We start from the raw sequence: 66,738 nt of genomic DNA, 5'->3' as shown, positions 1-66,738 counted from the left end.
ACGGGTGGAGGAAGCCATCTGTGTCGGTGGGGGAGGATCGATGTGTGTCGGGCTAGGTGGGTGGGAGAGTGGGGACCGGTGGTGGAAGGATATAAATGCAATGATTTTTTAGTTTACAGGGGCTAAAGTGTATAAATCTGTAAACGTAAAATTTCTGTGGGTTCTCTCACAAGTGGTCTGCACTGTGGAATGAGTGGTCTCAATCCATGTGACACCCAAGACTACTCATGTCGTATGGCTTGCATAGTGCATGCTCTCAGATTCCAGACGAGTCATTTCGCTATCCATGGGTCGCCAGGACTTTCTTCTTGTTCTTTTTACAGAGATTCTAGCCCTCCTCTTTCTCATGATCTGTCAAGTTTGTCAATGTTTTTGGACGCTTGCTCATATGAACCCGTTGGCCTGACGGGAACATTGGTCCCTATCGCAATTGAGGCGTCGCGTCTATTTTCGCATCATTGGACTTCGCCTGTGCATAACGCGATCTGTGTACACACTGCATGATTGCCCAATCAAACACACTAGGCTCTTATCTCTGTTTTTTCCCCTTTTTTCAGCGACAAGCATAAGTACAACGTTACTTTCGTGATGATTAGGACATCAACGTCCTTTCAACGTTTCTTGCCTGCCTCGACCATCCAGATGCCGGCACGATAAATGGGAATGTTCATCCGTGTGCTAAGGTGGTGTTTAGTTGCCAAATTTTTTTGGTAAAAGCATCACATCGAACGTTTGACCGAACGTTGGAAGAAGTTTTCAGATACGAATGAAAAAACGAATTTCACGGCAAGCATGGAAACCGCGAGACAAAATTTTTAAGCCTAATTAATCCATCATTAGCACATGTTGGTTACTGTAGTACTTATGACTAATCATATACTGATTAGACTCAAAAGATTCGTCTTAAGATTTCTTTTGTAACTGTGCAATTAGTTTTTTGTTTATCTATGTTTAATATTTTATTTATATGTCCAAAGATTTGACGTGATGTTTTTAGAAAAAAGTTTTGGGAACTATACAAGGCAAGATAAGATGTTTTTGATAGTAGAGGAGGTGGTGTGAAACTGTGAATGTAGCAAGAACTACCAGTAGTATCGTCACACGGACTCTCGTCCCTATAAACCCCGTTTGTGCTAACCAATCGACACGCGAATTCTTCATCCGTTGAAGCGTAAAAAGCTTCGTCACAAATATGTGGCCAGCTCGGGCTCACGTTGACGGGACGGGCATGCAAAAAAGGTGGCCGTGCAGCATTTCAGCCTTGGCCGCGAGCGCAGGGCAGCGCAAGGGCCCGGCGCCCCGGCCCATCAGACGACGACCTCTGCGGAAAAGGCCAAAAATGGCGCGGCTCTACACGAAAAGGCAGAGGCGAACTGGGAAAACCAAACTGAAGTATACTCGTGCGTGGGCAGAGAGATCCTACAGCAATGCTTATGCCTTGCGTGATTGCTTTTACCAGGGACGGGATGCTAAGTTGCTAACTGGAGGATCAGCGTGATTAACGCATCACTTGTGCGTGGTAAAGTGGCTAAGGAAACTATCAGCGTCGAACAAAGCAAGGCCTGAACACGACTGGAGTATCCGTATGTGGGTTTGTGCACCAAGAAAGCAAATACGCAGTACTAGCCAGAGCAAGTTTAACACGATAGTTATAAGTTCATATTAAAACTAACACGACGTAGATGAATTTTAACACTGCGTAGACATCCACTCGTTCGTTCCATGTCACATAGAAAGTTATTAAAAATACGAAAAAAGGTATAAGTTATATCAATATCATAAATATACAAATTCAAATTCGACCTCTATGGGCAGTAAAAAACAAATTATATTAAAACTATTATATGCACAATTACAATAATATTTTTTTATTTTTATTATAACTCGTAGAAGTTGATACGAATATGCATGTTTATAGAGTAATATGCCTCACATTAATCTATCTAATCAAACGTTTACATATTTTAATGACTATTTAATTCGTATGAAAAATTGGTAGATATCCACCCGAGTGTAAAAAATAGTATTCTCTAACTTATATATAGATTAGATATAAGGTTTACTTGTTTTTTATATCTTTTTCTCTCGGTTATATATTTAATGCATATATCTTCGAGCAGGTGTAGAACTCGTGCATTAGAACCAATTTTATGATTTTCATCATCTATTCTTCACTTATGTTTATAGCTAAACTATATAGATTATTGGAGTATTATGGTCTCTTGCATTCTCTATTTTTTAAATCCTTATACTTGCTCTAAGCAGTCCATGTTCTTTCGTCGGTCTAGCAGACACATAAAACGTCACAATAGATTAGCATAGGATTAATTATTAGCTATAAAAAATTTTAAAAATAAATTATATATTTTTAAACAACTTTATTATAGAATTTAAAAAAAACATGTCGTTTAATCAGCAAATGTGTTTGCGAAAAAATAAGGAAGTATTAATCGGCAGATGTGGTACTACTGTCTACTCCACATGTGGTACTACTGTCTACTCCCCGTCCAAAATAAATCAATTTTTCACTTTTTACCTTCAATTTTTGACTCTTCGTCTTATCAAAAAAAATCACGATTGATATTTTTGTTTTTATTAGATGATAAATTGTAAATAGTATTTTACGTGTGACTAATTTTTTTCTATTTTCTAAAATTTTTTTAAATAAGACGGATGGTCAAACGTTGGACACGAAAACCAGAGAATTTATTTTTTTTTGACAGAGCGAGTAGTGTCTACTGGTCAAAGCCCCAGCTTGTACGTGTTACCTCCATCATAAAAAGATTTAATTCTTTTCTATGTTTAGCATTTTACCATCTGGTTTATTTAAAAAAATTAGTTATATGTAAAATATTATTTATATTTTCTCATCTAATAATAATAAAAATATTAATTATAAAAAAGAATCAAATAAGACGAAGAATCAAATATTGTATAAAAATAAAAATAAGTTTGTTTTAAGAACGAATAAAGGGAGTAGCATGGAACAAACAGTACTCGACAAGTGTACAGTAAATGAAGCCGGTTTCGCATATAGGAGTTGTTTGGTTGGTGCCCTGAACAACATGGCTGATAAATTTACATGCCTGAGAAGTAGCTCATAAGTAGATGAACCTTGCCTGGCCAGACAGCCTGATCATTAACTTGTTTGATTGTGCACAGCTACCTGAGTGGAAGAATAGGATTATACTTTAAATCTTAGGTACTAATCAAATGCTAAAGGAAAATATACTTCTTGCAACCATTACAATAGTACATTGCTCACTTCAACAAAATTCATCTGCCAGCTTTCCATACCAAGAACAAGATGAAGAAATGAAGGAGAATAAAAAAAAAAATTCTCAAATACACCAAGTGAGAGAGAGTACAGTGGTAAAGCATAGTATGGCTAGGCCTGATCTTCAGGCGACCATTTTTTATGGCCTGGCTCAGGCTAATTGCATGTATGAATGCGTTAGGCCAGGTAAGGGAGAATGAGCTTCAGGGTAGTAACCAAACAATCATCCAAATTTCACAAAGAGATGTTTAGGCCAGACGATTTTTTCCGGGACACCAACCAAGCAAGCTCTAGGACTCGGAGGTGCAAGAACCTGTAGCAGGCGCCAAGATGCGTGCGAGGTGTACATCGCTCACACGTGCCTCACCGGCAGATCTCACCGGACGGACCAGTCCCGTCGGCGCGTCTCGCTGGAGCCCCGCGCCGCTGCCGCCGCACCGCCATGCCAGTATATATGCCATAGGCCCACAGCACCCCCCACATCACCGCCCAGTCGCCCACAACTCGGCTGCTTCCCAGCCCTCGTATTTATCACGTCAGTTGGCTCGCCTCCCGCCCGTCGTCCGCATGTTCTCGTGCCGCCAGCCCGGCAGCAGAGTCGATCGGGACATGGGCCTTTTTACATTATCTTCTTTTTAAAAACTCATTTCATAAATACTAAAAATTAGTACATAAATAAATCATTCTCTCGGCGTTAATGATAATTTATCACTAGGTTCAACGTCTCAGCGCTAAAAACATTGACAACCACACGCTTAGGCCTCGACGGCTCGTAATAGCCGAGCGTCGACAGGGATGTGGTCGACTCTAAAGAATGACGCCGGAGCAAATATGTCGTTTGCTAGAAACCTATTTATAAATAAGTTATTTACAAATAGATTCTCAACATCAAAGAGATTGATGTGTTAAAGTTAGAAAAATAAGTAAATGTGATAAATAAATAAATAACACAAGAACATTATGATATCAAAGAATTAATAATTTAGCATCATTTTTCCTTGCTCTATGTCATCATCACCCCTTTCTTGCATAATTGATTTAAAAAATTAATAATCATGGTGTATCGTTGAATTTTAATTCTACAATTCCACACCACAAGAAACTCGTATCTCGATACCAATACAGTTCTAGGATTTCTTATTTGCTGCCATAGCAAAGAAATGAATGCTTCTTTTCTATAAAGATGATACCGACAATACCCATAGCTATAAAGATGATACTTTAAAATATAAATGATACATTAAATATCTTAATTCTAATAAAAAAATATAAACTAAAAAATATAAAAGAATAACTATAACTTTTACGTACAACTTAGTTACCGACAAATTGCTAACTTACATTAATTAGTGTACTAGTAATTTACTACGGAGTATCTTACGGTGCCACGTTCGAGGGACAACTTAACAATATAATTTTTCTATTATTAATATAATATTTTCAATAAAATACATGGAAGAGCTGTTCGTTGGGGGCAACTTGTGCCGTTTTATTTTTTCGGTCCTCACCGGCACAGTGAACCCCGGCCCGGATACGGTCACACTCACGGGGACAGTGCAGCACCTACCCGAACCAAACCCCGCGCACACGCCATCTCCGCAGGACTAGCAGTACTACGTCTGTTTTGCGATTTGACTCCGCCGCGGACGGGGCCCCATCTCTCCCTCGCCCCGTGTTCCCTCCGAGAGCAAAAATACAAGGATCCCGAGCGCGGAAGAACGGCGAAAAGCGAAGACGAGACGGGACGAGACGAGGCGGAGCGGCTACGAAAACGAAACAAGCGGCCAAGCCCGAAGCACGAAGCCCCGCGCAGCAGCAGCAGGGGGGGTTCGCGGCGGATTGGACTGACGGGACGCGATCCGGCGCCGCTTGCTTGCGCGTGCCTTCCCCCCTAGCGCCTAGTAGCGTCGTGTTGGGTTGGGTGACGAGTGGGCGTGGAGCGGAGCGGAGCGGCTCACCGACCCTCGTGCCGTGCCAAAACGCCACGCAAAAACCCCTCCGCAACCGAACAAAACCTCCCCGTGCGTCCACACGGATCCATCCACATTCCTCTCCTGTTCTGCTGCTTTGACTCTCCCTGCTTCCCGGATATACACTTGCAAGCTGGCCTAGTACTTGGGCCATATTTAGTGCACAGAAACTTTTCTAAAAAACATCTTATCAAATCTTTAGACATATAAATAAAATATTAAATATATATGAACATTAAAAGTAATTACACAGTTACTGGAAAAATTATGAGATGAATTTTTTGAGCCTAATTAATATATAATTAGCCATAAACGTTACAGTAACTAATATATGCTAATGACGGATTAATTAGACTCAAGAGATTTGTCTCGCGGTTTTTAGACGGAATCTAAAATTTGTTTTGTAATTAGACTACGTTTAATACTTCACATGTATTATTGTATCCCAATTTTTTTTTCAAACTAAACGGACCCTTAGTAACAGTATACATGATGCTTAGAGCATCCCCAACAGCTAATCTAAATTTAGTTATCTATATCTTCATTTGGATGATTATCTAAACTAGTTTTATCCTTCATATCTCTCTATATTCCACTAGATCAACCATATATGACATTCTTTATATCTCTTTAGAGGATGAAGAGATCATCTAAATATGAATGAATGATATCTAAAAATAGATGATATGATAGCCGTTCTGTTGGAGCTCAATTTATAGTCTCCGTTCTCTATTTTTCATGATAGAGAATGAAATATACGAGCTATTGGATGCTCTAACCCGTATTCTCTTCGACCGAATTTTAATTACGGGAGAGGAGCGGAGTGGCCGAGTGGGTAGATGGTGCAAGGGTGGTAGCTGGGCTTGTGACTTGTGTGAGGTGTGCAGAAACAAAGGCTAGGCAGATCCAGGCAGGGTAGCCCTTTTTGTTTTGTTGGGATTACAGGCAGCAGAGTGCACACAGTGGTACAGTACTCGCGGAAGGAAGAGGCAGGCTAGTCAATAGCGCGACATACCCGAGACGCACGCACGCACGCACTGCTGCCGCCTACTCGGCTCTCGCTTGGCCTCCTCCTCTGATCTTTCTCCCGGCCGAGGGGGGAAGGGAGAGTGAGCGGGGCATGAGCTTTGGGGGTGGTCACTTCGGCGACGGCGTGGTGGCTGGCGGCATGCAGTTCCCGTACTCCGGCGCTGGCCCGGGCGTCTTCACGTCATCGCCGGCGCTCTCCCTCGCGCTGGTACGCGCGCCTGCCTCCGTGGCCCGACGTGTTGTCTATCGGGGTGGGGTTCATTTGGTGGTCGTGTGATTCCGAAAGGCGTGTCCTTTTCTTTTGGTTTGTTGCAGGTGGACGCTGCAGGCCGGGGCGGCAGCGGCGGGAAGATGGTTACGGTGATCCATGGCGCGAAGGCTAGGGACGCGTCGGAGGTGGAAAACGAGATGAGCCGGTCCGGGAGCGACCACCTCGACGTCGTCTCCTGCGGCGACGTGGGCGGCGGTGGCGGCGGCGACGAGGACGAGGACGAGGACGCCGAGCCCGGCAACCCGCGAAAGCGGAAGAAGCGCTACCACCGCCACACGCCGCAGCAGATCCAAGAGCTGGAAGCGTAAGCGCGCGCCCCCCGCACACGAACGACTCGTTGCATTCTCCTGTGCTTGGCGGTTTGCTCTTGCTCATGCATGGATTGGTTGTTTCATCGGTGCAGGATGTTCAAGGAATGCCCCCACCCAGACGAGAAGCAGCGCGCGGAGCTGAGCAAGCGGCTCCGCCTCGAACCCAGGCAGGTCAAGTTCTGGTTCCAGAACCGGCGCACGCAGATGAAGGTAAGTAAGCGAGCGAAACGAAAGCACGCGTCGTTACTCGGCTTCCCCGCCAATCCATGGTGCACTTTCTTGACACTAGCTCTCCATGTGATGATTGAATTTGCAAGATGCAACTGGAGCGACATGAGAACGCGCTGCTGAAGCAAGAGAACGACAAGCTGCGCACCGAGAACCTGTCCATCCGGGAGGCCATGGCGAACCCGGTGTGCGGCGGCTGCGGCGGCCCTGCGATGCTTGGGGAGGTGTCCCTCGAGGAGCACCACCTCCGCGTCGAGAACGCGAGGCTCAAGGACGAGCTCAGCCGAGTCTGCGCGCTAGCTGCCAAGTTTCTTGGCAAGCCGATTTCTCTCATGGCGCCACCAAAGATGCATCATCAGCCACATCCTATGTCAGGCTCGTCGCTGGAGCTTGCAGTCGGAGGTATTGGCCCGATGCCATCAGCCACGATGCCCGTCTCGACGATCACTGATTTTGCTGGCGCCATGTCCAGTTCAATGGGCACGGTGATCACGCCCATGAAGTCAGCTGAGGCTGAACCATCAGCAATGGCTGGCATTGACAAGTCCTTGTTCTTGGAGCTAGCAATGAGTGCAATGGATGAGCTAGTTAAGATGGCGCAGATGGGAGAGCCGCTATGGATTACAGGTGCTTTCGGAGCTGCCTCTCCTGCGAAGGAGAGCTTAAACTTTGAGGAGTACCTAAACACCTTCCCACCATGCATCGGGGTGAAGCCTGAAGGGTATGTATCTGAGGCCTCTAGAGAGTCTGGCATTGTCATCATTGACGACAGCGCCGCGCTTGTGGAGACCCTCATGGATGAGGTTGTGCTTGTGCCACCTTACCTCTTAATGTTTCTGTTGCTTGATTGTTTGGACTCACACCTGTAGTTTGAATTCTTGCGACAGCGACGGTGGTCCGATATGTTCTCATGCATGATTGCCAAGGCATCAACCATTGAGGAGATTTCCACTGGTGTTGCTGGGACTAGAAATGGTGCATTGCTTCTTGTGAGTGATGAACATTCTGTTGCGCCATCCTGTGTAAATGTGGTTAATCACACTAGTATATCTCCTGAGTTTTTTTACCCCTATCATTGCAACAGATGCAGGCAGAGCTACAAGTGCTTTCACCTCTTGTGCCTATTAGAGAGGTGAAGTTTCTTAGGTTCTCCAAACAACTGAGCGAGGGTGCATGGGCTGTAGTGGATGTTTCTGCTGATGGATTCATGAGGGATCAAGGCATAACTTCTGCATCCACCACTGCAAACATGAACTGCCGAAGGCTGCCTTCTGGTTGTGTGATGCAAGACACTCCTAATGGGTTTGTTAAGGTACTTAGAGTGATTATCTTTGTTAGCTCTTGCTCCTTAGATATTCTTAGGTAAAGGTCATAGACCAAGATAGCCCTGACTAGTTCACTTCAGGAAAGTAGGTCTTTTTACATCTATAATTCACAGTAGTCAGCATGCTATCGGTTGATACCTTTCAAAGTCACAGCTCAGTGGTACACATGACGTCACCACTAGAAGTCTGTCAAAACTAGCCCTATTAGTTGCCAAGCTCTTTAGCTCTACTCATGATAATCACTCTTTGCATATGGAGGGTGCTTTATCAATTCCAGCTCTCTGCAACTAACATGACGCTCATGGAAAAAAGGTGTTAAGAGTGTTCTTTCATAATTTTCAAATAATGTTACTTTAATGTGTCACCTGGTGATCACCATGCAATATTTTGTTTGTATTCACAAGTCATGGTGTAGTCCCATGTATCCCAAAAATATGTTGTGGTTATGAGTCCATAATCCGAAGTAAAGTATTGTAGTGGTCAGCTGGGAGGGGTTTAATTAAACGATTCTGGAATACTTAAGTGGTTCTGTAGATCCAACACTTTTCCCCAAGTATGCTCCCTTGCTTTTGTTTAATCTGGAGTTCAATTCTCCAAAGGGATTAGATACTTCTACTCCTGGGATGGTTCCCCTTGGGTAACTTCTTGTCCGCAGTTTAATTGATGTGTCTCGTTGAAACCTTGACCGCTTCCTCTATTGTTTTATCTCAATGTAAAAGTCCTCTTTACCTTGGGTTTTGTACCGGAGTTTTATATAGCCTTGATCCAAATTGCTCTGGGGTGCTTACATGCACTGGCAGTTCTACTCAAAATTCTAAATTTGACATCTGAATGGGACATACATCTGGTATTCTTGTGTAAACCCACTAGTTGATAGCAGGAAGTTCTTTGTTTTAAGGGTTCAGGAGCACAATATTTTGCAACGCTAGTGGTGTGCCATTCTTGGAGCATATCATAAGTCAACATGAATTAACGATGAAGATACTGTGATCAGAATCATGTTTTTTTTTTAAGTAAACAAGGTCAATCTCAGACAGGTCAGCTGATCCCAGATCAAACTAGAGATACTGTCGTCTCACAAGTTTTTTAGTTTTCTTCTGTTTTTTCATTCATGTGCTTCTGGTAATTTTGGCTACTTTTTGCAATATTTTAGTTCAAATGTCCTATTTCTGAAATCATAATCTCACTGTTGATCAGTTCTGGATCTGCTCCCTGCTTTCATGGTACTTCTATGGTTGATTCGATGCAAGCAGAATAGACAAATGTGTTAACTATAATCCATTAGTCCTATGGCTATGGTTTTCTTACATTAAGTACTAGTTACAATGTGGGGGGCCCAGCATGGGCTAATGCCTCGAGGTAGCCTCTATTTTTATACACTTTCCTGATGTCCTTTTTATGTTCCATTGATTGAGCATTAAGAAAAATAACTTAGATGGAAAAATAAGATTTATTGTTACCATTCAGCATGTATAGCAGTGTGCTCCAGGAAACTGCACTGCTAACCTCTTTTGTTGTGTTGCATCTCAAAACATTTGCATTTGGGCATGCATTTATGTCCTAACAACAGATCTTGAATGAACACTGTAGGTCACATGGGTTGAACATACAGAATATGATGAGGCATCTGTGCATCAGCTCTACCGGCCTCTTCTCCGGTCTGGTCTTGCCCTTGGTGCAGGGCGGTGGATTGCGACATTACAGCGGCAGTGTGAATGCTTGGCTATTCTCATGTCTTCTATTGCATTGCCGGAGCATGACTCGATAGGTAAAGAAATTTGATAACATGAAAAGGTCTGTCAACTTATCTTTCAATTGGATCCACTCTTCTAATCAACGTGTTGTGGTGCTACATTTGCAAAGCTATCCATCCAGAAGGGAAACGGAGCATGTTGAAGCTAGCAAGGAGGATGACGAAGAACTTCTGTGCAGGGGTGAGCACATCTTCTGCTCGCGAATGGAGCAAACTGGATGGATTGACAGGCAACATTGGGGAGGATGTGCATGTAATGGCACACAAGAGTGTTGATGAACCTGGAATGCCGCCAGGTGTGGTGCTTAGTGCTGCCACATCAGTTTGGATGCCTGTGATGCCTCACCGTCTCTTCAACTTCTTGCGCAATGAGGGGCTGCGGGCTGAATGGGATATCCTCAGCAATGGTGGCCCTATGCAGGAGGTGACGAGCATTGCCAAGGGGCAACAGGATGGCAATTCTGTATGTCTACTGAAGGCCAGTGTGAGTATCAGCTACCGGTTTCCACTGTTCATCATTTACCTTTTTTGTGTTTTTTTTTGGGGGGGGGGGGGGTTGTAATTTAAACACAACATTCTTGGGGACACCAAATCACTAATCACTGGTTCCATCTTTTTGTTTTTGCTTATAAGCCAAAATTTAAATTTTCGCCTTAATTTTGTAGTATATTTTGTTTTTTTTCATCATGTTTTATTTTCAGCCTTGGCTTTTAGATCACTAAAACATTTATATAAAAGTTTTGTTCACAAATTATTTTTCATTTGCAAATATACCGTTTGGTTTTTCCCTAAAAATGGTAAACAATCACCCCTTCAATAATTACATCAATGCTTGAAATTGGTTTAATGTGATAGAAGTTAGAATTTCTGAAAAAAAGTAATCTTGCTTGGCCCTAGGAACTACCACATTAGCTGGTGGGGAAAGGATGACAACTGTATTCAGATTTGATTTTGCGAGTTGTGTTACCTATGTTTCACATTGTAAGATTAACCCCCTCTAGATTCATATGGATACTAATGAATTAAGGTATGATCAAAACATTTTATAATATGGAACGGAAGGAGGTATCAGTTATGGTAGACGTGTACTTGTATAAATACAAAACTATTTGTTTAGACACATTAGACAATTGCCTAACAGCTATACGACTCTACCATAATATATAAGCATATGGAGGAATTTAGCTAGTTTAGTAGAGACTAATATATAAGCATGCAAGGAATGTGGCTGGTTTAGTAGTGACTAATGGATGTTAGAAAAATGCGGCACGTTTCCAATTAAATCGTTAAAATAAGGATTTGACATGCATTATGACTAGACAGAACATAATCTAAATGGACTTCAATCTAAGCGTCCAAAGATTCCATTAGGAAAAAGAGAGAAGAGTACAAGGTGGGAAAACTAGTTCTACTTATCAAATATTGTTGAGGGCCAATGATGTACATGGTCGACTAGCAGAACCTAACTTTTCACAGTATCTGTGGAAGGTATAATAGTGTCTAACCTTTATTTCTGCCCTAATTTTGCACACAAACTGACTTCTTACATTAGAAAGGTCTAAAATCTCTATAAACTTCAATGCAATTTCGATCGCAATCAACTGTGCTTGTGTGGGCTACTCTGGATCATGAAAAGGATCCTTGATAGAAATTACCAAATTATTTTCTGTGTTGATATCTGTTATTATTTCTGCTCCCCTTACCAAAGTTTTCACTGTGCAGCCCACCAACGCGAACCAGAACAGCATGCTGATCCTACAGGAGACATGCGCAGATGCGTCTGGTTTGATGGTCGTGTACGCTCCCGTCGACATCCCAGCAATGCACCTTGTCATGAGTGGCGGGGACTCGACGTGCGTCGCGCTTCTGCCATCAGGTTTCGCCATCCTGCCTGCTGGGCCGAACACCGGCGCAGACCACAAGATGGGCTCACTGCTCACGGTCGCATTCCAGATACTTGTCAACAGCCAACCGACTGCCAAGCTCACGGTTGAGTCGGTAGAGACTGTGAGCAACCTGATCTCCTGCACCATCAAGAAGATCAAGACAGCGCTGCGCTGCGACGTCTAAACCCCCCAAGATGGAGGGGGGAACTTTTGGCCTTAGCTGGAGTGGCTGGCGATGAGCCTGAGTCAAGAACGAACCGCGACATAGAGGAAGGAAACCTTTGCTAGGTGGTAAGGACCTGCCCCGTCCGGTCCTTAGCACAGAGCAATGGTGGTGGTTCGGGTATTGACTCAGCCTCTCTCACGCCTCTGTTCTCTCCAGTTACTGGTGCATGTTGAAGTGAACCTGCAATTTGGACGCCATGTAACAGGCCAATGCTATATTTTTGTGTTCTTTTTGGCATTAGGAAGTAGGGACGCGGGAGTCATCTATGCTTTTTTTGTTGGCTGGCTCAGTGTGTTGGGTGTCTATGGTTTCTAGCTGTTGTTACAGGGAGATGTGATACGTTCTGTAGGATGCACTCGTGCAATATTTATGATATTAGGTTCTGATCATAGGACTGCGCTTGATAGTCTCGAGCTATCAACGTCTGGCAAAGGCAAACCTTGGTACTCTGAGATGGTTTAGACCAATCTGGAATCTAGTTTTGCATGTCTCACTAGTTCTGACTATCAGTTCGCGAGATTCATGATGCAAAATGTCGCTAGGAAAAATCCAATCAGTGGCTTTCAGTGCCAAGGCTTCCAAATAGAATGATATGTCTGAAATAAGACCATTTTTATATATTCTAGTTTGTTCTAAAATAAGTTAAATTTTAAATAATCATTGCATTAAAGAAAGAAATGTATTAGGAATAAATTAATTAAGAAATAATTGCATTGAGATTTATAAAATAAAGGATATTAGTCTTTATTTTTATATGATAAAAAATGAATTTATTTTGATACAGGCATCTTGCCTTTTGATGGCGCAACTGCTACGTGGCCTATTCTTGGGCAAGGGACCACCTAAGGTTGTGTGGTGGTACACATGTACAACTGGAAGGACCATATTTTTCAGCCACCCAGAGAAAAAAAAATTGATCTTTACCAACATTTGAGCAGGTTCAATAGCTGGCTACTACAAGCTGACTATATAAATATATATTTTAAAGAAATAAGAGAGAGGAGAGAAAAGAGATGAACTACTAATTTATAGTCAGCTGCATAGTCAACTACAACACGAACTCCAAGACATAATGTGTGTATGACAGATGTGACATGGTAATATATGTTTTGTCGGTTAACTATTGTATAAAATGACTATTAAATTGACTATAGATAAATTGAAACCAGTAGATGTCTATAATATTGAACTGAACTTGCTCTTAGAGATATATCCTAGCCCAAGGAAAATTTTCCATGTCAACATCGAAACGTCAAATAGCGCAGACTGTTGACGGGAACTGATATCTTACGCTTGTTGCTACTGCCAAGAGGCCAACAACACTTGCAACGGATAAGGGAACAGCCTTATAGCACACCAAGGGACTTGAACGGTAGACCATGAATGATTGGTGCCCTTCGGCGAATGCTAGATCCTCTATTCAACAGAAACAAAATATACTACTAGATGTTTTACTCAAGTGAGCCAATCCATAAACAAAGATTGTTCTACTTAAGCAAGGCACTATCTTACACACTGAAATGATGACAGAATTGTACGCAGCGAGCCATGCATGAGAACATTGTTAACTGAAATGATTAGGTTACCGTGCCAGAGCAGTTGCACGTACAGCTACTACCATCTGCAACAAGCTCATGCTTTTGCTGTTTCTCTCACCAACGCAAATTTTGCGAGAAGGCCTGATAGCTGAAGGAATGACCCAACACCATCACAGATTCTCATGTGAGCAAATCCAGTTTCCTGTGGAAATAAACAGGATATTTTAATTTGACTGTCTAAGACCATTGATCGCATAGGTAATAGGTTACAAGGCTGTAAAAGTTACCTTCAGCAGTTCCAGTTTTAGATATTCAGCCATGTCGTAGTTCTTGATAACCCGGAAGAGAGTAGTGATTATGTCAGTGGGAGAGTACCCCAAATCATATAGTTGCTTCAGAGCAGAGCAGGCCTCATCAAACTTTCCATCGAGGACATTTTTCACCATATTCTTGACATGCAATGGATGTGGCTGATCACATACCTGGAGCCGATACAGCATTACAATTAGCTGAATAAATAACACATAAAAAATACCGGACAAAAGATGTCTGCAAACCTTGAACACATTTTCTTGATTAACAAAACGAAACCCACTAACTGTAGCTTGCAAGTTGTTCAAAGCTTGCCTCATATCACCATCAGCAGTAAAGATGATTGCTTCGAGCCCCTCTGGCACATAAGGAACCTTGGTAGAACAAGAAAAGAGGTTAAAATATGATAAAGCTAGCACCCCATATATAGCGAGCAGATACGCCTGATACGATTGGTAAGGTAATAATAGGGTCTAAAACATTGTTATGGTTCAAAAGTAATATTCAGGCACCAGTAACAAATTAACTGAGTGATCGACCATTCCGGGTATCTCTATATCATCAAGAGTCCAACCAGGATGGAGAGAAAGTATAGAACATGGAAAAAGAGCAGGTTTCTTGATTGCAACATTGTAGACAAGAAATGACCAGTACGGAACATTAGAGTCTACTGAAGAGCCATATAGGGGATGACTAACAAGACTATGACCTCTTCACTTTACCAGCTTATGGGCCTGTTTGGGGGAGCTTCTTCCAGCGGCAGCTTTTCCCAAAAGCTGCTTCTGCTAAAAGCTGCCCCAAACAGTTCTCAACTTCTGAAAATATGTAGTTACAGATTCTAGAAAATGAACTAAGAATCCAGAAGTTGGAGAAGCTGGGTTTAACTGCTTTTCCAGATTCTCAGAAGTTGGCTATCAAGCAGCAGCTTCTCAGAATCTAGAGCTCCCCAAACAAGCCTTATATGTCACTTGGGATCCCCAAAGGAGGTGGGGGTGTACCCCTTTTTGAAGTGGGGTTCAAAGCTATTTTCTCTTCCAATCCAGATATTTATAGTGAGTTTTTTTACCATCTTTGAAATAGTACCTTGAACCACCATATTTCCTAGTGCAAAAACTTAGTATCTCGGGTATTTGGTACCTTGGGGTACCAAAATTTTACACTAAAATTTTGATATCTCGAGATATTTTCTCAAGTACTGTAAAATTTCCCTTTTAGTAAACCAGCAAGCAATTGCTGCAACTATTTATTGAGACAATTTAATTTATCCTGATATAACAGCAGCAGATAATTCTAGAACGAAAAATGCAGTGATGCACATAAATGCACAATCACAGCTCAAGATTACAGGGAAGAACAATAGATATGCAGGCAAACACATAGCCATTACCCATTAGAAATGAGGTCTAACTAAAATGGTTAATAACAATTTGCAGTGATTCAAAGAAACAAACAACTAGTGCTATGTGAAATATTTCCATCAAGATTTGACAGAACTTAAGCAACTAAGGCAATAAAACGTGTTGTTAAGTCCTTTCAGTTACAAATGCTATCAATCATTACCTTCTCAGCTGCCACCACAACCATGAGTCGGCCAAGAATTTCCTGATCAGAGAGCCTTGAGAATCGTACAATAGCACAACGGCTTTGAATGGGTTCAATGATCTTAGACGAAGTGTTGCACGCAAGTGCAAACCTTGTGGTGTTGGAATAGATTTCCATTGTTCTCCTTAGTGCTTGCTGTGCTCCAGACGTCATGCTGCACATAGTGAGTGCATGTGAGGAAAACACACTTACAAACAACTAGCTATATGCCTATATGACTATATCTGATATTAGTTATATGCTTAAAAGTCATAGAGTCTGTCTTTAATTCATCACTACAGAATAATATAACATTGCTCTTGCTCTTACAGGTGGAGCAGCCACAAGATTTCTCCATTTTGACACTGTTGGTATCAGTATAATCCTACATCTTAATTCTTAAATATAGTTAATCCTTGGTGAAATGGGCATATCTGGACTTAACCTCTAGCTAACCTGTGGTGAAATTGGAATAGACTAAAAATAAGGCAGAATACTAGCAATAGTGTCGCACCATCCGCACTGGGGTGGCATACCTGTCGGCCTCATCCAAGATGACAACCTTGTGCCGCCCTGGTTGCAGCGTGACCTTTTTCTGCGCAAACATCTTGATTTTGTTCCGCACCACGTCCAGACCCCTGTAAAAGCAGGAATCAGCCGTCACACACCCAGTCCACACCACGGCGAACGACTACGCTTCGCCAAATCAAAAGCACGCCACCGCCACACCGACCTGTCGTCCGAGGCATTGAGCTCCAGCACGGCCTCGCGGTAGCTAGGTCCGAGCAGTTCGTGCGCCAGCGCCAGGATGCTCGTAGTTTTCCCCGTGCCCGGAGGTCCCTGCAGACAAGAGGATTAACAACAACAACAAAAAAGTTAGAAATGGTGCGCCGTACTGCTCCTCCTCGCGCGCGAGGTGTTTGTGGAAATGTCGCTTACGGAGAGGATTAGGTTTGGCATGTTGCCGTCGCGGGCGATGACCTCGAGGCGGCTTACAGCGTCGGAGTTGCCGACGACGTCCGCGACGCGGGTGGGGCGGTACTTCTCCACCCACGGGATGTCGTAGGCCTCGGCGAGGGCGGGGGCGGTGGCGGAGGAGGAGGCGGCCATGGCGCGGGGCGGATGCGCGGGAGAAGGGGGGAAAACCGTGCCGCGGTGGAGGGAAAAGCGGGGGGCGTTGCCCGCCACCGGTGTGGGGAGCGTTTTTATATTTTTTTCAGGTGTGGGCCGGGCCGCCTTGAGGAGGATAAATCTGTTGGGCCGCGCGTGGACGTGCGTCGGCCGATGTCAGCGGGCCAGCCGCTTGGATCGGCCCCGCGGATCGACGGTGGGAGGAGGCCAGGAGGAGGGTGCCGGCCGTGCGGATCGACGCCGACGCCGACGCCGGGACGAGAGCGGAGAAAGTGGACTGGGACGGACAGGAGGCAGCCGGCTAGGCGGCGGCGCAGAGGTTGAGGCCGTCCCACGCGGCGATGGCGCAGGCAAAACCCGTCCTGGGCGGCGTGCCGCGGGCGAGCTAATTCCGGGCGGTGGTGGCGGCGACGTCGCGGATTGAGCGATCGCAAGTCGAAATCTATTTAAGTTTTAGATTTAGGCATACATATACATTCATAATATTCTTAGCTACTTTCTTATTTGTCTCGATTCGTCCATAATACTTTAAAAAATATCACAGTATGAAACGGGGAGAATATAAGATATACATTCATAATATATAAGAAATTCAGTTTGGGATTTATTTTGAAGTTATAGGTAACTTTTATGCATAATAATTTTTGGGGAGTTATTAATATCTTCATGGAGTGCTCTGTGATGCGTGACAAATGAGTTTATGAGTTTTTCTTTGAAAAAATATCTAGCAGAAATTAAACTATGTAGATGATTTTTGTTGCCCTTCTTACTATCAAGATCAAGACAGACTCAGGTTTATACGATTTTCGTCCATAAACTTTTCACTACCGAATGTTAACTATTAAATGCTGATTTTGGTTTTACGACTTATCAAATCACTGGTAATCTTAGACAGATTAATAACGTTAACTAAACAACACCTGTCAGTTCCTCGTTAAGCTAAGCTGCTTTGCCACCCTTGAAAACAAGAAAATTGCTATAGTACATCCTCAAAACGTGGTTTTGCCTGATGTTATTCTACAGTTTGCATTTGTCAAAACATCGCTATCAAATAAAAGGCTCTCTCAAAATATATTTATGTTGTTTTAACTGTAAATTAAAGAAATTATACATATTATACTTGAAATATTGACGAAAATATCCCCACTGCCAGAGTTACCCCTTCCAGCATATGCGCATAGGAACCAAATGCTCATTCTACACTGTACCATCACCCGTCACCTCCCCGTCACACCGCCACCACCTCCACCCTGTCGCACCACCGTCTATGCCTCGTGCCTTCGCGCTGCCACCCCTCTCGCCCCTGTGCTAGCGTGCCCCCACCTTCCCCATCGCCCTGCCCCGCCTGCGTCCACATCACGCCACCAACCCCGCCTCGCACAACCGTCGCCCCCCCCATTGCGTCACCACTAGGCGGGGATTTGCTACAGTTGCCAACGGGCTGCGACAACGACTAGGGGTGGACAGAAAGCTCATGCTCGTTAGCTCGCTCGACTCGTGACAAACTCGGCTTGGCTCGACTCAGCTCGTTTCATTTTTCTAACGAGCCGAGCTAGCATTTTAGCTCGTTATAGATAACAAGTTAGCTCGAGCTGGCTCGTGAGCCTAACGAGCTAGACCAAAGACACAAGATTCACCGGTGTTCATTGATTTTACCCTAGAATGCATATGTTTAGTACTTTATAGGTTCACCATGTGATTTGTTGGTTCAAACTTTAATATTTAAATACAATTTCATATGATTTACATGTTTAAAATAAATTTTGCTTATATAATCTATTAAAAAATTATTTATGTTAACTTTTTATGTATGACTCATAAACCAACTCGAGCTTTATAACAAGCTGAGTCGAGCTAGGTTTTTAGTTCGTTACGCCAAACCGGCTCATTATTGTAACGAGCTGGCTCGTTATCCGGCCATAACAACACCGGCTCTCTTGCTCCGGTGCCAGCTCGTCTCCATTCTCTTTTAGTATCCTCCGGTATGTCCAACAATAAGCATTTCGACCACTAGAGTCATGAGAGAATATAATATGAATACAAACTTTTTTTTTTGCTCGTAGCAAGTAATACGAATATCATTTTGACAAGATGTTTTGATGAATGCAAATGACATAACAGCAAAGCCACGTTTTAAGAACGACATAATATTCCCTCCATATTTTTATATATGACACCGTTGACTTTTAGGATCACGTTTGACCATTCGTCCTATTTAAAATTTATATCTAAATATACAAAATTATAATGCATAATTAAAGTTCATATAATAATAAATTATATTATAATAAAATAATTAATAATTATATAATTTTTTAAATAAAACAAATGATCAAACGTACCTAAAATCAACGACGTCATATAAAAAAATATAAAAAAAATATAAAAGGAGTAGCAATTTTCTCCTTGCAAGCTAGTTGACATGATGACATCATTGGTTTCCGGTCCAACCCCGCGTGGCCATTCGGCCCTCGCTGAATAGCGGAAAGAGGAGGGAGCAAAACGAAATTCTGTCCAGTCCCCATTTCTCCAACCCACCCCAATTCCTCCCTCCCCAGAGGAGCAGGCCTCTCTCTCCCCTCCTCCTCCTCGATCTGCCTGCAAGGGGGCCTCCTCGATGGCGACGCCTCGCTCCCCGAGCACCCGGGGCGATGCGCTCCTCGACTCGGCGCCCCTGCTCGGCGGCGGCGGCAGCCGGCGACGTGGGGGCGCGCTCCGCCGGCCGTCGCTCCGCGGCGCGGCCCGGCTGCTGCGGCGCGGCGGGCGGCGCGCGATGCGGGAGCCGTCGGTGCTGGTGCGGGAGGCGGCCGCGGAGCACCTCGAGGAGCGGCAGGCGGACTGGGCCTACTCCCGCCCCGTCGTGGCGCTCGACCTGCTCTGGAACCTCGCCTTCATCACCGTCGCCGCCGTCGTGCTCGTGCTCAGCCGAAACGAGAACTCGCCCATGCCTCTCCGGACCTGGGTCGCCGGCTACGCCCTGCAGTGCGTCGTCCACATGGTCTGCGTCGCCATCGAGTACCGGATGCGCCACGGCCAGCGTGATAGGGCCCCAGCATCCGCCGACGAGGAAAGGGGAAGTGACGGGTCGTCCTCATCTAGTGATGACGATGTCGGGGAGGATGATCGACGTGGTCGCCGCACCGATTGCGTCAGGTAAATGGAAGGATCTGGCTAGTAAGTATGTTTAGTCCGTGGTTATCTCAACTTACCCAGGAGGGGAGCAACTCAGATTCACGACACAGTATGGTTAATAGGGAAATGATTTTTGTGTTGGCCCTTATGCAAGTTCTTACCACGGTAATTGCATCTGCTATGGCATGAAGAAAAAGGGGGTGAGTAGAACGCGCTAGATCAGCATTACTCCGTCCTAACATAGTAACATGCCAAGTTTTATGCATGATTTTCTGTTCCATGACATGATGTCCTAGAATTCTCTATTTCGCTGTCTGTTGATTGTTCATGATGAGCAAGTGAGCACAGTCAAGCCGATGTCAGTAAGACAAAGTGACTACTATGCTAATTGCAGTCGCGAAGCTTGCTCCGGCCAGTCACGCCCAGAATTTCTGCCCTAGTTTTTTTCTTCTAAGTGGGTTTCAATCACTTGACAGGTTAAATAATCTAGTGTGCATGTTCTCATGATATGTGCAACCGTGTTATGCTTTGAAACTGGTGTATACCCACCCTAAGAGCATCCCCAATAGCTCATCTATCACATCCTTTATCTTGAAAATAGAGGATGAAGACTACAAATTGAGCTCCAACAGAATGACCATCCTATAATCTATTTTTGGATGCCATCCATATTAGGAGAGAGAACCTTCATATTTGGATGATCTCTTTCCATCCTCAAAAGAGATATAGAGGATATCATATATAGATGATCTGGTAGAGTACAAAGAGATATGAAGGATGAAACTGTTTTAGATGATCATCCAAATGAAGATATGGATGACCAAAATTTAGATGAGCTGTTGGGGATGCTCTGAGAGGTCAATTAGGGTAGTAAATTCTCTTAAAAAAAGGTAGTAAGATTGTACCTGCAAAATTGTCTCCTTCAACTTAAACTATACAAAATGAATGGCCTCAGTGATGTTCTTATCTAGCTGTATATATGTCTTTTACTCTTTTGTTTCAATATTCTAAAAAAATATGGTCTGATTTATGTGGCTAAGGCACCTAATGGGTCCAATGTTATCTGGAAAATGACATTTGAATGAGTGGCATAACCTGTTTAGGTTTCTAGTTTAAGAAATAAATTATGCCTTATTTGTTATTCAGTGAAGAGACCAATATCTGATCCAAGAGGTTGACTGAAGACTTTCTGTGACCTCAAAACCTTAACTTTTTAATGTTTTAGGACACTACAATCTCATTATAGTGAATATTCTATTTTTTAGGCTACGCATAAGTTTACAACTTTGTTATTATACGAGTTTCTTAGTGATGAGGATGAGTGAGGAAATATACTTCTTATGCTGTTAGATAATATTATAAGTTGGAGGGTCAACTGTATGGTAAATTGATAAACAGCATTTTCAATTACAAAATAAAACACGGGATTTTCCTTCCTTTTTGTTTTCTTATATTCCATTATAGTGCAGATGTTTGCCTCTGCTTATGCCATAATTTGGCTTTGCTGTTTGCTCATTTTTGTAATCTGGTTTTCTTTTCTGTTTTTACTTTAATTTATATAATATCTCTCAACTATTTCTATCATGTGATTTTTTTTTATGACTTGAGCACATAAACTCTCCAATATGTCATGTGCCTGATTTTATTGTTAACTCTGGCAGTATTGCAAAGCACCTGGAGTCGGCTAATACAATGTTCTCCTTCATATGGTGGATAATTGGATTTTACTGGATATCTGCTGGTGGTGAAGAGGTTATCCGTGATGCACCTCAGCTTTACTGGTATGCATCTTTTAAATTAACAATCGATTTTTTTAATGTCTTCATTTCAATATTTCTTTTTTGGCACTGTAAACATGTTGATGTATGACTTCTTTCGCAGGCTTTGCATAGTCTTTCTGGCGTTTGACGTTTTCTTTGTTGTATTCTGTGTTGCTCTGGCTTGCATCATCGGCATTGCTGTTTGTTGCTGCCTCCCTTGCATTATAGCTATTCTGTATGCTGTTTCTGATCAGGTATGGCTTTTCGAGTAGAGATAAATTGATTATGTATTTGGAAAAATATGTACATAATTTATTATATCATTGATACGACATTCATGCAATAGATAACCTTTTATAATATCTGATTGGAATCAGGAAGGAGCATCTGAAGATGACATTCGCCAAATTCCAAGATATAAATTTCGGAGGACTGATGAGCCTGAAAAACAAACGACTGATGAGACACCTTTTGGTGGAATAATGACAGAGTGTGGCACCAACCAACCTATTGAAAAAGTACTCGCACCTGAAGATGCAGTAAGTTTTTATAAATTTCTGATACATGTATCTCTGACCTTAAAAATGCCTGACGTGCTACAACTCAACATTTTCAATGGTTTTGTGTTTGCTTTTGGTCAGCCCATATGTCCTGATGATAAAATATTTCAACTTTGCCCTGTTTCTATGAACTTGCAATGAATCATTTGTTTGACGTACAAGTTAAAATAGGGGTGGATTTTACCCTTATTGTTTAGTTTATTGCGGTCAATACTGCGAAGTGACAACATATGCAAAATTCAGAGGATACACAAGATGATTATTATGCCCATGCTGTATTGTATCCCTGTGCATGCTTCGTGCTATATGAAACTATGGATTAATTGTTCACTTGATTAATGCAGGAGTGTTGCATTTGCCTTTCGGCTTATGATGATGGTGCAGAGCTGCGTGAACTCCCCTGTGAGCACCATTTCCACTGTGCGTGCATTGATAAATGGCTGCATATCAATGCAACATGCCCCCTGTGCAAGTTCAATATCCGGAAAAGTGGCAGTAGCAGTGGAAGCGAAGAAGTATGATCGTGTGAATATCCTCTGGTTGAGAACGCCGATCCATTTCAACTTCACACCTGTGTCTCTGCTAATGCAACTGCAGGACCTGATCACTGTAAATTTTTTGTATCCAAAATGTGTGATTAGCGTCATATATGTACTTGAAGTGACCCAGACTGCTGTTCATACCCACATACATGGTTGTCCGATGCGTCTTTTACTGTCTGGATCATATGCTTTAGCTACCCAGTGAGTTGTAATCCTTCGAGTGATTCTTACTTTTCTTGCCTCTGTTAGGATGGTTTGTGCTGATGCTCCTTGCCTTGGTCCCCTTTTAACAACATAAAAACTGGTGTAAAAGAGCTATCGGTGTTGTTGAATTGTCAGGTGCAAACGCAATGCACTTAATTTAAGTAACTTTCTGGTGATCCTTCGCAGCAAATTCGTCCGAACTGAAGCATTTTACTAAGATAGGAATCGTATAAGATTTTCAGGTAATAAGGTAAATATTTGAAATTCGAGTTGGGGTGTAGCCGTTCTGTAATCTCGCATCACACGAGGACCGTCATGGCACCATTCGTCAAATGAGGTCCAGCAGCTTCCAATACAAGACGGAGAAATTTCAAATTGCTTGTTTTATTTTACCCTTGTCCGCTTATACCCAAATTATATATTATAAGACTTTCTAGGTTTGCGTATATTCATTATAAGACGGTCAATGTATACATTTTGTATATATGTCTATATTCATTAACATATGAACTAGAAAATCTTATAATGTAGAATAAATGTAATATTTATCCCAAACGATATGACTATTAGTAATTAAAAATTAATTTATAGGTAATTTCTTTTATATGTTTTCTAACTATCTAAAAGCAAATGTTGTAAAATAAACTACAAAGAAAAATACTTAGACTTAGCTACAAAAATTAATTTCTAAAATTTAAAATTTTGTGTATACTTCGTAATGTTGGCAAAAACGATAGGGTCTTTGCGAAAAAAACACTACAAACCTTGTGTACGCTCCCTTGTACCCTAAAAAATCTTGTGCAAAACGCTGCATACCCGTGCTAATTTCAAGGTATTGTTGAAATCTTCTTGAAGTTGTCACATTTGTATCTAGGTGAAATATATTATTCCATTATTCCATCACTTCCAACACATAAGCATTTTTTATTCAAAATTTATACCTAGTAAATATTTAACGTTATTCACATGATTCTTATACATCAATAATTCTCCAGCCAATCAGAAGTTTGAAAAGTGAATCTAAACCATTCAAAACTCAAATATTAACCACTTAAGTGACTAAAAATAGTATATTTTGATCCAACCTTAATATTTGCTAAAAAACTACAAATACATATTTTGGATAAAAATAAGTATTCGGTAGTTCTAAATGATGTGCATATAAAAGGTGTGTTTGGTTTGAGGACGTGGTAGGATGGGTTATACTCATTCCTATTTTTTAAAAAATAAGATGGTTTCAGTTATCTGTTTAATTTAAGAAATGAGATCAATCTTTTTTATTTGGTAGAGAGGATGAGAAGGGATAGGATGAACAACGTTTACAAACCTTTCGGTCCATGCTCATCAATCCACGTATAAGGGATAGGAAGGGATGCTCTTGATGTTGTGACTTCGATATAGCATCGAGTGTTGAGCATTCATTGATGTTTTGAGCAGACGCTGGTGGTATCTCAATATAACTAGAGGTGGCCCCGAGCTGAAGGGGGAGGTGATCGTGGGTAACGCCCCTTGATGGGAGGTGGAGGGGGTATCCGGTGGCCCTCAATTGTGATGGCACCAAGCTAAAAGTGGAGGCAGCAGCGGCGGCTGCGGCTTTAAACGGGCAATGGTAGCCCCCATGTGAGATGCAGTAATGGACAGCTCACTTCCGTTCACTCCATCCATGTGGGTTGGATCGGTTCACGCGAATTTGACGTATGATCTGAACCCGAATCATACTTTCTACTGACTTTATCACGTTCTGGAGCTTCCTCCAACCAAACAACCCTAAATTCCAAGGGATTAACTAAATTACATCTTTGAAATTTACTTTTTGGATCCTAAACATAATTTAACATGTAAAAATAATCATCTCTTCAAGAGATTGACTAAAATTGACTATCTAAACATAAAACATTTCTACACACAGGTTGGAGAGATACTTTTTAACTAAAATCTCCTAATTTTAGATTGTGGAGGAGTTTAAATATACTCTAAAAATAGAATTCATACATCCTACCAACCAAACACACACAAAAAAAAAAAACTACAGCAAAATCCGATTCACGCCGCAAAAAGATTTAAAGATTTCAAAAGAAGGTATGTCCGTTTTTTTTTCTTTGTTCAGTGGGTCTTGGGGCCTCACGCCTGATTTCGCCTTACTTCTGTTCCCGTTGAATGTTCATGCGCGGCCGTGTTCAACACCCCGCAGAATCTCCGTAATTTTCCCGACCCCTTTCTGCCCCATCGCACTGCTCTCCCTGTGCGCTCCGCACTCGCAGGCCGCAGCTTTCCCTCTCCGCCTCCGCGAGCTCGCGAAACCCTCGGAGCCCTCGGGGAGCCGCGCCGCGCGAGCACCGAGCAGCCATGGACTCGGCGTCGCTCCTGGAAGTGTACCGCCGCGATCGGCGCGCCCTCCTCGGCTTCGTCCTCTCCTCCGCCGGCGGCCGCGCCGTCGACCTCTCCCGCGTAGACCTCGACGCCGTCAGCGCCGACTACGCCCTCGACTGCGTCGCCTCCGGTGAGCCGCTCTCTCCCCTCGACTAAGTGGTTGTGCTGAGGTGGAACCTTTTGGAATTGGCAAATCTGATGGTCGGTTGTTTGCTATTATTTTTGTTTGAAACAGGCGCGCAATTTGACGCCTCAGAGGCCACCAGGAGGTATTTTGACGAGAGGAGGTACCCGATCATGGTATTAGTGTTACCCATCACTCGAAATTCCCTTTTCCATTTTAACTCCAACTGTTTTGACACACTGGTGAGATGTTTGATGACTGGATAAGTTATCCTAAGCACGGAAAAAGCAGTGCTACACGAATAAAAATGTCTGGGAGAAGCTGGGAGAGTGGGGGCTAAATGCTACTACTGCTGAGCTTGCTGACTGTTTTGGTTGTACTAGCCTTTTTACCCCATATATTCTCTTCTCTTAAACGTTTAAGATATGGTGTATGTTGTGTAACACCACTGCATAAGAGACATGCCATTGCTGTAGTTCGACTGTACCAAGCCTTCATTGAAAACAAATGGAAGCATGCCAATGTTCTAATATTTCGCCAGATTTGAAATACCATTTGAACCAAAGTACAAAGCCTAGTAATCATATCTTGATATGACAAATCCCTTTCTCAACTATAAGCAGTATGCTCATACAATATAATGAATACTACCTCCGTCTCAAAATATTAAAATCCAGTACCAGGTTTTAATAATTTGAGACGGAGGGAGTAGGAAATCACTAGTGTTGGTCTGAAACAACTAATCTTTGATCTAACTTCACAGTTAGTTTACCAGATATTAACTGTTGAGGGTGAAGTGTCTTCCGCAATGATGAAAACCAGAGACTCAATTCAGTGTTCCACTTCCATTCCTAAATGTATGCACAAAATTAATGAGGACTAGCTTCTGTTTGACAAACAATCAATAAGTACCCTATTTGTGCTCATACAAGGATTTATTTGAACACAGCAAATTAATCCATTGTTTCTTTTGACATAGAGTTAACTCTATTGTTGTTGTCACTTCTTTCAACATGACAACACTTACTACACATTTGTCATCAATTAATTTTTAGTTTAGCTCGTGAAGTATTGCTTGAAAATTATCTGTAACTGTTATGTATTTTCCATTCAACAGATGGCCTCTCCATCAGTGAACTCATATTTTCTTCTTTCAAGGCCAGAACTCTCTGGTTCCCCTCCAAACAAAGCAGCACCTGGTATTACACCTCAAGCTCCTGCTGCAGAGAATCCAAGTCCAATTAGACAGCCCCACAAATTTTCTAGAGCAGCTATCAACATTTTGGGAACAGAGAATGGTACTAAGGATGCTAGTCTGGCAGATATGCCCGAGCAAGTAAATAAAATGGATGTTTTTTCCCTAGGCATACCTAAATTAAGAACAGGTATAAATTTGGGCATGCTTCATTTTATTGTGCTGTTATAATTTTTTTCGATATAGCTCCAGTAAATATTCGGTAGATTTATCAACCATTTTTCTAATCATGTTTAATAAGATCAAATGGGGATTGCATAATTTGTTTTCTTGAACTTATCTAAACTTCTCCTCACTTTTGAAGAATTGTCGGATGACGATATAAGAGAAACAGCTTATGAGGTCCTTCTCGCCTCGCTATTTTTCAGGTAAGTTTTGTCGAAGTCTTTCTGTTGGTTGTTTTCATATATAAATGATGTCTTATTGTGTCATATATTTATTGTTCCAACTCAGCTTCTTTAATGATTTGTAACGAACAGTGGAAAAATACCGTTCTCTGAAGAGAAGAAAGAAAAGAAGTCTAAATTCTTGAAGGGTCTAAGGTCTAAAACGGAAGGATCGAGTCCATCTCCTCAACCGGAAAATTATGATGCCCACCTTCTTGATTTGATCCGAGTACAGATGGAGGCAAGGTCTTACTGTTTAATTTCTTATTAGTTCAACAAAAATATGTTTTATTCTACTTCTCCCTCTGTCTATATATATATGCCCTTTTTTTTTGGAGAAATTACAACGGGATAAGGAATGGTTGTGATTGTTTGAGTTTAGAAAGTAGGCGAAAAAAAATAAATGAGAGATGATTGTGATTGGTTGAGATGAGGAGGCAGGTGGAGAATTCATTGTATTTTGAGACATTTGAATCCTAGGAGTAGCTATATTTTGAGATGGAGGGAGTATATACTTATTTTTATCTGTGGCAATGATAGCAGATTACTTATGTTCACATGCATGCCAGATGTCAATGGATGAGTGGATTCTCTTGTTCCTCTAGACTCTAGATTTTTTCTTATTTTTTTCTGTTCATTTTGGAACTATTTTTGTTCTGCTTACGAGGTAAGTGAATGCTGTTGACTGTGGAACAAACTCATTGTATACAAAATTTATTCTTTTTCAGATATCTGGATCTATGGATGCATTGACAAGGCGAGCTTTAAGACTTATCAGTTTGAAGATGTTGCAAGGACACCTTGACGTGCCATGCATATCATTACAGCTCTTAAGTTCTGTTGGGAAATCAGATTTCGCAACAGAAAGACTGCGAGTGCAGTGGCAGAGAAGACAGGTAAGCCAGTTCAATTATTTGTGCCTATAGCATGGGAGTTTGCTCTAATTATTGTTTGTAATTCTGATATCCAGGCAAATGTTCTTGAAGAATTACTTCTCTACCCAGGGTCTCATGAGTATGGTATGAGTGAGACATTGCGGATAATTCTCTCTAAGATAAAAGATACAGAGGCAAGAACTAATCTTCACATCTCTTATCATTTTGTATTGGTTAAGTAATTTTTATAGTGTTTCAGAAGCCATATCAAGTTTGATCTATTCTAAAATTAGGTTTAATGCCAATATTGATCTTTTTCTACATCGAAATCTTTCCAGGATTGGGTAGTTAGTGTTCCTAATGGGCGCGTCGAGGTCTTAACTATCATTGAAAGATACAACACAAAATTATGCGAAGCACCAAAGAAATTCAACCTTAAAGGCGAGACCTATCATTGGATCCAGAGTTATCATCTTAATTTTAGACTATACGAGAAATTACTTTCGATCGTGTTTGATGTTCTTGAAGATGGACAGCTTGTGGAGGTTTGCTCTTCTTTACTGTCTACACAGCATTATTTCCTTGTTGGTCGGTTTCAAAATGAAAATGCCTGGCTTTTGTTGAATAGATAAATGCCTAAATCTGAAACATTCTTGGTCAGCCTTCTGGCAGTACGCCAGTGGTTTCATCTTGAGTTCCTGACATTGTTATTTGATTTTACTACCAGGAGGCTGATGAAATACTGGAAGCAATAAAGCTGACCTGGCCTATCTTGGGTATCACCCAGAAATTACATGACACTTTCTATGCTTGGGTGCTTTTCAAGAAGGTTTGTTTATTGCTATATATTGCCATTTTCTTCCTTTTTGGGGCTTTATTATCTGTTTTATGGCTTCACCTTCTAGAATTCAGAATGTGCACATTGTGAATGTATAGACTTCCATCGAGTCCTCTACATTTCCTTTGTTGCAGAAGTGCCCAAATTTGTTTGCATGGGCAAGTGGTACTGCTGATATGCAATGCACCAGCATGTTTGATGCCACTGGTACATTGTTTGACGGGCTTTCCATTGAGAAGAAAGAGTTACAGTTTGTCATTCAATTAATTATCTTGTGAACCATGATAAATTAGATTGCCTTTACTCTGCGTAGTTCATGTCTTAGATGAAAAGGTTAATTCTTTCATTCAAGGTGGCAATTTTGAAATCTGAGGATTTTGTCAGTTGTAATACTTGCCACACTAATTCTTATGATTGTTTTCTTTCTTTCTTTCAGTTTGCTCAAACTGGGGAAATTTTTCTACTTAGGCACACATGCCTTCAAACACAGAAACTTCGATTAAATAATGATGCTAAAGAAATAGAATTGTATACAAACAGTTTTGTTTGTTCAGTGGAAGCCTGTGGCAGAGACATGGCTCTAAGTTTGGTTGACAGTGCTATTCTCAAAATAAATGAGTGGTGCCACAGACAATTGGAGAATTATCATGCATACTTTAATAAGGTTAGCCACCACCTCTCTTGTTTGGACCATAGTTTTTTCCAGCTGATGTTTTCCTTTTCCATCCATCAAGGGCCCATGTTTTGCTGTATTTCTTTTTTGCGCTCTGGCAAAGCTGCAGTAATATGAGCGCCATGGTCACATAATGTTGATTATTGGACATTGGTTACTCACTAATTGTCGCATTAAGTTATTGTTGGGTACTGCATGAAAGATGATTCATCATTGATGACTCTAGCCTAGGTCCTCAAAATTTCCTTTTGGAGGTGCTCTTTAACCCAGGCTATTAGTGATGCCTGTCTTATTATTGAATCAATATCCATGCCATTCTAAAAGTTGTATCCATGTCCACATTACAAGCTTAATCATTGACCAAGCATGTAATGTAAGTATGACTTCAAATTACAGCGATTGTCCATCACTTATTTTTGTTATGCAAAGGCATAAGATGTAAGCGCAGAGCTCGCAAGACAGTTGCTGATGTAGGTAGGACATCTTTTTTTAAAAAAAATTTGTAACCTATCTTAGAATCCTACTGTGCCCATACAAATTATAAACTGAAAAAATGTTAATTGTCAACTTTATAAATACATAAAGTGGTATGCGACATACCTGTATAACTATTGTGCAGTCTGTATAACCAAGAAACCATGAAAGGAAGTTTATTGTGAACTGGGAAAGGGTCCATGATTTTTCTTGATTGAATGAACTAGTGCAAATTATTTTATTAGTATCAAATTTGTAATACTTTTTTATTGCAAAAACTAGAATTGTACAACAACTCTTTTCATATAGGTTTCTTTGACTTGACTTTCTGTAACAGGTTAATAACTCAATCTTTGAGGGCGTGCTAAACTTGGTAGTAATTTCAGCAACAGGCCAAACCGATGATGATGAAAAAGCTATGGTTAGATTTATTGCACTTTATGTTACAGTACATGAATGATGCAATCTATTTCTTGAAACTTAAAACATAATGAATTATGGATCAACAGTTTTCGTCCGCAAAGAGCATGTGAATGTTTTGTTCTTTGGCTAGCTTTCCCTAACACTGGCCTTGATCGTGGGCAAGGAAATCCTTGCTAAGAGAGGAGAGCAAAATTGGCTCTTCTCCAAAGCAAGGAAATCCTTCTCATCTTGCCCAAAACAAAATTAAGCATGGAGAAACAAGCATGCAGTATCACTCTCATTTGATTACAGGGAACAATACAATGGGGTTCAACCCCTTCAATATGAATAAAAACAGTAACTTGTTTAAAGCTTTTTAGAACATGTTTGAATCTTTGAATATTAATTTTACTGTGCTTTTTGTATATTGTAAATATTTTTTCTTGAGTTCTGTATAACTAGCCATCAAACTAGTTGTGTAGCTTGTAAGATCAGACATATAATCATGATCTGAGATTAAACTCCATACTACCTCCGAAGTTAACTCTCACAAAGTAGTTTACAACAGTTCAAATTTGCCTTTTGATTGCATCAGTTTATTCTTTTGTGTTCAGTATCAATCTTTTCTTCTCTACTTTATTAATAAATTTTGGTCCCACTAAGATGCTCAATTTTCCTTATGAAGTTATCTTTGAAGTACTATGCTCTGATGTGTTTTGGTTGATTTCAGCTCATTGGGACCCCATTCGATGCTACACCAGAATTCACATTGATTCACATTCTAGTTGTTAGATCCATTCAAGCTGCATATAAGAATGTGAGTTAAATCATCTGATGACCCAATTACAAATGATCCACTTGATAATGAAACATATATTCAATTTCTGATATTATACTATGCTTCATTAGGCCTTAATTTCATCAGATTGCGAATCAAAGGCAGAATTTAAGCATCCATTAATAATCCTTGCAAATAAATTAAAGCTAGTGGCAGAGAAAGAATGTAATGTGTTCAGTCCAACACTTTGTAAACGATACCCTGAAGCTGGAAGAGTAGCTCTAGTTCTCTTGCACCTACTGTACGGGCAGCAGCTGGTTAGTCTAACTCTCTTCTAAGCTATAATTTGTTTATTGTGTCCACTTCAAATGATGTTTACTATTCCCATTGGTGCAAAGGAGCTGTTTTTGGAAAGAATCGATAGCTCAGAAAATTTGAAAGAGATACTGGCAGCAACAAATAATTTTGAGCTCTATGTAGCTGATAAGCTTTTCTCGATGAATGAGGGAGCTGTTGGTTCTTGGCTGTCCAAATATTTAAAGCCATACATGGTAACTCTCTTCTCCATGCTGTTGCTGTAAATAATCATGTAGCTGGTGGTACTAAATATCACAAAGCCTGTGGTTTAATGATCTACGGACTTTTGATTTTTCTTGTTGTGCTTTTCTATCCAAACTCGTTATTTGCTGCTGGCAATCTACCTTGTATCTTTGACTGCTTACATTTTATTCAGTCTCAAAAGATAAATAAAACCTTGGGTTGAACCTGGAAGCCTGGACAGCTATTTGTTTAAGACGATGGCTTCTTGTCTGCATTTATCTGTGGAAAGACCCTGCAAAATTTTGCTCTAGTACCATTTTACAGTAGTAAATCAGTTTATCTGACTCCTAGGCAAACATTAAACTACAATGCATGCAATCCTGTTAGTTTAGGCAACAAGTCAGCTAGAAATTAGGGTAATGGTAAATCCATATTAACCTTTTTTTGGTGTCACTTGGCACTTCCATGGACACATTTACACTGTACTAAATGATATCTCTGTAATTTCAAACAGATAGTTCAATTTTCTTCACCTCTCATTCTTCAATGGCTGCATGCTCAACATGAGAATGTCTTGGAGTGGACAAAACGTACCATTGAAATGGAGGTCTGTTATTTGATGCAAAGTTTACTGGTAGTCTTTTCTTTTTACTGAATACTCCCTACATTTTATACTATAAGTCATTTTGAGTTTATACTAAGTCAAATCTCTTTAAGTTTGATTAAGTTTATAAAAAATAACAACATTTCTATAACAGTAAATCTACTACTCCCTCCATATTTTTTTATATGACGTCGTTGACTTTTAAATCTACGTTTGATCATTCGTCTTATTCAAAATTTATATCTAAATATGCAAAATTATAAAACATACTTAAAGTTCCTATAATAATAAATCATATTATAACCTAAAAGTCAGTGGTGTCATATAAAAAAATATGGAGGGAGTATAAAACTATATTCAATTGTTTGTTTAATTGAACTAATTTAATGTCATAGATGTTAGTATATTTTTCTATAAGCTTGATCAAACATGAAGAGATTTGACTGAGTACAAACCCAAAATGACTTATAATATGAAACAGAGGGAGTAACTAATTGTGCTTCAACTCCCTCAAAACTATTACATATTGCTTCTTATCATTTATACCCACATAAAACATAAGACAAATTCTGTATATTATTGTTATGAACTGGTGTATGTATCTGTGTTTGGTGCAAACTAGATCAGATTTAACACCACTATCGACAAAGTTTATGTAGTAATTGCAAATATCTAGCAAGATTTGTCCTTCAAGTTATTGATAATTGCAATCAGGTTGAATCTCGCATAAAAAAGAAAAGAACAGATTAGATAAAGAAATAAAGAAAAATAAATATTGAGCTGCGTTTATTTGAAGAACATGATTAAATTTAAAATTTACTGCACAAACTGATAAACTTTGGTTGCTCAGTGTTGATTTTAAAGAAAATTGTCATGGCATTCTCAAAAAACTGGCACGTGTGATTTATGTCAAATCCATGTGGGTACTATTGCAAGCAGATCCGTTGTTAGCACAATTTACAATTTCCACAGTATTTTATGTGACCTGCTTTCACTACTCTCTAATAAGGTTAGCTGGTTTAGTAGTAAGGACATTCTTTATTTGATCACTTAACTTTATATTGATGGAGACCTCTTTACTGGCTAACTTTTACATCAGGCTTTTGTTGGGTATTATAAATGTTTCTATGTGAGTAAGCCTAATGTAAATTGCTCATGAGCCCTGTTGTTTCACTTTTAACCCATAGGATTGGGAACCTCTATCAGCTCACGAAAAACATTCAACATCTGTGGTTGAAGTGTTCCGGATTGTGGAGGAGGTCAGGTTTCCTTTTACTCAGAGAATTGTCTACATGATAAGCCCTTTTACTACCATCACTTGCATCCCCTCAAGAAAATGGAACCACGAACTCTTGGGTGTTGCTAAAGTGCAAACTTAATTAGCAAATCACCACTGTTGCTACTTGTGGTACTATTTGATCCTAAGTTCAATCTAAACAATTAACATCTTAAACTCCTTGAGTGTGAAAGCAGAAAATTCCAAGTACATCTTCTAGTAGTTGCTCGAATCTCTACATATTCCATTTTTTCTTCTTTGCCCTACCATTAATTCTGCGAACCAGCCAGTTTCTTGGTACATAGTCAGTTGTTCAATATGCTTTGTTTAGTCAGTTAATATCTGCATATATTTGATCATTTCATGCAGACCATCGACCAGTTCTTTAACTCAAGTCTACCTTTGGATACTGTCCACTTGCGAAGTCTACTTATTGGAATTACCAGTAGTCTTCAAGTCTACTTGCATCACATGGAAAATCAACAAGGTATGCCTTGGGTTTTTGTGTCAATGCTGACTTGTTATCTTGGACCAGATCCATTATATTTACACCTGATGGGGCATGGAAAGAATATAACCAATCAGGGCCTTATTACATAAAATTCTGATCGCATTACATGATTTTCCTATGTATTGATTCTTGATGCTCTGACTTACATGTTATATCTTGTGCTTTTTTGGGTGACATTGCAAATATCAAATGACATGACTTAAAAAATTGACTGTACCCTGAAAAACCACCATTATCTGACATTACTAGCATTTCAGTTGTCTAAAACACTGTATGCTGACATCTATGCTAAGTTGTGTTACAGTTTCTCTACACCGAATACCAATAGTCAACATGTGATATCCTTTTGGACATAATTAAATATATAATATAGACCCTTTTTTGCTGTGTTCTTTTCCACCACAAGTTTAAACTTGAGTAAATTTCACGAACTACATATACTTTGATCAAATTATCACAAAACTATAGATTCAAAGACAAATATCACAAAAATACATATTTTGTATTGAAATTATCACAAAACTATATATTTTAGAGTTTAAATCCATATCACTACCATTGTGTTGGAGCTATAAACATTATAGTTTTGTGATATAATTAACACTAAACCTGTAGTTCTGTGATAATTTTGCTACTAAATATGTATTTTTGTGATACGCAATACAAAACCTGTAGTTTTATAATAAACTTGGTACTAAACCTGTAGTTTTGTGATTCAATGGCTTAAATCTATAGTGTTACTATAGTTTGGTGAAAGTATATGTAGTTTTGTGAAATTTACCATGAAAATACAGAAGCATGATGCTATATTAATTATTTTATTTGTATTTTGGCAAATAACATTTTGTTCATGTGTTCTTTTCCCACTGCAGTTCCTAGCGCTACCTTGCTTCCTAGTGCTCCAGTTTTGACCCGTTATACCGAATCAATGAATCCATTTGCGAAAAGGAAAGTTATTGTGCCTACAGTCCCTGAAGAGAAGGTGGCTAATAAATTGGACAATTTAACAGTCCCTAAACTATGTGTGAAACTCAACACCCTTCAAGTGAGTCTTTTTGACTGACTACATTTCCTCTTCCCTTTGAGTCACAAGTCAACTAGATGAAACAAGCTACTGTTCTTAGTCAATAACCACACTATAGAGTGAGTTGGTGATAATGGATGAATCAGACATCATAAACTCTCTCCGTTCCATATTGTAAGACTTTCTAGCCCTGCTTAGATTCATCTATTAATCAATGTATATGGTTTGTATATGTGTTTAGATTCATTAACAATCATATGAATCTGGACAAGACTATAAAGTCTTGCATTAGGAAATGGAGGGAGTAATTTGCAGGCACTGCACAAAATATTGGTTGGAACACTTTCAGCGGTTTCTCACTTACTGTTTCCTTTCATACTGTACACACAAATAGAAATTACATGGTAGTGTTAGTACACAGTTCATCTGTTTGCTGGATCTTGGTATGAAATAGTTTGATAACAAAATCTATATCATATAATTTTTGAGCATTTTTAATTTTATAATTCCAGATAAAGACATCTTGTTTCCTTGTTCTTTTTAGAGCTTCCATCATTTCATCTCAGTTTTATTAGGATCCTCATGTTCCCCAAATTATGCAGTACATCAGGGATCAGCTTGATAACATAGAAGAAGGTATCAAAGAATCCTGGATCTCAGTTCAGTCAGGTAACCATCTGTCTAAATGTTTTTCTACTGTGCAAAATTTTCCTTCCTTGTGCACACGCGGTGTTTTTTTATATATTTGTTGATAATCTGTAAATCCATATTATCGATCTCCATGTTAAACGGGCTCTTAGAAAGCAGTTGGAGCTTATTTCTATTTTATAACTTGGTTCTGCTGGAGTGGTGGTCCCATGGAATGGAATTTGTCTGATGCCATACAATTCCTATATCATACTCAACTAGACCATAGTAAATTTCAAACAAAAGAAGCAGGCTTCCCAAAAGGGCGACTTAGCTATCTTTCTACTTTGTTGAATGCAGTTATGGCCTGTGAGATGCCATTTCCCTTGAAAGATTAGTATCATGATCTGGGATTGAGCTAATCTTTCATAGCCTGGTGTGTGTCTTTAGTTTCTGGTTTGCCAACTTCCGTACTCACCAGGGATTCCTAAACTTGGGTTGCCTATCAGTTCATGGCAATTTTTTCCTAACTTGAATTCCACTCCATTTCAAAGGTATATTGGTCAACAGGGCACTTGTAAAGGCTGTGCACATTACTAATTGATTCAAAGGCCGGAAAGTACAGTGTTATCTTCCATTACCTAAAACAAGGTATTCATTAACAAAGTGGCAATATGGGTGTGTTAGGATAGGCCTATATTGGAGCTTGAAACAATGAAATCTGCACAGTCTAATATGGTTTGACGTGCTACTCTACAGGAATAGACAAAGCCAGCACATTTGTATCGATAAAACTTTAATAGCTTGCTAATCGAATGAGGCTGTGTTCGTTCTGAGGGAGGGTAAGTTAACTTACCCTGGCACGGAAAACGTAGTAATATATTAGTACATAATTAATTAATTATTAATTATTAAAAAATATAAAATAGATTAATATGATTTTTTAAAACAACTTTCCTATAGAAAATTTTTGCAAAAAAATACACCGTTTAGCAGTTTGGGAAGCGTGCGCGCGGAAAATGAGGGGGTAAGTTAACTTACCGGGGGCAAACGAACGCGGCCTGAATACTATGCCAAATCCTTCAGCCGATCCCTATGGAGATTGAGCTGCTGTTTCCTCATGTGCACCCCCTCTAACGAGCTGTGGCTCCAGTGTTCCACATCCATGCCGTGGAGTTTTTCAATCACTCAAGCTTAAGCTTATGAATGACTATCCTTTATCACTCCGATTTGTTGTAGCTGTGGGATTATTAGCCTGTTTGTCTTGCATCGCTAGTGGACAAGCTATCCCAAAAAACTTATCATCTGAAGAATCGATTGATGAGTTGTTTACAATATTTGATGATGTGCGAAGGGCTGCAGTGAGTACAACGGACACAATCTTGACCTTCATTGGTGAGCTACTAAGCTTCTAGATAATTTATGCTCTTTACAGTTTACACTCTTTGTCTGTGGAATGAACTTTAAGCAAGTGTATTTAAGCACACTGTAGTCAGAAGTTTTGAGACTAGAGACTTTTTTGGACACTTGGACAGGTAGGCTGTAGAAGCTTTGTTATGTTATGCTTGTATTAGGTTTTCAGAATCCATAGTAGTATACTGCTGGAATTGCTATCAAATCACTGTTAATTCATAGATATTGTGTTGAACTAATTCAGGTGTATAGTCATCATTGGAAGGGAAAAGATTTGCAAAGAAGATGAAATTTCTATTTTGTGTTGTAATATTTAGCTGAGCTATTTGTTCTTGAGATGATTTGGTTAAATTAGGATGCAATTTGCTAAAGTGTATGATATTTATTAGAAGGTCAATTTTATCATCCTTGAAATGGTATTGTAAGGTACCACATTTTCTAGTATAAAAATGTGGTACCTCTAGGTACTAGGTACCTGAAGATACCAAAATTTTACATTAAAAATTTGGTATCTCAAATTACTTTCTCAAGGACCGTAAAACTTCCTTAGTAGAATTAGATCCTGATGATATATTATTGCTACAATGTTTTAATTCCATGCACACGTTCATCAACAAAACCAGATATTAGTTCATTTGGAGTGGAGAGAGAATACAAAAAGGCCCACAATATTATATATGCACACTGTGATATCGATCACATGAGTTTCAAAAGCAATACTTTGCAGGAACAAGGGCTGTACTCTGGGATATGCGGGATTCATTTCTTTTCTCCTTGTATCGTGGTAGTGTCGAAAGTGCTCGTATGGAGATATTTATCCCTACTATTGATCATGTAGGAAACCATCCTTGAGACCTGCCTACCTATATTTTGTCCAGTCACTAATTAGGTCCTTAATTTCAAGCTTTATTAATGGATGAACTGAACCTATATGTTGTAGGTTCTTGACCAGGTATGTGATCTGATTGTTGATGCCCTACGTGACCAAGTTGTGCTGAGAGTATTTCAAGCATGCATGGTATATACTTTTTCTATCAATATTTTCATCAATACAATCACTGGATACATTTTATTTAGAGTAAAGAGTAAAAGTTTTTGAAATGTGTATTTAATTAGGAAGGGTTTATTTGGATCCTACTGGATGGAGGTCCATCCCGTTCATTCTTAGAGACAGATGTGAACTTGATGCAACAAGATCTTGTTATGATCAAGGTAAGAATAATATATAGAGAATATGCATTGTAATATTATGAGGAAAGAAACAAAAGGCTCTCTATCTATCCAGCATATTATTTCAACAGTTGACATCTTGGTGAACATAGATTTATTTGTATTGGCTGTTGATTTTTTCTCTAGGATCTCTTTATAGCTGAAGGCCAAGGCTTACCATTGGATTTGGTTGAAAAGGAGGCTAGACTAACTCATCAAATTTTAGACTTATTTGTGCTAAAGGTATGCTATTCCTTTTTCTTTAGTTTTGCTGAGAGAGAATTTCTACTGTAGTTAAATGAAATTGATTTTCAGGCTGATACAATCATTGACATGCTAATAAATGCAAGTGACCATTTGCCTCACCATCTTGAATTTACAACTACTCGAAGAAGACATGTACATGATGCTCATACTCTTCTTCGAGTTCTATGCCATAAGAAGGATAAAACTGCCTCTACATTTTTGAAAATTCAATACCATCTTCCAAGGTCTTCAGGTGAGAAGATTTTTTCTATTCAGTATTTAGATTATCTGTAATTTTGTTATAAATAGTTTCATGGCAGGTCAGTGAACTAATCCAACACTGTACGTATGCGATGGTGCAAAATGGGTGGAGGGATGAAATTGAGCAAAATATGTAGTTCAGGGAGTGATTTGGCCAGTTTCTGGGCTAAAGTGAAAAAATGAGCCGGGACTTTTTGGTGTTGTAATCCCATTTTTCATATGTATTGAAGCACATGTTAGATATTCTGATCCCACCCTTGCCAAAAAAGAAGATGAAGACGCCTATTGCTCTAGTGATTATATGTTCTACAAATGCACTTTACCACCAACGTTTAGCATTTCTTGGAATCAAGTGTTTTCCACTTCTCTCATGTTTGGATTTCGGAATGACTGCCACTGTTCCATTTCTGCAGATTATGATGATGTTCCTACAAAGGATGTGCCATCTAAAGTACCTATGTTTTCTGACATGCTGAAAAGAACTACTTCCTTCAATTGGTCAGAAACAGGGCAGCAGAGTTTCAGGGTTATGAAGAAGAAATTGCAAGAAGCAACCTGGCAGTAAAGTGCGCCTTGGTGATAATCGGCTTGGTTTGCCATAACTTTTCTATATACACACAACAGGTACGTCAAAAACTGGATATATGCAAAACAAAAATGTTAAATGCAATTCACCACCGGATGCCCCCGCCCCCCCCTTTTTTCCTTTTACATTTTTGTTTTTTCAGCTAGCTGTACTATGAATGAGAGCTTTATTTCCCAACCTAGGCTGGACATCAAATTACGCTGATCCTAACACTACCTCCTGCACAACATAGCACTTACAGTTTCGAATAACATTATCTCCCATCCTTTTGATCCCGCCTAAACATTACTCACAGTTTCATGGCACATATCTCCATGCCCTTTTGGATTCTTATTCACTGTTGTTACATCTTTTATGCTGAGTGCACTTGTAAAACACTGTACAATTCATCTACATATGCAGGCTGGTTCTTCTCAGAAGGTTGGTGTTGAGAGCAAACATTCCTCCTGATGCCTCTTTAAGGGCTCACAGCCTTCAGAAATCGTCTGGCCCTGATAGAAAAGAAGTAAACTAATACGTTAACTCAGCGGCAAAAGGTAACAGTAATATTATATGTTACAACTTACAAGGGACCTCTATGCATGCTTGATCTTCCTGCATGTTAAACAGATATAACCTCACTTGATGTATTTGTCATTTTGCAAGAGAGGAGTGCACAAGGAAGTTCTAATTGCGTTCTAATTGCCCATTTGAAGTATTGGCAGTGGCACTTGGCAAAACTGGACTATCCACCACGTTTGAAGAGCTCAAGATACTCCCTGTCAAGGAAACGAAGCACCAAAGTAAGCTATGCTACTACTATGTGCCGAAGTAATCGTTATGAGATTAAATCAATTGTCTCGTATATGCAGATGCTTTCTGGTGTCACCGATGCAAGTACAAGAGCGGTGTCGTGCTTCAAGGCAACAACACTGCCAGATCGTCCGAGAGAATCTGCAGGTGAACTCTCTGGTCTAGAGCGGCAGCAGGATCTGGGCATTTGATTGTTTCCTCAACTGCGGCGCATTACGAGAAGCTACAGCAAGAATCGTTCGCGGGAAAGATGCTAGGAACCAGTAACCTGCTATTGGAGTTTTTTGACGGATTGTATCTGACATTATGAATGCTCAAGCTGCATCCTCAGAAATTAGATGCGTGTTTTCTGCACCCCAGGTCCCCAGCAACTTCATCAGCTCGGAATTGCAACCACAGGATATTGTAGCCACCTCTCGGGACGCTTTAGTGGGGCCTGAATCAGTGGTACTTCCTCATCCCAAAATAACTTAATTTTTCACCCTAATATTATCAATGCAAAAAAAATTAAATACTATATTACCTCCTCCCTTAGCAAATACCAATACAATTGGCATCCATCTTGTTTCAATACATGTTGCTCTTATTTTTACAAATTCTAGTGCTACAATTACTCTAACCCTCGGACAATATCCTCCATCTGTTCCAGATCATAATAAATTTTAGGATTCAAATTTTGTTTCATAATATAAGGATTTTTCATTGATTCTCATGATTTCAATGATTCTAAAGGCAATTAAATATTTAGAAAGAAAATAGAATCAATTTTAAAATTAAGAAATTGATCGCTAAAGAGAATTTTTGACATCTTAATACATGCTAAACAATTATTTTTTGGACTACTATTCCCCTTACAGAACATGACAAACCCAACGGCCTGGTTTGTTCATAGGACGAACCGAATTCGAGTTTCTCCTTCATTGCATGGAGCTACAATAGACCGTTTAAAAGGTTAGAATGGCTTAACTACAATCATAATTTACATCATCATGACAACCAAGACTACGATATATTGTGAGCTCCCTAAAGAATGTGAGGGTAGTATACTAGTATTCGGTACTACGAACCAAAAAGAAATCGATGGCTCAATGGCAGGTGCCATCCAAATTTCTCAGTTCACGACTACATCAACGCATCTAAACCAAGAGCAACCGCTACGAGACCGAGCTCTTGCGGTCACGGGAGCCCCTGCCCGACCCCGACCTCGCCGCGGCCGCCGCCCGTACTGACAGAGCGAGCACATCCAGATCCGACAGCTCCGTCCTCCTGGCTTTCCCCTCCCTCACGGGGCCCCCCCGCCGCGCCGCGTGCCTCTCGTCGTCGTCTTCCTCGTCCTCGTCTTCGCCGTCCTCCTCGTCGGCCCCCCCCGTCGTCCTCCTCGTCTTCCCCGTTCTCCTCGCGCGGTCTTTTGGCGCCGATCGCGACGCCGAACAGCATCGGCTTCCCGACGGAGCCCTCGTCGCCCTCCTTCTCCTCCTCCCCGCCGCCGTGGTCGTACCGCGACACGAGGCGCCGCACGCCGTCGCAGAGGCGTCGCGCGCGGGCGAGCTCCCGCGCCAGCCTCGCGTTCTCGCGCCGCAGCCGCGCGTTCTCCTCCTCCAGCTCGGCCACCGCGCCGCTCACACCCGCCGCGGACCCGGCCGCAATCGCCGCCGCCGCGCCGCGCGGCGGCGACGACGACACCGCGGGCTCCCCGCCGGAGCTCGTCGGCGGGGATGAGATCGGTATCGCCGTCGGTATCCCTCCAGCCGGCGTCACCGCGCCGGTCCCCGAACCCTTCCTCCTCTGTATGCCCCCGAGCAGGTGCTTCTCCCCTCTCTTGAAGCAGTCGTTGGCGAACTCCCACCTATCCGCCACAACCTTCTTGAATCCCTGCACGAACGAACGCAAATCTGTTGGAACTCGTCGACGATCTACCGGAGCCAAACGGAGAGGGGAGAGAGAGAGAGAGAGATGTCAGCGAAGACGCACGTAGGTGTTGAGCTGGCGCACGAAGGAGGAGAAGTTACTGTGCTTAAAGTGCTTGGGGAGGAGGTCGCGGGCGAACTCGGCGGGGCGCCACACCACGAAGGCCGTGCCGGAGTCGTTCCACGAGATGGTATCGTCGGTGCTCGGGTCCTCCACCATCGCGTACGTCTTCGTCAGGAACGGCGGCGTCCCCGCCGCCGGCGACGCCATTGGGAACCTGGCCGGGAATAGTGCTCCTTGAGACGGGGGAAGACGGAGATGAAGATCCAGAGAGCGCAATTGTTTCCAGAGGATGGAAAGCGCGTCTAGAAAGGGGATTTGGGGATGGGGATTGGTTAGGGATAGGCCGAGAAGCATCCAGCGGGTTCTAGAAGGTTCCCGGCCTTTCCTAACCGACACGTGGTACCGTTTCTAGAAAATGTTGAATGGGCTTTCGATCTTGAGCTTGAGACCAGCCCAAGCTAAGCTTAAACTTTATTTCCCCAGATTTTGGTGTAAATGTCTCCTGAGATCTCTAGATGGAAAAACCATAACCATAAACCATATTGCAGTTCAACATTCAATCACATACTCACATGGTAGTGTCAGTTGAAAATTATTTTAGAGAAATCAGAAATGCACCTTGCAATTTTACAGTGGAAAAGCAATTACCTCATTCCAATTCAACATTCAATATTAAGATCACTCGGAAATTATTTTCAGAGGAATGCAATTGCAATTTGAAAGGAAATGCATTATTTGGCAACCGCAATGCAGTTTGTTATTGTTTGGCGGGCAAGTGGGCCGAAACACTAGACTACTCCAAGTTTGTGTGGCGCGCCCTCATCTGGGCCGGGCTCTGGCCCAGGACGAGCGCGAGCTCCAGCACCACCATCTCGAACAGCACAAACATGGCTCCCTCGTACAGGCTCCCCATCGGCAGCTTCGCCCGCGAGCTCTCCGTAGTCGCCGCCGCCGCCTCCTCGTCGTTGTCAGCCATGGTCTGCGCTGGGAGGTGAGCCACGACGTCGGCCTGGCGCCGCGGGAAGTCCCCCTCGGGCCGGGCGGTGAGCAGCACGACGCGCGACCCGGCGCCGCGTGCCACGCCGCAGATGGCGTCGACGGTGGAGAACGCGCCCGGCCCGGCGGAGGCGAGGAGGAGGTCGCCCGGCGAGGCTGGCAGCGCCGTGACGTCCCCGACGCAGTGCGCGGGGAGGCCGAGGTGCGCGAGGCGCATGCAGAGGGCGCGCATCATGAGGCCCTCGCGTCCGACGCCGTGCACGAACACGCGCCCCCCGCGCGCGGCCGCCGCGGCGAGCTCGGAGACGAGGACGGAGCGCGCGGTGGGGTCAGCGGAGGCGGAGAATACGGCGGCGATCTGGGTGCAGATGGCCGCGGCATCCGCCCGCGCCGAGGAGGCGGCGTCGCCTCTGCCGCTCATCGTAGACCTCCCTCCCTTTGTTACCTTAATCCCAAGCTCGGAGAAACCAACTAGAGTGTGCTATGCTGCTATAGCTTTGGTCAGCAAGATCGTGTGCCTTTTGATAGTAGCGGAGAGCCGGAAAGCTGCGTCTGTGAAGCATAAACTCCCAAAACAACGATCGGATAAGAGGCAGATAGTTGTCTTTAATTTTTGGGAAAATTACAATAACTTTGTAAAATTAGAGATACGTCTCATGTGTTATTGAGGTATCAATGACATATCTCTAACTTTACAAAATTATAATAGCATATTTATAAATTTAATAGCATATAACACATATAATATATCACTTATACCCCGTCCATATTTTTTATATGATGTCGTTGACTTTATATTTACGTTTGATCATTTGTATTATTTATTTTTAATTCCAGTGCAAACTGATACTCTCTCAATTTTAAAATATAAGCGTATTTTATTTCCCCCATTGGTAGCAAACGGCTATTCATTAAGCGGAGGAAATAGTAATAAAAAGAACCCTTTGACCAGAGGCAACTTAATTAATATATCCCATATGTGATATAAAAGTATAATCATATGATAGATTGAAAGTAGTTTTGAATATGAACAAAATAATATAAATTCTGCATCATAAAAATTTATACCCTACTATAGTAATCTTTAGTTAAACTATTGTTCTAACGAAACAAAATGAATAATATATTTTGAAATAGTGGAAGCAGTACTTGATAAATGATAGTTCTCTAATGTACGAGAAGAGCATATATTGATCAACTAAATAAACTCGAATATTAAGGGAAGAACCTAATATCAATTAAATAGGTATAAGTGAGGCTTCGAATTTAGCCTAGCTAGCCCACCACCTCATAAAGCTAGTCAAAAGAGTCCTGGGTGTTTCTCTTGATTGACTAAATTAAAGGATAATAAATCTTTAGGATCTCAGCTCCTAATTATCTAGGAGATGCCACAAACTAAGAGCAAGTACAATAGCAGGCTATAAGCCAGTTATAAACATATTTTAAAGAGATAAGAGGGGGAGAGAAGAGAGGTGAGCTACTAATTTGTAGCCAGCTGCATATGGGCTTCAAGACAAAATATATGTATGACATGTGAGATCATGTATTAATGTTTTATAAATAACTATTATATGAGTTGGCTATTAGATTGACTATAGATGAATTAGAGCCGGTAATTGGCTATACTATTGAACTTGCTCTAATCAGATCTCTGGTTACCCATGCACAAATAAATTAAACAGATCTTTGGTTACCCATGAGGTGTGGGTCGTGACTGGTGACGGTGACCTCGGCGATGCATTCGCTGGGGACTCGAGCTTTCTGCAGAGGAGGCGTCTCCTCACGCAGGTCGATGCCGTTCAACTACTTAGAGCAGTACAATAGTAGGCTATAAGTCAGCTATAAGCATATTTTAAAAAGGTAAGAGAGAAAAAAGAAAAGAGGTGGGCTTCGATCCTGCCCTTCAATCCGTAGCTAGCCAGTGCCGGTTAAGCTGAGTGCCTGAGTCCGACGAGGATTGCGCGCTTTCCCTGTATTCGGCCGGCACATCTGGTCGGTGGTTGCCAAGCCAGTCGAGACACATTACGTGGCGCCGCCGTTGCAGAGCTTAGCGTGTACCGGATGGTACTAGTACTGGGCCTCTTCTCCGGCGACACGTGAGACCCGTGCCGCAGTGGCCGCACCACACCGCCGTGCACTCGTTCTCAACGTACGGCCCACCGTCGACATGCTAACCGGCGACCGGTCTAGTAGCGTTTAGTGTTGCCCATGCCGGCGAGAGCTAGCATGGACTGATGCTTCATATGCTTTTGCCGCCCTCTCCCTCCCCACAAAGACGTGCATACAGCCTACGGTAGTACGTAAACGTTGGTTGCGCTGGGACAGTATTTTGCGTGGCCCATAACCATAATAGTTGTCCGGAACGGTATTCTGAAAGTGAAAAATAAGACTCACTTGACTCCATGGACTAAACGTTCGATATGATTTATATCACTCCATCGTAAAATCGAATATAACGACTACTTAACCGTTAAAATTGTGTAAAATAACTTCTTCGATAATATTAACTGCGGTTCTCACTTACGTGACAGAGTGACCTAACCTTCATTCTGCGTGACAGCTTATGGAAAATCACATTCAGCAAAAGAAATACTAAATAGGATTCACCTGTCACAAGGAAGTAAAAAAGTCAAAAGAACATATAGGGCGGGCATGGTGGTGGTGAATGGCAACAGTAGGGCTGGACGAAAAGCTCGTGACTAGCTCAGCTCGGCTCAACTTGACTCGATTTGTTTCAATTTCTTAACCAGCTAAGCCACCGTTTTAGGTTGTTTGGGATAACGAGCTAGCTTGAGCTGGCTCGCGAGCTACTCGTGAGCTAAACGAGCCGCATCAAAGTAATTTTCTAGATTATTTTATACTTTGATACTTATAATTTCAGTAATCTTGATCGTGAAATTATGGAGTCATGAAATTAAATTTAGATTATACTTTCATATTTGAATTAAATTTAGATTATATTTTTTATATTTATATTTTTGTGTTCATTGTAAATTTACAATGCAAAGAATGTATGTAAATGTTGTGGCTCACGAGCCTAACGAGCTGGCTCGAGTTAGCTAACGAACCGAGTCATGCTAGTCTGCTAGCTCGTTTAGTTAACGAGCCAACCTAGCGAGCTATAACCAGCTGAGCCGAGCTAGCTCGACATTCAGCCCTAGACAACAGTGATACCACGGTTTGGAGCTCCCACGATCCATGTCCCTCGAGCTCATGCGCATCTTGAGTTCATTGGTCCAACTCCCTCAAGCAGGCACATGGGCCCATGCTATGACGGCATTGACGAACATGTGGACTCTACGTGTTATTTTGGTTTTCCTTTTAAATTGCCCATGAGTGGATACCATTTTATTTTCTTCTTAGTGACCGTGATACCACGCAATTCGTCAGGTGGGACAAAGACTAGGTCAATGTGCTGCCACTTAAGCGAGAACCACCTTTAATATTGTTGAAGAATTTGTTTTGCACATTTTTAATAGTTGAGGAGTTCTTATATCCGGTTTTGATACGCATCAGGCTGGTCTAATTGGACTTTTCCTATTGTAGAATACGTGCAGCCCATAAGAGTTGGGGCCGAGATATGGGCCAAAACGAGATTGGGTAGTATTACGCGGCCCATAATAGTGCGTTCAGGCCATATGTTGGGCCGAGGAAGATTACGCGGGCTGTGCGGCCTTGCATCCGACATGGTTTTTCCGGGTTCGGTTACTCGGAGGAGGATGTTGGCAACAACAAATCGCTGAAGGATTGCTGCTGGCAGGTAAGAATTGCAAAAATGCAAAATGCACCGGTGCATGCATAGCATAGCAACAGATCGATTAGACGACACGCGGTTCCAACACACTGCTCCAAGCAAGCAATGCACGCAGGCATGCCCATGCCCCCACACACGCCCTAGGCAGCTGTCTACCCTGCTACGCAGAGCATGGATGGTTAATCGATCTATCTGTCACACATGCCTGCAGGCTCTCGTGGAAACCTCGTAACCGTCCCACCTATCTACTACTACTACTACTGTTTCAACAGTAGGTGGCTAGCAGCAGCAGCAGCAAAGCACTGGCCAGGAACTAGCAGTAGCAAGGAAGCCCGATCTGTATCCTGACACACCGTGCAACGCACCAACCGTCTGCAGGCTCTGTCACCCACGACCCCGCCATGCACGTCTCCCACCCCGACGCCGCGGCCCGGGCATCGCATCGCACCGTCGACGCTCGCACGCATGGTCCCTGCCCTGCCCTGCGCCCTGGCCCCCGCGGACGACGAGGCCCATGGGCAGAGGGAAAACCGTGGAGCTCGATCGATCAGCTAGCCTAGCTGGGCGCCCAGATCCCGCGAGGAGGAGGAGGACCATCGCCCAAACCGGCCGGCTGGCCGCAGATCCAAGGCCTTCCTCCACCAACTGGATCTAATCTAGCACCCCCGCGGCTGTCCCCCGTCGCCGCTACAGCATATGACACCCCGCCCGGACCAACTCGTGCGCCTGCTCTGCCCTCCCAGACGTACGTCGCCTCTCCCTTTCCTCAGCCTCATCATGCATGCGTCGTCTCTCTCACTCAAGATCGAAAAAAAGAAAGCATGATAAAGAGAGACCATATCTTCCAGAGGATCTAGGCCGGCTGTAAAATTTTATTTCGAGGAGATCGTGTTCGACGGAGGGGATCTTGTGCTGGGGACTAAACTAAGCAAAGTTGGAAGCTTGCAATGAATCTAGGAGGTAGCGAGCTAGGGTCGTGGTCTCCGCTGTCGACGCCAAGATGTGCAGCACAAGGAAGCACGAGGCAAAAAAGCGGGCAGCAGCTGCATTTGGCTAATGCATTGGCAGCTGCAACGATGGTATGGTACAGATAATGATAATTATAGTCACTAACTGCACAGGCTCTTACTAATTGCACATGGGATCGAGATTATATGCAATGAGTTATGAGGCCATGGAGTGCGTAGAGACCAGTAAGCAACAAGAGCGATGAGGGTCATAACTCATAATGACAAAGATCGTGATCATCCAATCGGCCGTTGTTGCTGCAACTTGAGAACAAACCGCTCCAATTATTCATGGCGCTAACACACTCATTAGGACGTGGTCAGAAGGGACAGCCTTGCACGCAGGAACACGGCAGGGCTCCGTGGCTCACTCATGCCCGTTGTCCAATTCTGTTCTCCTGTCTGCAAATCTACCAGCCTGGTCATTTTCTGAATTTTGACAGAGCCGTGCCTGCCTTTTAACAGGGAAAAGATCAAAGCTGCTCAGTTTACAACTCTGACAAGATGCCGGTATTCACTGGAGCAGCGAAAAGACGGCAGCAGCAGAGTGTGACGGCAACAAACCAGCTACAGTAGTTGGTCAATCAAATGCTGTTCTTGGGATCCCAGCATTACCTGAAAAAACGTACTGGTTATTTCTGTCGGTCAAGGGTGCCGGCTTTAAGCTAGCTAGACTCTGTTGTTGACCAAAGCTTCTTGGCAATCCTGAACTTCCAATGATAGACAACATAAATACTTGCTAAATCAGCAACTAATCTGACCTGGAATTCATCTAGAAGCAGTGGAGCTCTATTTGGTTCGTGCAATAGCACGTGAAGAGTTGTTGAACATGCTATGGTCAAGATGCTTGTTCTTGCTTGGTCCAAGCTCCACATATTGATTTCGATACGCTATTGTTTCTGAGCATTGCGCTCCTAATATTAAGCTAGACTCGAAACGTGACGATCCTGTACCGTAGTAGACGACGATGCAGTGATGCATTGCACCATCATTATTTCCTGTTCTGTCACAAGTACAACACCTCAAGTCAAACCATGCACTGTAAGCAATGAGCTCATCAATCGAAAACATGATCTTCAGTAAACAGTGATATTTTCATATCACCTTTGCTTTCTATTCGTCCACCTTCCTAATGGAGCAGTATACCTGTACAATTTAACAATACAAGGGAGAGAGCATTTGGGGTCCATCAGAATTTGTCCCCAGCAAGCTGCATTTTGCTACATGAGCTGTCTGCACTTGAGAGTTGCAGCCTCCAAGATGCCATCTCCCACGCATGAACAGAAGATACACGCAGTGCCAAATCGGAAAGGGCAGTATGGTTTGTTATCCTCTCTTTGGACGAATGGTGGATCTTGTACCGGAATGTCTCCCACAGCTGCTACAGCACAAGACAGCTCTCATATGACGCATCCTTCTGAGGATTCCATGGACAGTGCGCAGAGGCTAGCATCATAGGATTTCAGAATTTAGATCCAGAGCACATTGCAATGAAGATTTGTGTTAAAAAGGGGCAGTGAAGCTACAGCATGGGTACATGATACTAGCATTAGGGTCTTTTTTTAGGATCTATACTACTGCACATCACTGTTCCTGTGCCAGTTTGAATGGATGGCTACAAAATGAGTTTGTTAGTAGAAATATTTACAGATCACCATGCTTCAAAATGAGCTGTTGCTCAGTGCAATGCATAACTGCAAATTGCTTCAATTATGCGAGAAGGAGCGCAATAATTTGAGCGTGGCAGAATGTTCAGGTTCGGACAGAGCAGTACACTGAAAGTCTGTGAGGCTCAATAATTCGATGGTGGTTGTAAATTCTCTTCTACTGTTTCAACAGTGCTGTGGGAGTGAATCTGCACCGTGGCCGTTTTGGCTTTTCCAACATGCTTCTGACTCGAATACTGCCGCTGAACTGAGAAAGTGTGTCAGGTAAAGAAATGACACAAGCAGAGAGACAGGGGAAAGAGATCGGCAGTGACGAAACAGCTCGCAGCATGACAGCATGCTTGCTTTGATTTTGAAGCTGATGAAGCACCTAAGCAATTTGACTGATTGTTTTATTACTACTAGTCAGCTTTAAGCTAGCTTCAGTTGAATACTGTTGTTTTATAAGGATGGCCTGATCCAATGATGACAATAAGTCAAGAGCCACTAGTACACTGTAAAATAAACAGAAAACAGAAATAGCTACTATACAAAACCGGACAACGTGACAAAAGATGTATTCCTAGATAGAATTGTCATGGTCAGAATGGCATGCTTTATCTAAATAATTTGCTTAACGTGACATATTTCTAGATGGCATGAAACTGCATTTGCACATCTTGATATTGAGTGGAATGAAGTTTGATCCAAGTGAAATGAATTTGCTCATACTGATTCATGCTGGTGTGAAGTTTTACCATGTGCCTACTACTTGCAGACGACTCATCAGAAATAGTGATATGTCTAACAAACAGCAGGAAACAGTGGTATAGATTTGGCATCACCAGATTGGGATCAGAAACAGGAAATAGAAAAAAAAAACTGCAATTTGCATCAGACTTTTACCTTCCATGCACCATACACAATTACACATACAGAGTAACCCAATGTTTTGACACACAGGGTCCCCCCATCTTGGTCAATCACTCAATATTCTAGAAGCAATCATCAATCGTCTTACATCGAATGAAGTGAGGTATCCGAGTATACAAATGCTTACTATTGCTCCAATGTTTTAGTGAGCTGCCGTCCAAAAAAAAATTCTAGTGAGTTGAATCTGAAGAAGTCTTAACGAATAGCATCAAGGCCACATGTATCACAACCCTTTCCAGCCCTAAAATAGCAGAGAGCTCACCTTCCTGACAAACCACGTAATGTACCTACAGAAACTCCCAAGTTTCAACAAAAGATTGGGTTCATTCATATTCAGATAATCCTGACAAAGATAAATCCCAAAATGACATGCAGAAGGATACTATTAGCAAATCAAAAGGACTTAAATGGATGTATCAACACAATTTAGGCATTCTGGAACAGATCGACACCAAAAAGGAAAAAAAAAACAAATAGAAATCTGACACACATTCATCGCAGAATGCTTAGTCCGGACTCAACAGATTCAGGACCATTAGATTTATGAGATGCACAACTAACATGGGAAATAAATCAAATGATCAACCACCTCAGGTCCCATTAGAGAAACAATAATAGCCCTTGGGATGCTCCACAAGGTCCACAGGAAACAACTTGTGATCCCAACTAGAAGCACAAATTGCCCACATATGAAGTTGGGCAAAATTCAGATCAGGAAGCAGCAGGCGTGAAAAATTGGATACCGGGTTTGTTAACAAATGAATGAATTTTTTGTATTTGAACGGAACATATGTAACTGCAGTTCCATCGAGCTCCCAGGTAGTGAAAATGGGAGAATAATTTACACTCAGATGAGACTAAAATTTCTATCATTTCAATGAGCAGTTGAGAAGGGGGGGAGTAAGAACAAATCTGATCTACACTAAAAGATTTCTACAAAAGGTACAAGATACCGGGCCTGCCACGAACAACCACTGATGTAGAGATCTCAAAGGACCACTGGTTTGATTATGTACAACGCTGGTCCTTGTACAATTCAGCAGGAGCACCAAGCATGTGATGTCTTGTACCAAGTAACCACACGATGGGCCAGCATAGCTGGGTGCACGGGTGCTTTTCTTGAGGCCATGTGAGGTGCCAATTCTACGTTTACTTCCACTGGATGCTCAATCTAGTCACTGATGCACTGGTAAGCCAAAATTCTGGAAAGACCTAATCCTGCCATCATATCCTGCAGTAACTATCACTTGACCCCAGGAGTTTGGTGTGCCCTGGAAACAGTTCCTTAAGAGCTTGAACTGTGACTCGTCCAAATTTACACTGACAGTGGTAGATGGTAGTATTTCCTCTGGCCAAGTTGCTGAACTTTTGCAAGAGGACTCGATGAAGAACTCCTGGTTCAGATTGAAAATACCAGGAGCAGCAGACGTTGACACAGAATTGTTAACGATAGAATCCTTTCCACAGAGGCTTGAATTGTATCTGACAGCCTTGCTTGTTGACCAAAAAGTATCTCCTTGTGGTGGTAAAATTTGGGACAAGGGAACCGAGCTTCTTGGTTTTGCGCCATTCCATGGTATCGCTATGGCAGCATTGCTGGACCGGAAATGCTCAGAAGTCTGTGTGGTTTTTGCCTGTTTGCATGCAGACTCGTATTTGTTTTCATGGCTCCAAATATAAATGTTGGAGTCTTCACTGGCAGAAATTATGTGCTGCCCCTCTGGAGTGAATGTTGCTGACAACTGGCAAGAACCATTTCGGAGTCCTGATAGATTAGCAAAAGAAAATTGAGTATCCATCCAAATTCCCATGTAATGACTGAATAGAGCAGAAATAATAAAAATAAGTATTGGGGTTATACCACTATAATTCTGAATCACATTAGTCCCTTCAAGTATTCTGATCTTTGAATCAGCAGATGTCACCATTAGTTTACTTGGGTTGCTTGGACAGAACTGCAATGAAAATGGGGGAAAACAAGATTCAGAAGGATTTCTAATGAGAAAGGACTGATGAATTTATTGATTAAAGCATGCATCTTCCTTGTCCAAGATGTTACCTGAAAGCCTGTGATTCTTTTGAGAGATGATTTCTTCTTTCCGTTGAGTGCAATCTGTGTTTTTAGCTGCAGCAGATTGTCTGATCCAGGGCAAAATAGATGCAATTAGCATAAGCATAAACACATATTTTTCCAATAAAAATATTTTAAAGCCAACAATTGTTTTGCAATTTTACTGTTTAGTATTTACCAGATAGTTCATAGAAGCGACAATTTCCAGTAATCGTTCCAACCACCACTAGCTGCAAGATATTCAAAAGGAAATCAATTTCACAAGCTACTGAGGCAACAGGTTAACCAAAACAACTAAGATGGCCACTGATAATCATACCTTTCCATCAGGCCGGTAACGAACTGCTGTTACTATGTCTCTAATATCCACCCAGTCCACAACACTGCTTCCAGGAATGTCCCAAACACGGATTTTGCCATCAATTGATCCACTAATGAAGAAATTCTCGTCAACTGGATTAAATTGGACACAAGTCACTGCAGAAGAAGGAAAAAAGTTAGCTCAAATTGATAGGTGAAAGTGAAAACTTTTGAGGCAGCTAAGATCGTATCGACCTACCAAAGTTGCTATGTGGATAAACTCTGATGCAGTTTGCACATCCCATTTCCCACATGCGAACAGTTTTGTCTGTTGATGCTGACAGTAGATGCTGCAAAGTAGCAAATATTAATTATCAGAACAAAAAAGTACTGCATAAGGGAAAAAAACAATTCTTATACATGGACATAAGAGCATTTCATTAACTAACCTTATCGCTTGACCATGACAGATCCAGCACATCACCAGAGTGCCCACGGAACTCATGCAGTGGTTCCTCTGAGATCTGGAAAACCACTGTCGGAATCACAATACAAGCAGGCTCGGCAGATTTCTTCAGGCCATTGATCTTCGATTTCTTGCCGTTCTCGATGTTCACAGGAGCAAGCTCATACTTGTGCCGCGCTTTTAGGTAGACACAAGAAGGATCATCGAGTGGGATTTTGCAGTCCTTAGACTGCATGACAGACCAAACCCTGACAACTCCATCTTCTCCACCAGTTGCAAGAAGCTGCCCATCAGGACTAAACTTCATCGTCAAGATGGCACCATCATGTGCCTTGATCACTTGCCCCTGATACACCGCAGACAATTCCTTCGACCGCTTCCGGTATGAACGAACCTTAATTCTTTCGTACCTTCCAGCACCAATTTGCTCGCCATCCGAAGAACTGGTGCTGGCTTCATCTGCTCCATGATCCACAATACAAGCACTGGCACCCAACCTCCGGAGCCATCCATTTCTCCTTCTGTCGATCGTCTTCGGAGCAGCGGAAGGCTTACCATTGCGGCTCATGAGCCTCTGGATGAACGACAAGGAGCTGAAACTCCTGCTCCCCTTGCTGGATCCACTCAGGGAATTGTCATCCGAGGCGCCGTCGTCGTAGCTCGCCGTCTCCTCCGTCGACCAGCTCGACATGGAGCAGTCGTTCTCATCCGACTGCGACGACCACCTCCCGATCTCCGGCGCAACCACCGCACCCTCCTCCTTCTCCACATCCCCCACGACATCCGCAGAATCCGCCAGGCGGCGACTCGGGCTGCGCTCCAGGCCCATGCTTCGCATGAACCGCTCCCTCCTCTGCCGCACGCTGTCGAGCCCACCCGACCAAGGCAATGCCGCCGGCGACGACGGCAACAGCTCCTCCCTCGTGTCAAAGAACACTTCTTCCTCCACCTCCATCCTACTACTGCTCCTACAGCTTTCTACAAACTGGCACACCTCCATGGATCGTTGCGACAGGAACGGTGCTGCAAGAAGAGAGAAGCAGCAAGAAGGAAACGCATTTCAGAGCCATGTCCGGGGAGTGGCTTGCTTATATAACAGTAAGCAGAGGAGGCAATGAATTGCCTCGGCGGCAACGAGAAAGAAAGCGCGGACGCGGGGGGAGCACGGGAGAGGGAAACTAGCACTAGCACAGGATTGATTAAACAAGAAATTAGCACCAAATCGCAACTATTCAATTCCCCGAATCTCTCAAATCCCGCACCTCGCATGGCCCAATCGACCCGAGCAATGCATCTGGCCTCGGCGATCCGACCAACCGCGCGCCCATAATTAAAGCGGGGACAGCAAGGCCAAGAAACGTTTGCCAAAACGGAAAAAAAAACGCAAAATTTTAGCCGAGAAGCGCTGAATTCACCAGATCATCATATCTCGGAAGGATTTGGCGATGTAGCAGATAAACAAAACAAAACGGAGAGATTTCTTTTTTCACTCCTCGGCAGGGGAAGCTCACCTGGGCGGGAGGCAATTCGCGCGCGCGCACGCTCGGGTCGGGGCGAGGGGAGGGGAGGTGGAATCCAAGAAAGGTTTCGGTTTTCGCCCTCAGGGATGCTGCCGCCGGGAGCCCCGCGCGTGTTCTTGGCTCGTGGTCGCGCGGCGCAAGAACAGCCGCGGCAGCATCGCGCGAACGGGGAGCAGGTCTATTATTAAAGAAGGATTGGATTCGTCTCGTCGAGTTGGCGAGAGAAATTAAAGAGAAAGCTTGAAGAAAAAAAATGGAGATGGGAGCGATTTATTTAGGACGTGGAGACCGCCTCTCGCTGGGGTCCCCGTCACAATCACCATCGCCAGATTTGGAAGCGGCAAAAACAAAAAACTAAAATCAAAACTGCGGTAATTCGCTTCTCCTTAAATTATACTAGTATAAAATACTAGCAGTAGTGGGGAATAAGAAGAAGAACAATGCTGCCTGCAAAAATAGCTCCTTTTTCATTATTGCTGCATCAAAATTGCAGCTTTTAGTTATTAGTTTGTGATGTTGCAAAATTTGCTTGTCACTTCCGATTAATTATTCCACAGTCCCTCTCGCTCCAGACGTTTCTGCCACTGGTCCCGTGCTGCTCATGCTGCCTCCCTGTCCAGCTGCCTTCTTTTCCCTTTAATTTTCTACGTGTGTTTCGTCCTAAAATAAATTTTATTTTTTTTTTATCTAGGTTATATGTATCTTCCTACCTAAAAACATAGTCATTCGCCCTCTTTCACACACATGTTACCTAAAAACATCACTTTTCTCTTTGCATGTCCAGCATACCAACAGCATACCAACTATCGCAATGTACGGATATATTACTGACATGAAAGATTATAATATTCTTTACTTTATTAAATATTATTGTAATTATCCTTCACATCTATTTTTAATGTATTTGTACCTTATTTTCAGTACAATGAGTATTTAAAAATAGACTTATTTTTTAAAATAAATACTACTAAGAAAGACTGAAGATGATATTATTTTTGAAGGAGGAGGAAGCACAATCACCTCTTTTGCCCTATCTTTTTCGCTTATGCTTATATTTATAATAAAAATTAAATTTTTAACCTTAAATTTATAATTAATTTTGGAATTTTTCACCTAAATTTATTTTATAGCCTTGACTTTTACATCACTAATAATATATATATATATATAATTTTTATGTATAAATTATTTTTTATCTACAAATATGTCGTTTGACTTTTTAACGAAACAATTATTTCTTCTATTTTCTTCATTTTTGTCTTCCAATGGGTGAACTGTGCAGTGCCTGCATGAGCAATAAATCTTCCAGCTATAGCCTATAGGCCTGGGTCCATAGATCCCTAGGCCTTACCGCCAACGGGAGCGTCGCTGATGCATCACTCCGATTTGCTCGTGTAACCCTTGCCTGATATGCATCGGCTGCGCCTCTCCGGATCTTTTCCTTGCACAGCTCCGGTGAGAATTTGATGCAGCAGTACAGTGGCTGCATCGCCACATGCACTAGAGGAGCAGCAACAAAACTTGTTACTAGTACCACATGCCCCCTCCAGTAACAAAAGGTGCGTATACTTGTCTGGCACTTGGCAAACATAAATTCGCAACCAACAGTGACGCAACGCCCGGAGAGAGCTGCATACCGCAGCTGAGCCGCCTGCGTGAAAGTGAGACGAGCAAAATAAAAATCCGTTGGCCCCAACGCAGAACGCACGATGCAGAACGGTAATGTACGCGACATGCGGTGAAAATTCCGTCCCTTGTTTTGAACGCAACCTCTGCAATTACTGTTCACTAATGATGTACTGTCCGGGGGATCGGATGGGTTCAGAGGAAGGGGCTAGCTACAGCTTGATGCACCTAACACGTACCAGTGAACAGTGCAGTACTCTTTGGTCCCCATGATGCCAACAGTGTAATTTCCTTCAACCTAGTCACAGAAACGCACGCAAATTAAATTCGGGTCGTCAAATTTGGCCGTTCTTTCTCGCTTGGTCTGGGTCAAGTGGTCAGCTAGAGCTGCCTGTTCAGTCCTCTTTGGGGGGTGCATGTTCTGAATCCGGGTTAAGAACAGATCAACTTCCATCAGCAGAGCAAAAAGGACTCCAGCTAATGACCTCACGGCGAATGACGACAATCATAAATGCCAAGGAATTGATGCATGTGGACTTAAACCAAACCAAATGACCTGAAAGATTTTCGTCTTCCAAGCGCTAGCTCGAGAGAAGAAAAACGATGATGATGACAGAAAGCACTGGTCTGTCTTGTTCAAGCAAACACATCTGATGGGGATAGGGATGAGTAGATATCCAGACGTATCCATCTCTAGCTAACCCAACAACCCCAAATTGTGTTACATGGATGATTTGTGGTTGGGCAAAAGCGAAGATGGCAACTGACAACTCGAGGACGGCAACGACTGGAGGTGTACACGTATGCGTCTCCTGCTTTTATTTTAGACTGGAGGTGCACCGATCATTAGACGAAAGCAAGCACAAGTGCGCCTAGATCATCAGTCGATTCCATTGGATCAAACTTATGATCTGTTTAGTTACCAAAACTTTTCGAAAAAACATCACATTAGATCTTTGGATACTTAAACAGAGCATTAAATATATATGAAAATAAAAACTAATTACACAGCTATAGGGGAAATCGTGAGACGAATCTTTTAAGTCTAATGAGTGCATGAATAGCCATAAGTGCTACATTAACAAAAATATACTAATGACGGATTAATTAAGCTGAATAGATTCGTCTCACGGTTTCCAGGCGAGCTATGATATTCGTTTTTTTATTCGTGTCAAAAACCCCTTCCAACATCCGGTCAAACGTTTGACGTAGCCCTTTCGCTAAAATTTTTTGGTAACTAAACAAGGCCTTAGAGAGTACTAATGTCTAACTAGGCTTTGCATTATTGGTGATGCTAACCCTAACCCTAAGAGGCCTAAAAGTATATAGAGAGAATTGTTTTTTCCATGTTCCCCTGTATGAAGCAAACATGGCCTATATATGTTAGGCCGCTTTTAATAACATCTTCATTAATTAACAAGTAAGTTGGCGGCGTCAAGAGCTACACTTATTTATGTATATAAACTAAGCTGGTTTTGAGTTGAGTACGTGAGAGTATATACTCATTTCCGGAGCATCTGCCACTAGCGCTATGCCAGTACTTGGTTAGCAATCACACAATTCGACTACAACAGATATATGTAAGTTCAGTTTCTGTGTGATAAAGAAAAAGATGTGATAGCTACAACAATCCAACTTCTTTAAATTCACAAAAAAAAAACATTTTGTTTTGCAAAATTAGGTATGACCTCACTAGGTACAACAGTGTATAGTTTGTCCGAGTTTGCCGGTCATGCATCCCCCTCAAAGATATTATGGCCCTTGAAAAGGAGGCAAACAGTGTAGTACTCCAAACAATTATATGCTAATTATTGCATAGATTATTACAATATTATGTCTATAGGCCTAAACAATCCAAAGATTTTTTAATCTAATACTATTCCTGTTTGATTCTGTGATCCATTGAGCAATTAGTATATCAGTGAATGATCAGTGTGATGCATACCGAACTTATGTATACATATTTTCTTATATTTGTTTTCTTGGGACCTTTTGGCACTACTCTCTTTACTTTATTGAGTGATGTGTGGATAATTCCTTGATGTGTCAACCCCGAGGTAATAACTTATATATTATCATTGGCACTAGTATATAGAGTACTGTCCTACTATTGTTGACAGTGTCACTAGTGGAAAATTTTCTGAAAGCTGATGTTTTGTCCTCTTGCAACAAGTGACCACTCAGCTGAATTGGGAGACATATAGGAAGAGTTATCATCAAATCAATCACTCAACAGCACTACAGCAGAGTCAGCATGCAGCAGAAGCCAGAAGAGAACAGATCGTTCCAAATGAACCACTGGTTTGCTTCAGATGTTAGTTATGAGAGGATTGGACTGGACTGCAGCTGATTGCGTTCGGTCGAGCGATCACTACCGCTGAAATGAATTCGGCAAAAAGTTAACACAGACATCAACATGCTCAAAACGAGATGGAGTAATCCATGCCCAATCAGCTTGGATGTAACCAGGGGTGCAACCGAGAATAGGCTAAGGATATGTTTTTTCAGTTTAGGATTGTTATAATCTGGATTATATAATATAATTTAAAACAAACACTTAGATTATTACATCTGCTTATTATAATCTAAAGCCCTATATTACTATAATCTGATAAGCTTCTATAATGATTTTTTTTCAGATTATTAAGTGGATAAAGATGCACTACTCTTAGGCAGCATTACCTACTTTAGTTCATAATAATCTAGCTTACAGTAATCCATCTTAATAGTATAGATTATAATAATCCTAAGTAGAAACAAGTAAGGCCTAAGAGTGAAGCTCAAATGATATAATTTTTTGAATCTTTAAATTTGAAAAGTTTTTGAATAAATTTACAAGGAACTAAGGAGACAAACCTAAGGCTTAAGCCCTGGTTACCTTAGGCTTGGTTCCACCACCGGTGCATGTAACGGTTTATTCCACTATAAAATTTCATCTCTATCACCAATATACTATGCATTCATGCACATAGTGTACAGTTTGGCATCATTTTTCGGACACATCACAAGTTTTGCCTGTTTCTGTTTCATTATTTTGCTCTCTTACAAAGATCACGTTCATGTTAGTACTATAGAAAAAAAAATGCCACAAAAAGTGTCACCAGACACTTAACCATCGCCACTCCAATCATCCAATGGTTGATTAGCTAAACTTCTCTCTCTTTCCTTCAGAGGATGAGAACCTGTTCATCTCTCTGCACGGGTAAAAAACCAACTTTATCATGGGCAATACTAAAGGAATGTGATGTGATGGATGGATCTACCATTGTACATAGGACTCGCAAGATTTGGCAGGAACTTTCTAAAGTGATTGTACACAATGATTGCTCTCACATGTCCAACTTGCACGGCACATAAAGAAAGTAATGGGCAACCTAGCTGATCATGAGCTCATGGCCGACACTGCAGAAGCAACGAGAGAGGGGGTGGGGGGGTGCGAAGTGAAAAGAAATTCATTCGTACACGCGCTGTTTATCACGGCGATCGATCGATCGTCGCCGTCGTTTTTAGGGGTACCACACAGCTGGCCGACGCCCGATCGATCGATGCATCCATGGCTCCATGTGTTGTGCGTTGTGCCTGCGCGAGCTATAGATGGATGATGGATGGATCGATCTGTGTGAATTTAAAGGCTAAAATCGTACGCTGCCTGGCCTGCTACCGATCTACTCTCTCCGTCCCAAAATAAACCAATTTACCACTTTTTACCTATAATTTTTGACTTTTCATTTTATCCAAATTTTTTTTACGATTGATATTTTTATTTTTATTAGATGATAAATCATGAATAGTACTTTACGTGTGACTAATTTTTTTTCTAATTTTCTGAAAATTTTTCAAATAAAACGAACAGTGAAACATTGGACACGGAAACCGAAAAATTGATTTTTTTTTTCGACAGGGAGTACTATCCAACGCATTTGCCGCGTGAATTGTGGGGAAAAGGATCATAGGATGCCTGCTGTAAAGAACCCGTACACATGCCGTGCTCAATGAAAAAAAAAAAGAGAGATCACATCAAAGGCAGGACAGGCATGGAGGCATGTACCGATGGAATTCCCGGCTCTGGTTGCTCGTATCTTTTCAGAATTGATCACTCGGTAATCCTGTGTTCATGGCGATGTGTTATGCATACACGCATGCGTAGTGTATTCTGCGGTTGACTTTGGTTCGCTGGCTGGTTGGCTGGTCCGTGGACGGTAGACAAGCATGGCGCCGAATTGAATTGAATTGAATTCAGCTAATGGGGATCGATCGGGAAGATGTTTACACAAGTTGGCGAACGACAACGACGGCACGCCGGGCTAGTATATTTGCTGGTGTGTTCATCTTTGCCGTGTCGCCGACCAAAATTTCCGAGTCAGCGCAAACGCAATTAGACTCGCTTTCTAGTGTAGCTGTTATTTCCCGGGAGTCCAGAGCCCATCGAGTGCTTGATTGATGCACCGAAGGAGCAAGGACTTGTTTAGTTCCTAAAATTTTATTCAAAAACATCATATCGAATTTTTAAATACCTAAATAAAACATTAAATATAGATGAACTAAAAACTAATTGCACAGTTATGAAAGAAATCTTAAGATGAATCTTTTAAGCTTAATTAGCCCATGATTAGCCATAATGCTATAGTAATTAACATGTGCTAATGACGGGTTAATTAGACTCAAAAGATTCGTCTCGCGGTTTCTAGGCTAGCCGTGAAATTTGTTTTTTCATTCATGTCCGAAAACCTCTTCCGATATCCGATCAAACATTTGACATGACAATTCTTTTAAAATTCTCAATCTAAACACCACCTAAGCTAGAGATAGTCGTGTCATCTGACTTCGGAGGTCCATATCGATCGTTCTCGTCTGACAACTACTCTCGTGTCGGCGTACACAAACAAAAGCAATTCGGGAGGTTTTGGGCTAACCACGTCGCCTAAACTTCACAGGCCGCCGCGCAGCCGTACGATCGGGAAATGTGTCGGTTCCGAGCATCGCAGAAGCGACCACATGTCGCCAACCACACAAACCCACGCGACGCGACGCCTTGCCCCTCCGCGCCGCGGTGAGCACCTCCCGCACGCGCGCGTCGCGTTCTCCCAAGTCCCAGCCGCCCTTCGTTCGCCGGGCACCGGCGGCCGGCCTAGCGTCGCGTCCTAATACAATCCAAATCGGCTCTAATCTATTTATTTACTAATTAGTCTACCAAACCAACCCACACCAATTATTCTTCATTGAGGTCTAATCCAAACCAATCTAACTTTTATTTTAGCCCAACCCATTTGGTTAAAATAGATTCAACCCACTCTTGCAAAATGGATGCACCATTTGATATGTATAAACTCGGACCTAAAATTTTAAAACTCACGTTCACACTATAAAAGTTTATCAAATTTGACTGAAATTTAGTGGGATGATTTGTTATATATAAAAGCAACTTTACGCAAATTTTAGTTGATTTCTACATATGGGCCCCACGTATGTCTATTATCTTATCCATTAGCTATCCAATTAAAGGATCCATTACCCTCCACGGGTTAAATCCATTTAGAACCTAAAATAACCTAATCAAATCTAGGTCATACGAATCCATTTGTCTATATAACCTAATCCAATCCAGATCATTTAAACTTATGATCCATTTACACCTAACCAAACACAATCCAAATTAAAACCAACCATTTAACTCATTTCCATTCGATCCATTAGCAAGCCTAGTCCTACCTACGTACTCTCTAGTCTCTACTCTCTACGCGACAAGCGGACACCGCACCGCACGGCGCTGCAGGGGGGAAACCAACTGCATGCGTGGCTGCGTCCTGCGTGCTCCACTGGCCGGTGAAAGAGAGATTTTATAAAGAAAGGAGCACGCGCTGCACAGTAAGCAAGCACAGGAGTAAACGGTTTTGTACTGTGCTCTTGGCCTCTTGGGGTGGGGGGTACGGTGGGGGCGGCGGCTGCCTGCCGCGTGGTGGGTCGCAGGCCTGCAGCTTTGCGGTGCCGGGTGCCCGTAGTCTTGCACACTGGCCTCGTTAACGGAGCCAAAAAGGCTTGGCACCCAGCACGCAATGGGGTGCCATGCTGCCGCGCATCATGTTGTTCCGTTGCAAAGCGACCGATTCTTACCAGCACAGTACATTAGTACTCGGTAGTCTTTGGATGATAGCGAGCTAGGGATTAACATGGGACGGTCTAGTTAACCATCTAATCCCTCGTGTTCTTACATCAAAAGAAAGGGGTCATGACGACTCAAGAAGAGCCGTCCTCATTTCTTCCTATACGTCTGAGTTGACTTATCAAGTGAACCCCAATCTGACTTTGTAGTGCCACAATATAGTAATAGTAGTAGCAATCAGTAAAGTGGGCATGCTAATTAAATAGGTCATAATATACTAGGTTAGTTGGAACCTGGAATATCCACACAGCATCCCATGCATAAACAAATAACTCCTCAGGCCCTCTCACACATAATATTAAGCAAGCCTAATGTAGAAATATTCTGCGCTTTGCGTCCCTAGTTGCTCCACGTACTACAAGCCATCCCATCCCCAGGTTTAACAAACTGAAACTTGTCATTAATTTAGAAGACAACGGGAGAGGAAAGAGAACGAGATGCATGCACAGTGCACCCATAGATAACTGCATGTGGGTTCACCAGTGTCGACCCTCCAGACAGCAAATCCCATGAACTCAAGATCAGGAGCTAGCTTACTAAACCACACAATATATACGTGAAGATCATCATATCGTAATGCCGAATTAACAAATCCGGTTAGATTGAGTCCTAGGAACTGCATCGCCGGCTCCGAGGTTGCATGCGGTGCACCTCGTTATCGCAAAACACGCTGCGTGCAGTGCACTGTACACAGCGCATGCACTCGCGCACGCAGCATATGCGATCGAGCAGCTGACTTGCTCGTACGTGCGTGCGCAAGTTGCATGTAGATTAAATCGCATGTGTCCCAGTTGTCAAACAGCATGCTGATCACTCACAAGTGTCATCGTGTCAGTGGTCTGTGTATGTATCTGGCCATCCTAGTAATAATTAATAACAAAAGGTACAGGTCTAACTGGTCGAGTTAACAACCACGTTTTTTGGGAGGAGTAAATAAGCACATTTTAACTTGCACCTTCCTGTGTAATTCTGTCTGATCGGGAGATGCTATTCCACGACAGAACATGCGACATCAGGATTAGCTTAGTCGGTCCAGAGAGATCACACGGAACTACAGTCTGACAGAGGAAGCATGGACACGGACAGAAGCACTACAGAAACGAGATTTGATCGAGAAAATCCAACCGAATCGCAGTCGCTGCTCACGTAGGGCCCAATTGATTAACACGTCGCATCAGGGTAAGTTAATCCGAGCAAGAACCGGACAAACAGGAAACCGCCAAAGGAGATCGAGGTCGAGGCCGGCCGGCCGGACCAGCGGTGCAGGGGCACTAGTCGACATGACATGCACACACACAAAAAAACCTCGATCCCGGCGCGCAGTTTCCTCCCGAACACTTTGTCGGTGCAGAAGTCGTCGAACGGATTCTTTCTCAAGGAAAGCGAGCACGACACGTACGTATACCTACTGCAGGCAATTACTAGTAGTAAGTAGGTACACCCAGCCAACAAATCAGTAATCCACAGCCAGGGTAGCGGACGAAGCTACTTGGTACCCAGGCATGGGCATAAACAACTCGCGTACTCTACGCCACGCACGGCGCGCGGCCGGGCGCCTAGCAAGGTGACACAGCCTGACAGGTCACAGAGCGAAACACGTACAGATCGGAAAACGCCGCGGATAAAGTACCCGTTTTGTGTCATGAAGACACATGCATGGGTGGGCATGCACCGTACCCTACGCTAGTATATTGTACAGTAGGTGTGTCGTTTTGCGGTATAAAGTTGTGGCAATTAATAAGCAATACGTGGGGAGCGAGACGCGCGCACGTACTTCGCAGCGCACATGCAAGCGGCCGCAGCTACGAAAATGTGCGTACGTACGTACGCCTATCAGCCTATGCATATCAAAACATGTCTTTTTTTCTTGAGGCCACCGTATACCCAGTTTTTGGCTGCCTTTATTCGCATGCGTTGATGCAGCGTGCGTCAGTACGGGTACTACCTCCGTTTCATAATATCCTTATTTTTTATTTTTTCATGTCCAATATTTGACTATTTGTTTTATTTGAATTTTTTTTGCTATTAATATTTTTATTGTTACTAGATAATAAAATATGAATAGTATTTTATACGTAACTATTTTTTTAAAGTTTTTTACAAATTTTATAAATAAGACGAATGGTCAAACATTGGATATGGAAAAACGAAAAATAAAATTATTATGGTACGAAGATAGTAGTAGCTAATCTCGGCAGTCGGGCGCGCCAAATTGACCGTGCCGTACCGACCGATCGAGCCGGGAGCGGCAAGTAGGTCGTCGGCATCCGGTCGGTGTCATTTCATTTGTCGTTGTCAATATGATGCACTTTTTTTTCTCGCTAATGCTTATAAGTTAAAATTTTAAATTTTAATTTAAAGTTGATTTTAGGATTTTTTTATCGAATTTTATTTTTTAATTTTAGCTTTTACAACCCTATACAAAAGTTTTATTAACAAATTATATATATATATATACTTTGTGTAAAAAGTCAAACCATCATCCCCTGCATATACAAGAGCCAAGGGGATCGGAGAGTAGCTAGCCGGTTGGTTCCAGCTGGCTGTATATTACTCCAATGTATATACAAGGTGCATCCGTGCATGCATGCCTGCGCCGGTGGATGCATAAATACAGCATACAAGTGTAGCTAAGCTTCAGATGTGATCAGGACATTAAAAAGATTCAGATGCATGCGTGCCGGCCGCCACCGCGCTAATTAAGTTCAGTGGAGCGTCCACGTCCATGCACCTGGCGAGCAAATACTCCGATGTTTGAAAATATAAGACAATTATTTTTTTACCTATTATAAGGTGTGCACAAGCACACATCAACTAGCACATTTTTATTTCACAAAATTTAATCTATTTTATATTCTTTTATCATCAAAGCATCTAACCATATTACATCAGTGCACACACAAAATAACTTGGTTATAACTATTAATGATTTTTATGGTAATGTTAGTTGCACGTTATATTTTAGAACAGAAAGAGCATTAACAAAACGAGTATTTTAGAACTGAAAGAATATTAACAAAACGAGAGGGACGGACGGAGACAGCACCAATGCACTTACTGAAAAACCAATCGATCAAGACAGTTAATTGTCACGTATATATAGTCAATGCATTAATCAATTAAAAAACACTTAATGAATTAAAGCCATGGAGATAATTAATAAGCTATAGGTAGCTCAAGTAGGCATGCAGTTGAGAGACACCACAGTAACCCAACACCCAACTGGGCCTCATTTGCCCTGGTTGTATTTGCTTGTTTTCTATGGGCGGGCCAGGCGTCAGGCAGGCAGAGAGAGAGAGAGAGGAAAAAAAACCGTACGAGAACGGTACAAGCAAGACGAAGGTCGGCCATCACCTTTCATGATCGCTGGGCCACACGCAAAAGGAGACGCCGCACGTCAATCTCGAAGCTACACGCCAGCGAACCGGCAATCATATGATCGATTGATCGTCGAGCGCCATGGATGCGTATATCCATCCTACCCTATATGGATCTCTGGCCCTGTCCTTAATTCGGTAGAGAACAAATCGCCGTTGCACGCCAACAGTGCAGCACTGTGCATGTTGTGTCACTCATAGACATAGCAGTACATCGTTTAGGAGTAGCTGTGAAAAAAAAACGAAAAATCTTAAAAGCAAAATATATGCTGGTATAACGGCGCAATAGCCACTACTCCTAATCTAGCTTGTCAGCTCGACCCGCGTCCTTTGTTTTGGTGGTGCAAGTGGCGCACGTACATATAGCTGACGCCTATCTGATGATTCTGATCAACTTAACAGCTAGCTTACGCCTATCTGATCAACTTGAGCAAGTGCATGCATGCGGCATTACGCTGTTCTGCAACTGCATGCGACCCTTCATGCGGGCCCAATACTAGGGTTGAACTTGTCCTGGGCTCTTGGCCTGTTCGTTTCCTGAAATTCCGGTGACATGTATCTATCTTTGTTCGCTCGATGATCACATAGTTCCACGATTACGATCTTTTTTC

The 66,738-nt window shown here is 42.1% G+C and overlaps 7 protein-coding genes across 9 annotated transcripts; 3 read left to right on the top strand and 4 right to left on the bottom strand.

Annotated features, from left to right (window-relative positions):
* The first annotated feature begins 6,367 nt into the window (after positions 1-6,367).
* Positions 6,368-12,665, top strand: LOC102703483 (homeobox-leucine zipper protein ROC4). Its single transcript, XM_006652595.2, has 9 exons — positions 6,368-6,484; positions 6,592-6,851; positions 6,951-7,068; positions 7,176-7,889; positions 7,974-8,075; positions 8,171-8,398; positions 10,002-10,179; positions 10,275-10,648; positions 11,887-12,665. The coding sequence occupies exons 1-9, from the start codon at positions 6,368-6,370 to the stop codon at positions 12,232-12,234; spliced, it is 2,439 nt and encodes an 812-aa protein (XP_006652658.1). The 3' UTR covers positions 12,235-12,665.
* A 1,030-nt stretch (positions 12,666-13,695) lies between these two features.
* LOC102703206 (replication factor C subunit 4) lies at positions 13,696-16,874 on the bottom strand. The gene is made up of 7 exons (XM_006652594.1): positions 16,647-16,874; positions 16,441-16,547; positions 16,244-16,345; positions 15,687-15,882; positions 14,372-14,500; positions 14,102-14,296; positions 13,696-14,016 (listed from the first exon to the last, which is right to left on the bottom strand). The coding sequence occupies exons 1-7, from the start codon at positions 16,815-16,817 to the stop codon at positions 13,909-13,911; spliced, it is 1,008 nt and encodes a 335-aa protein (XP_006652657.1). The 5' UTR covers positions 16,818-16,874; the 3' UTR covers positions 13,696-13,908.
* Positions 16,875-19,371: 2,497 nt separating this feature from the next.
* LOC102702931 (E3 ubiquitin-protein ligase At1g12760-like) lies at positions 19,372-23,094 on the top strand. The gene is made up of 5 exons (XM_006652593.3): positions 19,372-19,991; positions 21,632-21,751; positions 21,852-21,984; positions 22,108-22,269; positions 22,635-23,094. The coding sequence occupies exons 1-5, from the start codon at positions 19,456-19,458 to the stop codon at positions 22,809-22,811; spliced, it is 1,128 nt and encodes a 375-aa protein (XP_006652656.2). The 5' UTR covers positions 19,372-19,455; the 3' UTR covers positions 22,812-23,094.
* Positions 23,095-25,204: 2,110 nt separating this feature from the next.
* On the top strand, positions 25,205-40,943 carry LOC102702277 (protein unc-13 homolog). Of its 3 annotated transcripts, none has more exons than XM_040523273.1 (29): positions 25,205-25,536; positions 25,642-25,706; positions 26,648-26,915; positions 27,090-27,153; positions 27,265-27,412; positions 27,900-28,067; positions 28,142-28,240; positions 28,385-28,591; positions 28,774-28,875; positions 29,321-29,548; positions 30,369-30,452; positions 31,164-31,250; positions 31,343-31,528; positions 31,610-31,762; positions 32,266-32,358; positions 33,543-33,614; positions 34,001-34,118; positions 35,015-35,187; positions 35,769-35,835; positions 37,033-37,188; positions 37,934-38,040; positions 38,147-38,224; positions 38,323-38,418; positions 38,563-38,658; positions 38,731-38,914; positions 39,336-39,546; positions 39,911-40,044; positions 40,213-40,290; positions 40,360-40,943. In XM_040523273.1, exons 1-26 carry the CDS (start codon positions 25,383-25,385, stop codon positions 39,485-39,487), a joined length of 3,405 nt encoding a protein of 1,134 aa, XP_040379207.1. In that variant the 5' UTR covers positions 25,205-25,382; the 3' UTR covers positions 39,488-39,546; positions 39,911-40,044; positions 40,213-40,290; positions 40,360-40,943. The 3 variants fall into 3 exon arrangements, with proteins under 3 accessions (XP_040379207.1, XP_040379206.1, XP_006652654.2); XM_040523272.1 differs by having other exon boundaries at positions 40,204-40,290; XM_006652591.3 differs by having other exon boundaries at positions 40,154-40,290.
* A 246-nt stretch (positions 40,944-41,189) lies between these two features.
* LOC102714557 (heat stress transcription factor B-2a-like) lies at positions 41,190-43,051 on the bottom strand. Its single transcript, XM_040523762.1, is given in 3 exon segments — positions 41,190-41,668; positions 41,670-42,172; positions 42,272-43,051. Coding segments are annotated over 3 exon segments (1,071 nt in total). The 5' UTR covers positions 42,626-43,051; the 3' UTR covers positions 41,190-41,454.
* A 13-nt stretch (positions 43,052-43,064) lies between these two features.
* Positions 43,065-43,688, bottom strand: LOC121054205 (3-hexulose-6-phosphate isomerase). Its single transcript, XM_040523235.1, has one exon. It carries the CDS (start codon positions 43,686-43,688, stop codon positions 43,065-43,067), a length of 624 nt encoding a protein of 207 aa, XP_040379169.1.
* Positions 43,689-51,360: 7,672 nt separating this feature from the next.
* Positions 51,361-55,178, bottom strand: LOC102702000 (WD repeat-containing protein 44). The gene is made up of 8 exons (XM_006652590.2): positions 54,956-55,178; positions 53,428-54,467; positions 53,238-53,328; positions 52,998-53,155; positions 52,857-52,908; positions 52,667-52,746; positions 52,469-52,562; positions 51,361-52,372 (listed from the first exon to the last, which is right to left on the bottom strand). The coding sequence occupies exons 2-8, from the start codon at positions 54,442-54,444 to the stop codon at positions 51,783-51,785; spliced, it is 2,082 nt and encodes a 693-aa protein (XP_006652653.1). The 5' UTR covers positions 54,445-54,467; positions 54,956-55,178; the 3' UTR covers positions 51,361-51,782.
* Positions 55,179-66,738: the final 11,560 nt, after the last annotated feature.

Source organism: Oryza brachyantha, chromosome 4 (genome assembly GCF_000231095.2).
Source record: "Oryza brachyantha chromosome 4, ObraRS2, whole genome shotgun sequence".
Lineage (NCBI taxonomy): Eukaryota > Viridiplantae > Streptophyta > Magnoliopsida > Poales > Poaceae > Oryza > Oryza brachyantha.
Note: the sequence above shows the minus strand (reverse complement) of the source record. Positions and strands in the feature narration are given on the sequence as shown.

Excerpts from the sequence above, each read along its gene's own strand:
- LOC102703483 (XM_006652595.2), top strand. The coding sequence starts at position 6,368 with ATGAGCTTTGGGGGTGGTCACTTCGGCGACGGCGTGGTGGCTGGCGGC. Across the intron at positions 8,399-10,001 it reads CTCCTAATGGGTTTGTTAAG|GTCACATGGGTTGAACATAC; the intron begins GTACTTAGAGTG and ends TGAACACTGTAG. Across the intron at positions 10,649-11,886 it reads TATGTCTACTGAAGGCCAGT|CCCACCAACGCGAACCAGAA; the intron begins GTGAGTATCAGC and ends TTCACTGTGCAG.
- LOC102703206 (XM_006652594.1), bottom strand. The coding sequence starts at position 16,817 with ATGGCCGCCTCCTCCTCCGCCACCGCCCCCGCCCTCGCCGAGGCCTAC. Across the intron at positions 15,883-16,243 it reads ATCTTGGATGAGGCCGACAG|CATGACGTCTGGAGCACAGC; the intron begins GTATGCCACCCC and ends CACTATGTGCAG. Across the intron at positions 14,297-14,371 it reads ATCAAGAAAATGTGTTCAAG|GTATGTGATCAGCCACATCC; the intron begins GTTTGCAGACAT and ends TATCGGCTCCAG.
- LOC102702931 (XM_006652593.3), top strand. The coding sequence starts at position 19,456 with ATGGCGACGCCTCGCTCCCCGAGCACCCGGGGCGATGCGCTCCTCGAC. Across the intron at positions 19,992-21,631 it reads CGCCGCACCGATTGCGTCAG|TATTGCAAAGCACCTGGAGT; the intron begins GTAAATGGAAGG and ends TAACTCTGGCAG. Across the intron at positions 21,752-21,851 it reads GATGCACCTCAGCTTTACTG|GCTTTGCATAGTCTTTCTGG; the intron begins GTATGCATCTTT and ends CTTCTTTCGCAG.
- LOC102702277 (XM_040523273.1), top strand. The coding sequence starts at position 25,383 with ATGGACTCGGCGTCGCTCCTGGAAGTGTACCGCCGCGATCGGCGCGCC. Across the intron at positions 26,916-27,089 it reads CATACCTAAATTAAGAACAG|AATTGTCGGATGACGATATA; the intron begins GTATAAATTTGG and ends TCACTTTTGAAG. Across the intron at positions 35,188-35,768 it reads TGAAACTCAACACCCTTCAA|TACATCAGGGATCAGCTTGA; the intron begins GTGAGTCTTTTT and ends CAAATTATGCAG.
- LOC121054205 (XM_040523235.1), bottom strand. The coding sequence starts at position 43,688 with ATGAGCGGCAGAGGCGACGCCGCCTCCTCGGCGCGGGCGGATGCCGCG.
- LOC102702000 (XM_006652590.2), bottom strand. The coding sequence starts at position 54,444 with ATGGAGGTGTGCCAGTTTGTAGAAAGCTGTAGGAGCAGTAGTAGGATG. Across the intron at positions 52,747-52,856 it reads TCGCTTCTATGAACTATCTG|ACAATCTGCTGCAGCTAAAA; the intron begins GTAAATACTAAA and ends GCCCTGGATCAG. Across the intron at positions 52,373-52,468 it reads TGTGATTCAGAATTATAGTG|GACTCCGAAATGGTTCTTGC; the intron begins GTATAACCCCAA and ends CTAATCTATCAG.